The sequence below is a fragment of the Mytilus galloprovincialis genome, chromosome 7, assembly GCF_965363235.1.
Source record: "Mytilus galloprovincialis chromosome 7, xbMytGall1.hap1.1, whole genome shotgun sequence".
NCBI lineage: Eukaryota > Metazoa > Mollusca > Bivalvia > Mytilida > Mytilidae > Mytilus > Mytilus galloprovincialis.
Window position 1 is genome coordinate 84,453,126 of NC_134844.1, and position 57,162 is coordinate 84,510,287.

The 57,162-nt window shown below is 32.0% G+C and overlaps 1 long non-coding RNA gene across 3 annotated transcripts; it reads right to left on the bottom strand.

The window, feature by feature from the left end:
- Window positions 1-1,978: 1,978 nt before the first annotated feature.
- Window positions 1,979-38,947, bottom strand: LOC143083870 (uncharacterized). Of its 3 annotated transcripts, none has more exons than XR_012980915.1 (5): window positions 38,820-38,947; window positions 29,638-30,629; window positions 26,633-26,789; window positions 24,372-24,398; window positions 1,979-8,716 (listed from the first exon to the last, which is right to left on the bottom strand). It is a non-coding gene; the product is annotated as an uncharacterized LOC143083870 (long non-coding RNA). The 3 variants fall into 3 exon arrangements; XR_012980914.1 differs by lacking the exon at window positions 1,979-8,716 and adding an exon at window positions 17,033-17,397; XR_012980913.1 differs by lacking the exon at window positions 1,979-8,716 and having other exon boundaries at window positions 23,830-24,398.
- Between the last annotated feature and the right edge of the window lie 18,215 nt (window positions 38,948-57,162).

Genomic DNA, 57,162 nt, shown 5'->3' on the forward strand with positions numbered 1-57,162 from the left:
GTTAGTGGGGATTACTATACGAATATGAATGCCCAACACATGGTTAAAGGAAATCAAATTAACGGCTGTCATGAATTATTTCGATTCTAATAAAATATGACAATTACGATACTTTTGTCAACCGTGAAAGCCATACGCACATGATACTGTTTACCTGTTTCGTTTTTTCCCTCGTATTCAAAAACAGAATTTTCAATTTTATTTTGTCAATATTGTTAGAGTGCGTACATTCATCTGACTTTTATTTTGTTCGATTGTCTAGTTTCATAATGTTTATCATTTGAATAGAGTATGTCAAACTTTGTTGAAAAGTTCACCAAATATGTGTTTTGCTGCAACAAAATAATTAAGATAAAAAATTAAAAATATAATACATTTATCTTTAATGATATTTGTGTAAATTGTAATACAGGAAAATAGTAAATGAATTCTCAGTTGAGTTGTTTTACATTGTCATTTCAAGTCCTTTTGTAGCTGATTATGCGGTATGGGCCTTGCTCATACCCGAAGGCCGTACAATGACCTAATGCTGATAATGTCTGTGTTATTTTGGTCTCATTGGCAATCATACAACATCTTCTATTTTCACATTAGTCCTGACCGCTTTTTTAATTTCAATGTACAAAATGAAAGAAAAAGATCTTTACTATTCTATGAATCTACTTGTTCGTCTACATGGTTTTTCTTGTAATTGGTTGCTACTCAATCTTTAACACATTACCACAATCTTTTAATGAACACAATTTGGCATGAACAACACGACAGATTTTTGGTGCACGTCTTCAAAGGTTTGTGCTAACAGCTTATCTCTAGTCTTCTGGTTAGAGTTTTGTAGACCTTTATTTGTTTATTCCTGTTTTTTGGGTCAGTAGGTGTCTTTTCTCTCCTTTGTCTAGCTGCGGCTACCCGAATCTTTAGCAATAGTTCTCGACAGACTTTTGTCCGAATCCGCTTAACAGACAGCTTTCGAACTTGCTGGAATTATTTTGATTATATTTCCTATATCATATTTCAAATGTTGATTTAAGCTTCACTAGAAAGCTATGATACATTTTTTTTCTTTTGGACCACAAAAGCTTCTTGTAAACGCAACCAATCTGAGGCAGTTTTCCAGAAAGCCTTCAGAATAAGTTGCAATCTGAAAATACAGATCTTTCATTTTGCTATGATTTTTAGATTTCGACAAAAAAGCTAGTTTTGATCGATTAGAATTTACTCAGATTGAATTGGTAGGATTATAGAGAAAAAAATCGTTACAGTGATGTATATGCGTGTATTGTGGAAGGATAGTATTATTAAGACACCCTTTGCAAACCTTTATAAGTGTTAAGCATGTTTGCTAGCATAATCAGTTAACTGCATACAACAGTATTATTTACACAGGACAGTCATCCTTATATGCGTACCTGGAAAGGTTACTTACAAGTTAAGGTAATTAAAAGTAAACATAAAACAGACGTTTTACAGTTGGGCTAATGACAGGTAAACTTTTAATTGTCTTTTTTCATCTGCTGGTCTTAATCAATATAATTTTTCTTCGCAATAACAATCATGAATAGCTATCAACCGCAAAACTAGTACTTCAAACATATTTTTGTTGTATTTTTCAGGGATTTGGTGTGTCCTAAATATTTTCTCACTGTATGGTTATATTAAATTTTTGTTCGGCATCAATATTGCCTCTGTTTCATATAACTGATTGTCAATGACAAACATGTGAGTAGTAACAATTCGTCGTACAGCACAAAACAGTCAGATAAAAGTAAATCCCTATCACATATATACCTGCTCTGTGCTCGGTAGGCCGAAATGTGAAACTTCCCAAAAAGAAACACTAACGGCCTTATTTGATCTTCTTCCAACAAATAACCTGGTTGATACTAGCTTATTACATAATCCACATGTTTATGCTAAAACTACTCCGTAACAGGGAACACTGGTATAACAATACAATATAAGAACCAAATATAAAAAATTGTCATAAGATTTATTGAAAATATCTTAAATTCGATATCTCACATTTTGAAAATTGCTGAAGTACATTAACATACATAACACAAAGATGTATTGAATGTCGATCATATATAAAAAAAAATTAGACGAACACAAAGAAGAGACATACATAACATTTAAATATCAGAAATACATATGATAATATTGGAGATATAATATGCTTTCTAATATGATGATGACACCCACAAACAGGCGCTTAACCCCCACTAAACAAGAACATAAATGCAAAACGTGTGCCTTCCGCAATAACAAATCAAAAATAGGTACTACTCTTACACATGTTACAATGAGTGCATCTGTCGCCTTTTTACTTCGAATTGGAGCATTCCATAATTACATAATGAAATCTTATAAACATATGCCTTGGAAAAAATATAACACTATTATAGAATGATATAATAATATTTCAAATATAGCAATTTAAAAAAAAAAGTCACAATATTTATTGAAAATATTTACGATCCGATATCTCACATTTTGCATATAGCTGCAGTACATGAACATGCATACCACAGTGATGCATTCAAGGTCGATCATAGTTAAACACTTTTAAAGGAAAAAACAGAAGGGTAATATATAATATTTAAGTATCAGAAATATTTAATTTCGTAGTTATAATATATATAATGAGTGACTTGTCATATTTGGTCAACCGAACAAAAATTGTATAGCTTCCCAAGTCTCCACATGAAGGGAATTTAAAGTATAATTATAACTGTGATGAAAATTAAATAATGAGTAATTCTATATAAAATACAAGAGAGCAGCCATGATATATGTAAGCTACTCTCAGTTAAATTGATTGAAAACTATTTCTGTCGTAATATTTAAATATCAACACGAGGAATAACCAATGCTAATCATTAAAAATAATGAAAACAAGAGACGACAACCTTTGTTTGGAAAAAAAATCTCAAAATATAAATAAATTCATATCTATTCGTGTGTGCCGTGTTTGTAGTAACTAAAAATAAATAAAAGGAAAATCATTTAAAAAATACCACAATTCAAAACCTTTAAAACAAATTATACAATTAAACTCAACATCCGGACAAAACATGCAAAATACAAAACGAATAAGAGCATATAAACCTTAAATGTTTACCACACAGTTGCGTTTCCTATGATTTTAAACTAGGCAAACTAGGAAACGTTATATAGGAGACGAACAGGTCAAATGTATATGCATTAACCATCAGTGAAATTAAACAGAAATAAAAGGTACATATATTTCTAATTTCATTATTTATCTCAATTTATGTCGGTATGCACTAAATAAGTTACATTTACCAATAGGATAATACTTGTTATAAATACTGTATACCTTTTATATCATATGCTTACAGCAAACAATTATGAAACACGTTTTCTAAATAGCATTACTTCTTTTTCTATCTTTTAAAGCCAGTGAATTTCTTCAAACAATCCACAGTGATGATACATACAAATGTATAGACAAATGAGAAAAAAATATATAGAATTAAAGTTAAAAGATTGTTAACGAAAAGTATAAATTTAGAAATTTAAAAATATATCATGGCGTGAGAAAGGCATTCGATAAGGAAAATAAACGGCAAATACTCTGTCGAAAGTTTGATCGCTATAATGTTGCCTCGGTAAATGGTTGATCAAGCTTCCTGTCGTCTAATATGTCAAGTTCGGTTTATTTGATTTATTTTACTACATTATTCTAAGATTACGATGTTATCTGTTTCAGTCTCTTGCTCGACTTGGTTCAGATCTTCAATGTCTACCTTAGTCAATGCAAATTGTACCTTCCGCCATTTATGTCGAATTGCCCGTTTTTTGACAGATTTCAAATCTACCTGTTTATGTTTGATATTTTCCAAAATCCACAGGACAAGTTCTTCGTGCATATGATTTTCACATGCTTTATAAAGAGCGGTTTCCACATCCAGCATGTTACTGTCTACCTTCCGGAGTATTGCTTGAACAACATCTATTTCACCATGGCGACACGCCTCAATCAGGGCGTTCCCGATATCTAATCGTGTGTGTTCGACTTTGTCTAATAGCAATATAGCTATTTCATCCCATCCTTTAACAGCAACAGAATGCATTGCTTTGTCAATAGTGGTGAGCATATGGGGGTCAACTTTATCTAACAAAAGTTGCGAGATTTCTAGTTCTCCATTGTCACAAGCTGTATTGAGTGCAAGTGATAAATCACAAAGACTTCTCAAATCATTATCTACGATGAAAGTTACTATATCTTTCCAGCCAAATAAACATGCGTTTGTCATAATAGTGGCTATATTTATGCTTTTGGGATCAATATTGTGCAATAAAAAGTTAACTACACATTCTTTATTTGCGCCGACATATGCGTTCTCCGACAGAGAAGAAAAATCAAAACCTTTTCCTCCAACATTTGATAAAACCAGCTCAGCTATTTCCAGATGACTGTTTTCTAGTGCTTGACTTGTTGCAATATGCATGTCAGATTTATCAAAATGAAAGTTTAGAAGAAGCCAGCCAAAAATGTTAACCCATCCATTCCGACCTGCCTCCTGTAACAGCATTGGAATATTGAAAAGTCGACAATGAACGTTTTGTAGGAGCCACTCAGCTATATGTAGTTGACCGTATGTACAAGCTTCAGTCATTGCTTCTTGCAATTTGTATTGGTTACAGTGTTTCAAAATTAAAACCAAACAATCAAGCCTCCCAAAGCCACATGATTCAATCAGAACATTATCAACATCTACAAGCTGTATATCAATATTTTCTAATGACCACTTTATGATTTTAAAAGCTCCAAATCGACAAGCGACATTGATAAGTTCACCAATGTTAAGACAAGCATGGTCTACTTTTTCAAGTATCAATTGGAAAATTTCTACCCAGTCATTTTTACATGTTTCTGCTAAGAGTGTGTATATATATATTATACTTGGATCGGATTGCTTTAGAATCAGCATCAAAAGCTGTTTTTTAGTTTTATTTACATGCTCTTTTTTCTGCGCAGGGTTTTCCATACCAAGTATACAGGTGACCGCCTGGTCCATGTCGACACGGTGTTTGTCAAGACTTTTAATGAAATGCTTGTGTCTGTCATTTGTTTCAAAAACAGAAATATTTTTATCACACGTTTCAATTATCCATTGTATGTAGTCAGTCCTATAGTATTTACATGCTTCTGATAATACAGCATTCATATCTAAACTTGATTTATTCGCACGTCTGTATAACAGTTTTGCATTGCGTAAACAACTGCGATCATTCCGGCACGATAGAGTTAATGCAGATTGAATATCAAGCATGTTTATACCAGATTTATTCAATAACAACTGTAATGTATATTCGTTTCCATGTTCAGAAGCACTGAGCACTGCGGCATCAATATCATATAATTCCGTGTCAACATCTGTAAGAATCCAATTTATAACTTTAGTATTGTCACATCTACTTGCATTATTTAGGGCTGCCTTCATATCGAACATACTACAGTCTATGTTTTTCCATAACCATTTACAAACATCTAATGTGTTGCACTGTGGATGTCGACAAGCCTTTATCATTGCAGTTTTATAATCGAAATCTACATCACTGTATTTTTGAAAAAGGTAATCGACAAGTTCAAGATCACCACGAAAGCAGGCATTGTTCATGACTTTTCTAATATCGAAGGAAAATGAAGATTTATTTTCAAGTAACCACTTAATTGCTGGTGAATGACCAATATGACATACATCATTCATAATACTGTTTAAATCAACGAGTTTTGTGTTATTCTTTTGTAAAAGTAACAAAAGTATCTTTCCATGACCTCTTTCAAATATTTTAAAACCATAACTAAGCTGTTGATGCCGCAATTTATCTAAGGTAATATCAAGATGATATGAAATATTGTCCACTGTTTTCAACAATAATTCTTCGACAACACTTTGACATCCAACATCAACTGCTTTCTCCATCAGAATGTTAACATCGATATAATCTACATAGTATTTCATTATAAGTTGAATAGTTTTCTCGCAATGCGCACCATTGCCCAGTTGTTGTAATGCATCTTTTATCATTTTATCTGTAAAAAATGATTTGTCGATGTCCTGTTTAAACAATAATTCTAAAACATTAAACCAACCTCTCCTAAAGGCCACACCTACAAATTTGCTCAAATTGCTATATCCTACCCCAGATGCCAGTAATAATTGTTCGACAATTTTCTCACTGTTTCTAGTAATATAACAGGTTTGCTGAGACATCAACTTATTCAATGTCGTATCAAGATGATATGAAATATTGTCCACTGTTTTCAACAATAATTCTTCTACAACACTCTGATATCCAAAATCCATTGCTTTCTCCATCAGAATATTAATATTAATATAATCTAGATAGTATTTCATTATATGTCGAATAGTTTTCTCACAATGCATACCATTGCCCAATAGTTTCAATATATGTTCCCTTACTTTATCTTTATGAAACGATTTGTCAACGTCATGTTTAAATAATAAATCTAAAACATTTAGCCATCCACTCTCAGAGGCCACACATACAAGTTGGTTTAAATCGTGATATTTTATCCCATTTGTCTGTAACAATTGTTCAACAATTTTTTCATTTTTTTCTTCTTGTTTTCCATGCATGTATATGTATCTCTTCTGTTTATTATTATCAATCAATATGTCGATTAGTTCTTCTTCATCCAATATTTTATTATCACCATCCTGCAGCACCCGTTGAACTATCTCTGTCCCCCTATTAATGCACCAGATTGTTACTGCTTTGCTGACGTCAAACAATTTTCTGTTTACCTTATTTCGGATATGCAGGATCAAGTTAAAGTATTTCTCTAAATCGACCATTTCAAAAAACTGTTTAAACATGGTATCATAATCTATTAAAGAATTATCGATATTTTCAATCATCCAATCTATTATATGATTTTCTTTATTGAAAGTATCTATGCATACGTCCAAGAGTAAATCCGTCATATCAAACTGATTATGATCAAAATTCTGTAATAGTAACGGTATAGATCCTAAATTAGTTTTAAGAATGTCTCCATATAACAAAATCTCAAATCTGAGTAAGGAATGGTCGGTATTTTTTGCCAACCAGATAATGATTCTTTCATTTTCATCCTGAAATGCCAATTGGAGAGATTCAGATGGGTCTACGATAAAGGTAATAGTTTGGCCTTCAATGACCATTGATATTAACAATTGATCTTGAGTATGATTTGCAGTCAACTTATTGTCATCAAGTTCTCCTATGTTTTGTAGTAAATATAAAGGAAAGTAATGTGGTAACATATTATCAATTGATCTAGTGAAGTGAAGTGAAGTCAGTGAAGTCTCACTTGCAGCATTAAAACAAAAAAGCAATTGGTGTATAAAGTCTATATCGTTTTTTGCAAAAGTGCTGCATTCCCTCAGTTTTAAACAATGTTCATGACACATTAATGAAATGAAGTGTATTGAAAGATCATAATAATACTTTTTTGGTATTTTTACAAATATCTCATTTTCTGGTTCAATGTAATCTTGTAGTCTAACTAAATCCATCATATGGTCGACACTCAACAATGGTATAATTGCTTTTGTGTTTATCTTGCTATAAGAAATGAGAACGGTGTCCTCCAAAACAGGGTGTTGAAAGTAGTACGTTCCATCTTTCCTAACCAGATAACAACCTGCAACTAGTTCGTCTAAAGCAGATTTTATATGAGACTCATAAACTTCCGATTTTTTGTTGCAACATTCTTTTAAAATTTTTTTACACACCTTTACATCAATATTCTTTTCCTGTAACGAACAAATAGTTTTACAATTTGACGCCAGGTTATATTCGTTAATATCATGGAATCTTCCAATTGTTAGTATACAAACCAATGCTACGTACTTAAGTCCTTTCATATAATCATGATTACCTTCCAATCTCCATTTCTCAATATCTTTAACTAAAGTATGAGACGGCCATTTAAAGATAGTGGAATCTAACGTAGTTTTGTTTCTATTCTCGGTAAAAAGCCGACAGCATTCTGGATATCCAAGAAAGGGGTCTGTTTTTATGATTTCATTTTTTATTTCTATATTGACAAATACAGAAACTTGATCAGATACTGTTTGAATAGTCTCTTTATCATCAATTCCAGCCTCATGGAACACCGACTGATTCGTTTTGTCCCCAACCCTGTCACATATTTTAATTTTGTTTATGTCGCAATAATTTGTAAGAATTTTTTCTTTTTCTACCTTAGTCAGCTTAAATTTTTCTGAATTTAGGTCAATATCAAGCAAATCATGAAATAGTCTGTGAGTTGACAATAACCTATGGCATGCATGTCTCACAGTATTTCTCATTGTGAAAATTAACTTGACCTTATTAAGTGTCATGTAAGAGTATAAGTGATCAAGAATATGTTTATCGTTAGAAAATGGTTCAAAGGTTTTATCAAAAGCATCGTCAAAAAGTACAATACTTGTCACATTATTTTTAACAATGTCAGATACATAAGTTAGTCCGATCAATTTAAAAACATCAACGTCTTTACTGTTTTCCTTGACCTGTCTCAGTATTTCTAACCCATTTCTACTTTTACCGCTACCCTCTCTGCCAGACAATATCACAACATTTCTGCTTTGTAATAACTGGATACAGTGTCTAACTGCTTCTATCTCTACGTACGTGACGTCTTTTTCGTGGGTCTCAATCTCAGCAGAAGTTTGATCTAAATCAAGAACGTCACATTTAATAAAGTATAATTTTTCATTATGTACATAAAAGTAAGCGGTGTTGTAATGCATGATATGATATCCATATTACACTGAAGAAGCATAAGACGTATAATTGGTTATTGTATAATAATTAAACACAGGATTACAACCTTATATGTTTTTAAATCATCTATTTTGAACATTGACATTAATATGTCAATAGTCTTATTTAATTACCTTAACAAGATTTGATAAAAATGATAGACTGCAGCACGTGATAATAATTATGTTTCAGGAATTTGTCTCAATCTTGATTAAATGTATAGCTTATCGGTATTTAAAAATAACCATTTCCAACAGAGAAGAAAATGGATATAAAGAAAAACACTATTTCCTATATCAACGACAGTGTTTATTCTATAGACAGAATCAACAAACCCTTCCAAAGGTAAGAAGGTTTCCACCTTAATTATTTTATCAATCAATCAAATAAATCACACTACACCCTTTTGTATTTAATTTTTGACACATGATGTCGCAGAACTACAACGAAAAGTATCTTCATAGCAAAATCTGTAATTTCAGAAAAGGCCTACGCAACCGTCAATACGCATTAGCTTACTTATATGTAGGAATTGATATATTTATCCTAATTTCGGTTCATTAAAAATTAAGCACATTGAGGTTATATCTTCCGATGTCTTACAACTGTGATGATGGGGAAACCACATTCTTATCACACAGAAGAAACTATCATTAAAAAGGAAAATCGAAAGTCATCAGACAAATAAAAACTGACTTATCTATGGCAAAGAAGAATGAAATGTTGTGGGGCACAGGATGATACTATCGCGGAAGTAGAACCTTGAACAATTGGAGGAAATATATGGACATTACATACAAACTTGATACAGCTGAGAATGTGGATTGTGATTAATCATTTTACACAACATAAGTTTCGGATACATAATGAAAAAGGTCAAATAATTTACGAAATTTAGATATGTCATTTACCTATTATAGTCCAATTTTAGAAACTAAATAATAATAGGTAGCATACCTATAATAGGACCCCAAGAATTCAATTTGTAATAAAATCTATCGAGTTGAGTTTCGGAATCTTAGAATTTTAATGCTAACCAATATGGTAGTGGTGACCAACATTCAAAATCTAAATACAAAGTTAGAATCAGGATATAACAAAACCTTCAATTTACCTCTTGTTAAAAGCAAAATAGTTTGTTGGGGACAATTTTGATCTTAACCATGGTCAATTAAAAAACGGGAATCAAAATCCAAAATATAAATCCATGGAAGGATTGAGCATATTAAGGACCTCCAAATATTCAAGACTTTCAATCAAAACACGTTGAAATTTGTCATGAAATAAGCAATTTATAGAAAGTATTGGAAAAGTACTGTTTGTTGATTCTTTTTCCAAATGAGTAAGAGTCATAACCCCAAAATTAGTTCCGACCTTCCTGTTTTGGTATGTAACATGGTGTGGTTTTATTTCAAAGCAATCGATTGACTTAGACCCACACTATTACCTAGCTAATATTTTTATATTTGCCCCTCATTAATAAACTATTCCTCCGAAAATCTCCAAAATCAATTGCATTTTTTTCTTATGAGGTATTTAACGTTGTTGGACATTTTCATAGAGATCCATATATTTATTCTCAATTATAATTGTCTGAACACCAAATGTCTTCGAACGACGACGACGTCATAGTGACTGAAAACGACATTACCAAATTTTGCGGTCGTATGAATTCGACGATAAAACCAACTCCAGTAACAAACAACAAACCAGAAAAACCGCATTTTTACCACCACACAACAAACCAGGTACTCCGGAAAGGTGAACAGTTGTTGCAGATGTCGTAACAAATAAGTACAAGCTATTAAGTTGAATCGAATAAACCGTGACGGGATTGGGGTTACGACAAATCGTATTGACTGATACATGGTCATCTGTGACACAAATATTTCTTAACTATCAATCAAATTATAGTCCAGCAAAAGTCTAATATTTTGGGACAATTGATCACTTTAGTGTAAAAGCATGAAACTTTGTACTGTGTTTGTTAAGATGCTTATAAACATTTTTGGATATGGAGCCAAATAAAAAATATCAACAATGGCCGCCAATTTCAAAATGGCCGCCAACAGTCATGAGGCATAGTCCAAAAAAATGGTATGATTGATCATTTGAATATAAAGGCACGCAACTTTACATATTGCTATTTATGATACTAATTAATCTTTTCCGAATATGGAACAATAAAAAATAATTCCATATTGGCCGACAAATTCAAAAGGGCCGCAAAAAATCCAAAGGAAGAGTCCAAAAATATGTTATAACTGATCACTTTATAAAGTCTAGCTGACAATAGTTTCATGAATTACGATTTATGCCTGAAGGCATTTATGTGTTTATTGAAAACTTAGTTGAGGGATCTGGAATAGCACAGTCTTTTATTGATGACAAAGTATGTTGGCACAAATCTTGCAACTTTAATAAAAATCAACAAGACAAAGTTGAATAGAGTTGAAAAACTAACTTCACATGAGAGAATAGATGATAAAGCAACCTCATCTAAAACGAAAGATATAGACATAGATTTTCCGTTCAGTCCACCAATAACCCGTCTGTGTGCGTCTTCTTTAATGAAAATGAGCAAGAAGCCCTTCATGAGTCCTCAACGTTTGGACAAGATACACTTGTGAAAGAATGAGCACTTAATAAAATGACACGTTGCTACTTGCAAAGTAAAGCACTGGTGATCTAATTGGACAGGAAGCAAAGTATCACTCTAAATGTTTAGTTTCCTTATATAATCGAGCATCTCGAATTGAAATTAAAAATGATATTGTCGAATCTAAGAAGGAAAGGCAAATCCATGGTATTGCATTTTCAGAACTAGTCTCTTATATAAATGAAACAAGGTCATGCGATGAGACCATAAGTGTTTACAAGTTGTCAGATCTATGTAAACTGTATATGGAAAGAATAACATGTCTAGGTGCAGATGTTTCATTTCAAGTTTATAGTTCTCGACTAAAAGACAGAATTGTATCTAATTTCCTTGCTAACAAACAAAGCCGTGAAAACATTCTTACTTTCAAAGATGACATTGGTCCTGCATTGAAGAGAATCAGTTCAATCCACCATTTTCTATATTTGAGAATGCCTGTACCAAGTCAGGAATATGACAGTTGTTGTCCATTTGTTTGATGTGTTTTATCATTTGATTTTGCCGTTTGGTTAGGCACTTTCCGTTTGAATTTTCCTCGGAGTTAAGTATTTTTGTTATTTTACTCTAAGAAGACTTTGATAATGAGTTTGTCAACATATCAAAAGCAGGTACGTTTATTCGTAAATATGTTTTCGAAATAAATTCGGAATTTAAAGGAACTTTTCCAAAGGAATGTCAGGAACCTTCTGTACCTCAGTCATTGCTTTCTTTATTCAGTATGATTCAGTTTAGACCCAACATCCAGGATCGTTCATATTCTCAGTCACATGAGAGATCATGAACCTCCAGATTGTGCTTACTAGTATTTGGGAATCATGATCCACTTTAAGACTAGAAAACGTGATTTAGTAGATACTTTCTTCAAACTTGGACTATCTGTCTCCTACGATCGAGTTTCAGAAATGTCTACTTCCATGGCCAATGAGGTATTGTTTGCCCTGTCAATCTACTACAAAATATATTTACGTCATCTGCTGAAGACATCATTGACCAAGCAGTAGCCAGCACTTCGGTGTTGACATGAGTATCAATTATCAATAAATTTCCGTAGAAATATTGATGTGCTATCCCGTTTGAAATAAGTTTTCTACAGGTACAAACAAACTTCGAAACCAAATCTAAATATCTATGGAAAACATAGTAAAGGTTTTAAGTAATTTATGGTAGTGATATCCCTGGTTTAATAATTTACCATTTATACATAGATTACGTTCGATAAGATAATAAAAAACACGTCACAACAGACACAAGCATAGCGAACGAGCTGTGAAATATAATCACCGTAAGATGGTGACAAAGGAACATCACTATCTAAAAATGGAAAAATTAACAATAGGGAACGAAAAATCGTCCCTTTTGTCGTTAATTTTAGTGCTGAGTTTCCCGTTTAAAATCGAAATATCTAAATCTAGGAAAGGACAGTTTGAAGGAGTAGGTTCGGTAAGGTCCTAAAATGGCCTCTCTTTTTAGCTAAAATTTCAAATTAGGATTTATTGTACAATATCACAATGAATCATAGCTTATACATGTATAGTGACCAGATAGGAAATAAGCCCCGTTTGTTGAAAAGTTAAGTGCTTGTGTTTACTCTTTGACGTCATAAATTTTTTATTTTGAAGAAAATGTCAATGAAAATGGGTAAATTTCCACCGATTATTCAACAGGAAACATAGAGCGCATACGTCGACAACAAAGATCTTTTAAAATAATGTTTGTAAAGACATTTCACATGTCCTAAATGTTGTTGAAATTCGGCCGATTTTGTCCAATTTTTCAAAAATCTCTTATCTAGACCTATTTTGGATGTAAAAATCAACGTTTTAGAATAAAAGTTAGACAAAAATAGTTCTATTTAAAATTCTCAAAAGTTTTAAAGTCAACTTAAAACATTTTTCATATTGTTGCAATTAACTTTATAATCGGGGCCAAATATGGGCCTTAATGAACTTACGCCTTTGATTTCTGTAAAGTAAATTCTTTGGGGTAAATATCAGCAGTATTCAGCACCTGTTGTCAGAAAAACTAAACATTCAAAGTCAATTGTTTTGGCAACACATATTACATGTATTAAAAATGTTTCTTGGCTTATAATGAATCCCACCGAAAACTTTTGGCATTTCAAAGCATGAAGCTATAAGTATGGAGTATACAACTACAGTAAGTTTTCAGGTCAAAAGAATGCATGTAAATAAATGTAAGTATAATGAAGATTCGGAAGACTGGTGGACATGTAGACAGAATAGTAGACATTAAACCGTACTGGTGAATATGCAGTCAGACTAGTGGACACATAGGCAGCTATTGAAAATGTAGACGGACTAGTGGACAAATACAAACTTATGGAAACATATCCAGAATGTTGAGAATGTAGACAGACTATTATAAACGCTTTGTGAAAAAAGACAAACTATTTGACACACATACAGAATTATGAACATGTAAAGACAAAAAATGTTTGTCAGCGTAAACATCTAATTCTAACTATGTTGGGTTTAATGTTCAGACTTGTATTAATATGTTGAAATATATACTATAAGGGGAGGGGGAAGATTGGCATAGGGGAAAAGTGACTATATGTATAATTATTGCCAATTTAAATTTCTGCGGGGGCAGAATAACAATGATCCAAAATTTCCCCGGGGGGAAAGATTGGCACATGCTTGTTCCCCCGTGGGGACTGGTATGGGGGAAGAATAGCTGTAACAGGAGACCATACGTTCCTCTATTTTAATGTATAGTTCATCGTGGGACTTTTCTATGAAATTAAAAATACGTCATATGTTTTATTTTCCCCTTGCTTCAACTATTATGTTTAGGATTATTGATATCAAATTTGCAGATATATGTTTTGTAAATGCGTGAAATCAGTTGATATGGAGGTATTGTAAGATTTAAATAATGCAAGGGCGACTATAGATACAATTGCAAGATTTACTGGTTGATTTTCAAAGACTCCGAGAGAAAACGTTACGCAACATATGTTACCGTTAAAATCGACCTAAATTAATATATAGAATGATAGAAATATATTTTCCCAGCAGTAATACAGTATTCCTATAGTTTTGTTTCGTTTTTGCATTTGTTTTGACTCGATGTTTCTACTGGAAGTATCCTTGAAATAAAATTGCCCCATGACATTTGATCCTGATTAAAAAAAATTGCACCATAATTTAGATATTTAGAATGTACACATTCTTAGCTTTCCAGTGATATATAATTCAGCCGTAGGTAGGTGCTTTAAAAATGTAAATTTGCCTCTCATTTAACTCGCCTATAGGCTAGTCAAAAGACAATTGCTGACTCTCATGCATGGCCGAGCTCGACATTAGTGGTCACGTCACACCGCAATTGGACTTTAAGTCAGTGGCGTCGAGTCCATTGGTCTGACGAGAGCTGATTTATCCTGTATCATATTGATGGGCGCATGCGCGTATGGCGTCTTCGGAATACAGTATATAGGGAACAGCACATCCTTGGAACTACATCATTTGGTGGTTGGGGTTTGATAGTTTGGGGATGCTTTTCATTTGACTGCAAAATGGACCTCTATGTTCTGGTTGGGACGTGTACAAAATATCGCGATAACATCCGGGATATCGTTGTGCCACATTTTGACAATCATAATCTAGCAACTACTCCAGTATTCATTGACGATAATGCTAGGCCACACAGAGCACGCACTGTTGCAGATTCTTTACGTCAGGTCACAAATAACACTCTTCCTTGGCCACCCATGTCACCGAATATAAATCCAATCGAACATGTCTGGGATGATATGGCACAGGCACTTGTTTCTATCCATACGAAGGTCGACTATCCATATAAATAGAAGAAGGTGGCTAACGAAATTTTGTTTAGGTCACGACAGTTTCCGCTTGGGACGCTTTTTCTACCCTTCAACTTAATGCTAAAAATCACTACTTTATATGAACCGATTCAGTGAATATTTTCCTTTAACACTAAACTAATTTCATAATCCCCACAGTGTTCCTCTTCACGGTAATCTACTCTCAATTCACTAAACCATGCCCAAAAGTTAAACTACCATCTTTTCAATGTATCTACTTCCGGTTTACATCGCAGTAAATTTATTTTGTTTTCATTGACTCAGTTTCTTTCCCCTAATTCTTATGAATCTGAATACGTTTTTTACCTCCAAAATAAAAGATCGATGAAATTCTTTAGAGTTACCATAGACATTCGGAATTCTCTAGTATTATCGAATTCATTCAAATTAGTTCCTGACTTTCTGATTTTTTTAATAACAACGATAAATGTACTTATTTCGGTGAAATTCCATCTTTAAAAATATATTGATAATGAAAATAATAAACTGGTAATTTTACAGAATCATTTCGTTTTTAAAAAGATAGCATTCTGCCCACAACCGGAAGTAGATACATTGAAAGATGGTAGTTGAACTTTTGGACATGGTTTAGTGAATTGAGAGTAGATTACCGTGAAGAGGAACACTTTTGGGGATTATGAAATTAGTTTTGTGTTAAAGGAAAATATTCACTGAATCGATTCATATAAGGTAGGGATTTTTAGCATTAAGTTGAAGGGTAGAAAAAGCGTCCCAAGCGGAGACTGTCGTGACCTAAAAAAAAATTCGTTAGCCACCTTCTTCTATTTATATGGATAGTCGACCTTCGTATGGATAGAAACAAGTGCCTGTGTGATATGGGTCGAAAAATCAATAACATGGTTTCAGCATGTCATAATGTACAAGAATTACGAGCAGCCTCAATAGACAAGTTTCGAGTTCGATGCATTTCCGTCAAAAACTCTGGTTTTAATGAACGTCATTTGTGCGTTTAGGGGCGTCGTCACTTCCATTCCAATGTTGAGCAAGTGATTGGAAAACTATTATTCTATATTGTACGAATAATTCGGCAAATTGAATTCTCAAAATTGACAATCAGCATTGCTGTCATTAGGGAATTGTCATTAAGTACCTACAGACCAACCATTATTTCTAGTTTATCCTGCACAATGACGATCACTAAGACGCTTGATGAACGTAAATAGTGCAGGGATACAGGCGACCCCCTCTATCTGGTAAATGACGTCATAAAGGCGCGTATAATTGACGAGTTTTTTTCCGGTGACGGATGAACTCGAAAGTGGTCTATTGAAGAATTGCAAAGAATTCCTGCTAGAACATAACAACACTTAGTTCAAAGCATGATATGACGTGTGGATGAACTTTTTCGGAAGCGTGGAGGATACACTCGCTACTGACATAAATTGTACTTTAATGTAAATTGTCAACCTCGAGTTTAGAATTGATTTTTTTGTAGAGTGTAGAGCAAATTGTCAAAAACTTTAGTATAAGTTTAAACTTTATCTTGTGTTTTATTTTACAATTTTACAACCATTTGCCCAAAATGAAATAGTAAAAAAAATATTCATGAAAACCTTCCAAAATTTGCACTTTTCAATTAACATTATGTATGTTATCTTATTTAAATTCAAATTCAGTTCATTAAATAGATATTTCGATTAGTTATAAGAGCAGTGAAAAGGGATTCTGAAAAATAATCAGGTGTTGCTTAACTTATGGCGAGGTGTATATATTTGAATTATTAACACTATTAAGCATCTAAAAACATTTAGTTTTTTTATTAAGTCAATAATATTAAGAAGTAAAATCACAAAAATACTGAACTCAGGGTAAATTCAAAACGGAAAGTCAAATGATAATACACAGCAAACGAATTGACAACAACTGTCATATTCCTGACTTAGTACAGGCATTTTTAAATGTAGAAAATGATGGATTGAACCTGGTTTTATAGCGCTCAACGAAAGTCTCAATTGTATGACAGTTGCATCAATTTCCATTATATTTACAACGATGCGTAAATAAAACAGACATACTCGATAAAATAGTAAAAATATGGTTACAGCAGTCATCACTGTGTTACAATCTAAAAAAAAAAAAAACATTTACAAAACATAACACAAAAACATTTTTCAAATTAAAAAAGGACCACATTCATTGTTGCGCGTGTTTGGCGTCAGAAAATGTAAACGTCACATAGAAAGAAATTTTATCGTTCAATGTATATTCAAAAGAATTATAATTTCACCTGGGGAATGGTGATATTCACGGTTAAGAAATCAAAAGTTATGTAAGAAGTAATTTCAGCAACAGACCGAGATTTAAGATTATCCAGAGGTTCTTTAAATTTCTTAAGAATACATAAGATATGGTTAATACCACTACACGAGTAAAAGGATTTTGTCGTTTTTCGTTCAAACGTCAAAGCAATATCAAATTTATAATAGAACAATAACATAATGACATATAATGATGATGGGATAAAGGCGCATATACAAAACACACCCGTAAAAGTGCAAGATTATACAAACACATTGACGAGATGTAATGCTTAAGTACTGAGCAAAGTCAAATTGAGATTATTCTAATTGACGTAATAAAAAATTGCACTCAATATCAGCCAATCAAATTGCCAGAAATTAGTCTAAATCATGAGATTACATTTATCCCACAGTGAAGTCACTAAGTTGAAGAACAAAATATTGGGATTGTGTCCATGTGATACAAGTGATGCTCCCCGATCGCATATTAACTAAAGTTTGGAACGACCATAATGGAGGAACGAATAAAGCTAAGTGACGCTACCAAAAATTCAAACTTGATGTATATTTTGTGGTAATTAGCATTGTGTGTAATACTCCAGTCCCACTAGGTCACGATCGCACTACGATCTGTGAAAAAAATGCTAATTTTGATGATCGTGGTACGATCGTGAAGGTCGCAGTAAGGTCGTACCACGGTCGTGGTGAGGTCTTCAAGATCGTGAAGAGTGTGGCCAACTTTGAACATGTTCAAAACAATCGTGGTGCGGTCGTGGCGAAATTAGGTCGTGGTAGAAGCGTAGTGAGAGCGCACTAAGATCGTAGTAAGATCGCAAAGGTCGCTGTACAATCGTAGCGAGAGCGTAGCGAAAACGTGATTCTATTCGGAGAGATTGCGCTACGATCTCACAGCGACGTTATCACGACCTTACTACGACCACCACGTTCTCACCGCGACCCAACTACGCTTCCACTACGACTTTACCACGCTGTTCACGACCATAGTACGATTCTAGCACGCCCTTGCCGTCCTCATCACGCATGTCTGACAACCTTACTACGTTCACACTACGACCATCATTTTTATTGTCATTTTCACATAAAATATATAAAAATAACTCTGTATTTTGTTTGTATGAATGTATTTATCCATTTGCTCTAACGGCTCAACCATGCCTCTCGTTTTTATATAGATTAGACCGTTGAAATGGTTCAACATTAGTATTTTTTTGGGCCCTTTATAGCGTGCTGTTCGGTGTGAGCCAAGGCTCCGTATTGAAGGCCGTACCTTGGCCTATAATGGTTTACCTTTATAGATTTTTACGTTGATGGAGAGTTGTCTCATTTGCACTCATACCACATCTTCCTATATATATTGACACATTTGTGTCATCTCTGCTATCATGCACTAAAATATCGTCATTTGAGCTTTATGGACCAGCAATAGGTTGTAATTTAGGTTTGATTGGTCGTTCCGACATCTCTTGGTGACAAAGTATTATACTACTTATGTGTATAGTATCAGTTTAATTGAAGTCTGGAGCTGGCATGTCAGTTAACTGCTAGTAGTCTGTTGTTATTTATGTATTATTGTCATTTTGTTTATTTTCTTTTGTCACATCTTCTGACATCAGACTTGGACTTCTCTTGAACTGGATTGTAATGTGCGTATTGTTATGCGTTTACTTTTCATCATTTAATAGAGGTATAGGGGGAGGGTTGAGATCTCACAAACATGTTTAACCCCACTATTTTTGCGCCTGTCCCAAGTCAGGAGCCTCTGGCCTTTGTTAGTCTTGTACTATTTTTAATTTTAGTTTCTTGTGTACTATTTGGAGTTTAGTATTGCGTTCATACTTTGCTCCCTCTGCCTCTACATCAACCCCTACCACCCTATTTGGGTGGCATGACTGTATTGTTTCCGAGAAATCTCCGTTTTAATCAGAAATAGAAGGAATGGAACTATATTGATATGAAACACGATATTGACGGTATTGCTGAGAACGTAGTAAGATCGCGGTATGAACGTAGTAAAATCGTGGTAAGAACGTGCTATAATCGCAGTAAGATCGTGTTGCAATCGGATAACTCGTGGTATGGTCGTAGTGAGAACGTAAAGAGCGTAGAAAGATCTTTATAAGTGTAGTGAGGTCGCAGAATAAGCGCGGTGAGAACGTGGTTTAATCGTAGTGGGATCGTTGTAGAAGCGTAATAAGAAAGTAGTAGCATCGTGAAAGTAACGAAAATTAACATTTTCATGCCGCTTATACCGCGACCTCACCACGATCTAAATTTATTTTAGATCGCGGTGAGCGTGGTGCGATCGTGGTCTAGTGGGACTGGGGCTTTAGTTTCATAACGTTTGGTTGATGCAACAAGAATCAAACGTGATCTGTGATTTGGAATGATAAGCATTTTGAATAACATGTATACTATGAATGGACGGACATTTATTAACCTAATAATCTCCTCTACGGTGGGGGCATGAAAAAAAGGGGAGGGGAGAATTCTAACAAATAAAAAAAAAATCCGTCTTCGTTTTGTTCATCCTTTTGATAATTTCAATAAGAATCTATCACACACCCTTCCCCCTCCCAAACACACACCTTTTATTGATATTTCAGGACAGAGGTAACTGTTATTTCGATCGTTTGCTCATTATCAAATATCATTTAAATTCTGTGCTGACCAGTCTTTGCAGTTACCTAAATTGTTTGTGCTTAGAAGCAGTAAATACAAATATTATTTGTATTGACTTGGGAACCAACCACCTTGTACCCTATTTGAATCTAAACGTCCAGAGTCAAAATTACATTATTCAGCCGAAGTGTTACATAAATCACCTGTAAATGCCCTAGATATAACCTTTATAGAAAAAAAAGTTTTGACTCCATGAAAATTCATTCTGAGTGGAATGATAATGCTATAGATGACATGCTAAAACTTAAACTATTACTAAACCACAAATCTCACAGTCAAATTAAAAATACAGTTTCCTTAAAAAAGAAGGTCAGTATAGAACTGGTTCTTATGTGGGCCGGATTGCAAAACGGCACAAAATCAAAATTAGAAACACTGTTAGATCGCACACATTAAAGAACACCAATGATTTGATTATTAAAAAAATCAAACAAATCATAATTTTGATCGCACATTTGAACCAACTTAGAAAACCAAGCACATAATCTTTTGTTTTATATAAATGTTCCAGACCATATGAGTATTTGGACCGTACGTGTACGGTCCGACCATACGTACGGTCGGACCGTATGAGTACACGCGTATGTTCCAGTACGAGCTGACCATACATGTTATTGAATCATATGAGTTAAACATTTATCACAATCTTTATTTTTAGTTTTACAAATGTTTATTTTACAATTAGATGAATTAAATGAACAAAATAACCAATAAAATTAAACGTGTGTTTACTTATAAAAAAGAAGATGTGGTATGATTGCAAATAAGACAACTGTCCACAAGAGACCAAAATGACACAGACGTTAACAATTATAGGTTACTTTTTTTATCTGAATCCTATTTTGGTACTCTCGCTCAAGGCGACACTTACGACCACAAGTAACGTAATATTTGTTTTACATTTACATGTTGCAGTTCATGTATGTTCATTGCTTTTGCAATATTTTTTGTAAAGTTGCTAATTATTCTAAAACAATTGTCATCCCAAATTATGTTTACTTCCGATATCTTCAATTTCAGTAAGCATAATTCTCATATGTCAATTAATGTATTAGTGATCGACATGCTAATAATACTGTGAATTCCTTGCCATATGTACCTCTGGGCATAATAAGGACTAGGAAGGCAGGTAGGTTGAATACTCTGCCCAAAATCAAATATCTCAATACACGCTTACGTTCAGCAGCCATCCTTTTGTGCCTTAATGTTGACCGACCATACTCCTAATTAAAATTTTGGTACACTCTTTTATTCAGCTGTATATCAAGGAACTATAAGAATTATTTTTATTTTAAATAAAAATTATATTGTATTTAGGACCCTTTTTACCTTTATGTAGACCAATTTGAAGGTAAGCCTCAGTTGCAAAAAAATACACAATTGAATTCAGCTTATTCACGGAAGCCATCACGAGTTGGTTGATCGTTATGGAATGTCTGTTTCACATATTATATCGGATACGATCCTTATGTCGTATTAACAATCCCGCTCCCTTTTTGTGAATATGGACTACCGAATTAGACATTTTACCGGGTTTGTAACAACATGAGCAACAAGACAAGTGCAACATGTGGAGCAGAATCTGCTTACCTTTTCGGAACACCTTAGATCGTTCCGAGTTTTTTGTTGGGTTCGTATTGCTTAGTCTTGATAAAAATAATATATCATACTTCACTGCTGGTGGACGTTTCGTCCCCGAGGGTATCACTAGCCCAGTAGTCAACACTTCGGTGTTGACATGAATATCAATAATGTGGTCATTTAAATAAATTTCCTGTTTACCAAACTTTGAAATTTTCGAAAAACTAAGGATTTTCTTATTCCAGGCATAGATTACCTTAGCCGTATTTGGCACAACTTTTTGGAATTTTGGATCCTCAATGCTCTTCAACTTTGTACTTGTTTGGCTATATAAATATTTTGATATGAGCGTCACTGATGAGTCTTATGTAGACGAAACGCGCGTCTGGCGTACTAAATTATAATCCTGGTACCTTTGATAACTATTTACACCACTGGGTCGATGCCACTGCTGGTGGACGTTTCGTCCCCGAGGGTATCACCAGCCCAGTAGTCAACACTTCGGTGTTGACATGAATATCAATAATGTGGTCATTTAAATAAATTTCCTGTTTACCAAACTTTGAAATTTTCGAAAAACTAAGGATTTTCTTATTCCAGGCATAGATTACCTTAGCCGTATTTGGCACAACTTTTTGGAATTTTGGATCCTCAATGTTCTTCAACTTTGTACTTGTTTGGCTGTATAAATATTTTGATATGAGCGTCCCTGATGAGTCTTATGTAGACGAAACGCGCGTCTGGCGTACTAAATTATAATCCTGGTACCTTTGATAACTAATTACAACAAAAAGAAAATTCAATCTGTCAAAAACCTTTTTGATAATCTTAGGTAAATAGATATTTCTTGTGCTATATTTACAGTATATATACAATAATACAAGGTAAAATCCATATCGCATGATATATCACCACGAGAAACCAATATTAATCCCGAGGTGTGTTTCCAAGGGCTGATATTGGTCGATTTGTGATACAGCATGCGAGAAGGATTTTTCCATGTAGTGATCTTTTTATCATATATTTATTTAAAAATCAGATTCATGATATGCAAGATGACAATTCTTTGATTCTGAGATGGGGGCCTGCCAGATTTAAGAAATGAATAATCAGGCCCCTATTTAGATGAAAATAGATAAAAGTGTTATTAGACAAGTAAATTATATGTTCTGCTTCTAAATATACTTTTGTAATCATTTACAAAGAGATCACAGAATACACAGAAAGAGGTATAATTAGTTGTTGTTTTATTAAGATATGCAGTGAACGTTTTCAACTAAATAAATATAATTTCGTTCTTAAAATCTATTATTACTTGAATCGCTAATTTTACCATTTGGGATGATGATATTCCTCTTTTTGGTGGACCCACCTTCAATTGTAATGATATATATATATATACTTCGAAGAACAAAAACTAGTGGAGAGAGAATGGATATAATGATCATTCCCAAAATTTTGTAGTCTGAATCGGTGTCATAAATGACCCATTCTGTTTAGGGACTACTATTCAGAAATGCCAGCTAAATAAGGTTACATCTTGAATCATACCGTGAAATACAGCAACTGAACGTCATATGTCAAACTCTGTCGTCATTCGATATATGACGTCTTGCCAGGTAAGCGATACGGGTTAAGCTTTGCGATACAGGATATGCGATACATGTATAGCTATGCGATGCGGGTTTAGCTATGCAATACCGGATATGCGATACAGGTTTATCTTTGAGATACGGGGTATACGATACGGGTTTAGCTATACGTTACGGGATATGCGATACAAGGTAGGTGATACAGATTTGAATAAAATGCCCTTACTAGATATGCAAAATTGCTTTACATTAGTATTTAGTACAAGATATATAAAAAATCCAATTATAAAAGTTACAAATAAACTTTATAAAATCAATTTCAGAAATATTGAATCATAGATTGTATTGAACTATAATAAAAAGCTTCCTCTTACAGGCTCATATAAGCTCTCGACATTAAGCATTGTGTTTACTTATCTTTTAAATTTAAGAAAGCACATATTAATTTCAGTATGCATTACCGTATTTCCATGTTAAAAGACCAAAAAAAAGAAGGTACGTTGTTCAAAATAAATAGAAACCTTCCGGAGCACCTGCGATCACCCCTAGTTTTTGGTGGGGTTCGTGTTTTTTATTCTTAAGTTTTCTATGTTATGTCATGTGTACTATTGTTTGTCTGTTTGTCTTTTTCATTTTAAGCCATGGCGTTGTCAGTTTAATTTTAGATTTATGAGTTTGACTGTCCCTTTGGTATCTTTCGTCCCTCTTTTATATCACCAAAAATTAAAAATCAAATTTTAATTAAAAAATCTTTTTTCAAATTTTTTTAATGTAAATAAAACCAATTTAAACAAAGCTGTTTACCTATATTGCTGATGCCTTAAATAAAAATTTAACGTCAGATATATCTACCAATTGGATGAAAAAATAAAATTGTTTTAGTGAACCAAATCTCATTTCAGTGCACAATATAGTGATAAACATACCGATAAGCCTCTGTCTGTTCGGTCCCTCTAGAAAAATAAAAAATAAATGAATGTTATTCAAACAATTACAAAAAAAGAGATTAAAACGAAACGGGAAAGATTTAAAGTAAATGTTATCAAACTTAAATAAGATAAAGACTGATTAAACAGACACCAACAGTTAAGCTAACCTGCATGGCGTTTTACAAAATTTTGACAGAGATAGTTTTGAGACAAAATCAGGTATATAAATTTTAGCATATTTTAAAGAATAAATGAATTGTTTTGCAGTTTAAATTTAGAAACAGTTTTTAAGATATAATAAAACTTTGGCAAACCGTCATTTAATTTTTTAAAGGGACAAACATTTTTTTAACCTAGAGGTAGCACCGTGAAAAAAAAATAATCGATAATTTTTCTTTTCTTTTCTTTTAATGATAATCAGGTCTTTCTTAGACCTTTTGTTTTTCTTCTGATTAGTTTTTTTTTTTTTTTTTGCCGTCTGAGATGCTTTTTTGTCTTACAACATATCGAATGGATTTTTGGCCAATAAAGTTGTAGTAATGCAGGTTTCAAAACTCACCCTGTTTGACCGAACACTTATTCTTATAGGAGTTATCTTCCCGCGTCCCCTTTTTCTTGTTATATCTTCGCTATATCTCTTAAACCATAAAAGATTTTAGCAAACTGTTTTCACCAAATTGTTTGTCTACTCTTAAGAATGATTTGATTAATTTTGACTTGAGTGATCAGAAGACATCTTATGGGAGTTATTTCCCTTTGAAAATTTAAGATAGGCGATTTGTTGGATAAATTCATACGTTATAAGTCGTAGAGGCCTACAGTTTTTTGATATGAAGTTCTTGGTTCATTTGAAGGAAATTGAGGTCAAGGTCAAAGGTCAATGTCATGTAATAAATTTTGAATTTTGCTTGTTATCGTTATTCCATAGAAACTGACAGTAAATGATATGATGTGTTTGCCAAATAACTGTTTACAAAAAGGCACAACGTCAACCTATTTAAGTCGAAGATGCTCTTCAACTTTGTACTTGTTTAGCTTTATAAATATTTTGATATGAGCGTCACTGATGAGATTTATGTAGACGAAACGCGCGTCTGGCGTACTAAATTATAATCCTGGTACCTTTGATAACTATTTGGTTAACCCTTATAGGAGTTTTCTCCCCTTTTGTATTTGAAATCAGTATTTCTCCACAACCATACAAGTGATTGACCTGGGGTCTTTTGATTTGAGATCACTGACCTATGACCTCAAAATTGAGGTCAAGGTCAAAGGTCTTTTTGACGTCCTAGATCTTGATCTTTGCTAAAAATTCTTTCTGGTTCATTATAAAACAATTAAGTCTTCTGCATAAACCAATTAATCTTATTTTTTTTTATATCAGTTTAATTTACCACATAACATCAACACAGAGTGACATTTTCTAACATCGTTTTTTGAATTTCATTCTTATTATCGAGATGGAAAGACTTTCAATCGTTCTTTGAAGAATTGGTTTTTAATTGATATTATATCTTTGTCATCGACAATTTAGTTGAACAGCATTCATATTGCGAAACCATATACATTTAGTTTTTTTTATTATTTCGATTTCGACAACGATTCTATATTTTGTAGAAATATTGATAAATGAAAGGTGATGGCTATCCTTCGATTAATATGATGCATAGTCGTAAGTAAGGGTAGAGTGTAGCAAAACATATACATGTATGTTTGTCCAATTGATACATAACTTTAAATGTTTGTAATTGACTCAAGGATTTAAAGGCTTTGAAACCACATCTTGTTCGCACTACTGTTCAAGCATACATTTGCCAAATAATGTTAAAGGCCATCTGGTTCGATTAGAATATACTGAGAGCAAAATCGAAACCGTATGTTGGTGAAAACCTAACAACATAATACACAAGAGAAAAACAATGAAACAGATACCAATCGATATTAAGTAAAATTACCGTTACCGTTAAGTGTCTTACAGTAAAATCATAGAACTACGTTACTTTTGATATATAACCAAGCCAGTTATATATCGTTCGTATACTGACTTTTATTAATTTACGTTATCTAATATATACTAAAGTCGACTAAAACTTTCATTCAAGGTTCTCTAAATGGCATATAGTATATTGATTCATGACTGTGTGATGGGTTCAAACATACTATATCCAACTTTCATGTCAATGTATCATGATGAATAACCGCTGTTTTCACAGCCACCTTATGATAGATCGTTGTTACATAATTAAGAATATGTATACCTTTGACTAGTTTATGAATATCGTGTATGTCCTTTTTAATCTTAGCATTTGATGCTTCTAGATCATCTATGCGTTTTTCCATTTTTCTCATCTTCAATGATTTGTCCACAAGTCCCGGAATTGATTTCCTAGTAGTTCTGTGTTGTAAATCTATATTCTGAAATTGAAATATATTTAACATAAAGATGCATATATAAAAAAATAAATGGGAAATGTGCCCATGTGACACAGTTGTTGCCTCCGTTTACATCTAACGATGCAAAGGCACATTACTCAAGAACTGTAAGATTGACATTACCCAAATATGTACTTGATCTGAGTTTTGTGGTAATAAGCATTGTGCATGAGATTTATAACATTTGGTTGGGGCAAACTAAACATGTTTACATGAGTGAACGAAAACAAAAAATTAGACAATATTTCCATAGTAAACAGACATAATTCTTGGACAGTAACAGTGACGTCATTAAAATTTAATTTTGATTTGAGCTATTTGGTAATAGAACTTTGTATGAGTGTCTTAACATTTAGCAGATATTGGCTAAAAAAATCTTCACGATTGCCTAATTTATACACTTCCACCATATATGTTACTTATACTATCAATTATCAACTCATTGTGCTTTTAAATCTTTAGCAAAATAATAGTGGTTTATCGTGAGCATAAGTCCAACAACTTGTAGCCCAACTTCCAAATAATGATGAATTATTTCGAGGATTATGCCACAGTTCAGTTAAACGCGAGAAAAAAGACGTCTGTTACAATCATATATCCCATCAAACATGTCAAGTTAGCTTCGTATCTTGAATTACATCTTGAAAATGAGGGTCGGTTGAAAAAAAAACTTAACGACAAAAGAAATGATTTCAGTTTCTCTATTGTGCGCTTACCATTTCAATGTAGAAACATTCAAGCAGCGCCTGTATACGGAGTATATATTTCACAATTGATATGATATTCCATGGCTTGTACTTCCTATCATTATTTAAAAGAAAATAGGGGATATGTTCCAAAAATCGTAACTACAATCCCGTCCCCCTTTTTTTATGAATGTTACTCACCGAATTAGGCTCATTACCGGGTTCATACTACCATAAGAAACACGACGAATGCATATGTGGAGCTCAATCTGCTCATTGTTCAAGAGCACATTGAAATTACCCCCAGTTTTTGATGGGTTGGTGTTGCTTAGTCTTTAGTGTTTTGTATTGTGTTCTGCCTGTCTTTTTTTTTAGTCATGGCGTTGTCATTTGCTTTTTACTTATGAGTTTGATTGCTTTCAGCTCTTTTTTGCATATAGTATAAGGAAAAAATGTACGTTAATATACTGTTAAAAATTGACATGAATATCAATAATGTGGTCATTTTATAAAATTCCTGTTTACAAAACGTTGAATGATTCGAAAATCTAAGGCTTTTCTTATCCCAGGCATAGATTACCTTAGCCGTATTTGGCACAACTCTTTGGAATTTTGGATCTTCAATGCTCTTCAACTTTGTACTTGTTTGGTTTTAGGAATATTTTGATTTGAGCGTCACTGATGAGTCTTATGTAGACGAAACGCGCGTCTGGAGTACCAAATTATAATCCTGGTACCTTTGATAACTATAAACTGGGCAATCGGATATAAATAATACATTTGAAGTTGCTGCATACGTCAACAAACTGTTACCAGTCGAGGAGAGAAAATCGAACGATGATATCTGTTTGAGGTCCTTGAGGGATTGTTGTTTTATTAAAAATTAAACAAAATGATGTATATCTAAAGAAAAGAACAAATATCAAAAAGGACACGTAAAAATACAAACCATGTATATTAACGGCAAAGTGTTAAGCAATATTTTTTTTTCAAATATTTAGGTATGAAAGAGCAATTTGACATATATTCTCTCATTTTTTTTTTATTAGTGACGACGTTTAGAAGTTCATTTGAATTTCACTACATCAGCGTGTATGTTTTCTCTTTTTTCCTTAAGATTTTATTATGTTTTGCATCTTTTTAGCTTTTGGTTTCGGATATTTAAATATCGTTCACCATTGAAATGGTCATAATTTAAAGAAAAAAACATCAGAAATTTACAAATGTTTCGAAAAACAAATGGCTGTCCGTCCCAAGGAATAGATGTCTCTGCTGGTGTACTGTTAGTCCCCGAAAGTATCAACAGCCCCGTAGCCAGTACTTCGTTACTGGCGTGAAAATACGGATTTTATTTTGGTGCTATTAAAATTTACTGTTACAAAATGTTAGAAATTATTATAATTTAAGGAACGTATCTCCCAAAGCTCTGATTCCTTTCACGGATTTGGCTTTACTTTTTGGACCTTTTAGATTATAAATCTTTATATAAGCTTTGGATATCAAATATTTTGGCCACGAGCATCACTGAAGAGAAATGTATTGTCGAAATGCGCATCTAGTGCAGGAAAAGTGGTATCGTTATTGTTATTAGCTATATTTGTCAAAACATTGAGGAATTTTGGATTGTCATTGCTCTTTAACTTTGTACTTTATTTGGCCATGTAAGTTTTCGGATTCAAATGTCACTGGTAAACCTTACGAAGACACTTTCACATCCCTATATAGGAGATTGCATATCTTGTTTTAAATTTCGAGGAAAGCTACAACACACACAAAGATAAGTCCTGTCAAATTGTTTTTTCGGTCAATTCACCATGAGAAAATTCACCTTGAAAAAATAAGAACTGAGCATATCACTCCCTTCATTTATAGTAAAATAAGTCTAAGACATGTGAAATTAATTTCAGGTGTCACTGGAAGTACGTTATTTGTTTCTTGTATCATTTAATAGAGGAATCATATTCAATTACTAAAGTGCGAACAAGGTTTGTCAAATTTTTCCTGAACCTTACACAACCTCCCAGAAGACAACGACAATTATTCTTAGAAATCAAACAATTATTACAAAGTTATAAAGTCACGAATCTTTCATTCAATTAAATCCAATAGCATGAGCATTAATAATTTGTACCTAATAATATTACCTCATATAAAGCTTCATTTCTGTTGATGTTCTCAAGGAGTACATTTTGATAGTGTGAACATAGTCTAGCATCGATAGGCCTTGAATGAAGATTGGTTAAAACATCTTTCACTATTTTGTCTTTTTTACAATAACTAGCAATATGTAGTATCCACTCCTCGGTCTTTTTAGAAAAATCTTTGAAGTTGGAATCTGACAATGTGGCGTTTGTTACATGACCATAGTTTATATTTCTAAATTCGACTAATTTTTCGACACTGTTTCTCACTGAGCAGCACCACTTTAGAATCAGTCCTTGAATCTGGGGATGGATATCTGTAACATCTATTCCGGGTCTTGCTGCAACAGAACACACACTAGTTGTTCCGGTTGATGTTCTCTTTCTGTCTTTGATACAAGGCAACAAGACGGAGTTGAACATACCCCTCCATTCATTTTCAGTGATAACTTGATAATCACGTGGGAAAATGAATCCTGCTGGACACTGGCAACACTTTTGGTTGTTTTTCCAGAGATGATAAATGATGTGCTTGTTCAAATTGAGGAATTGTTCTAATGTTTGCCCTTGAGCGGTTAAACATGTGAACCAAAATACATCTAAACAACAATTCACTAATAAACATCTTGCAAGTGATATATCTAAAACGTCTGTAGTAATACCAACTTTTGATTTACTGCAGCAGAAATCGTTACAATTTGTTGTTTTATGACATGGTAACTTGTTGTGTTTTTCCAACAACAACTCAAACTGAGAAGGATATATGATTCGTTTTCTTCTAGGTGGTGAAGTGTGACACTGACAACATTTTGAATCATAGCATAAATGGTAGATTTCATGTTGATTTTGGTTTAGGAATTCTTCGAATGAAAGATGTTTGTTTCTTAGATTTAATTCAATCAGATCTTGTAATGCCTCTTTTGAATGATCTACTATCAGGATTGCGTATCGTAAGAAATTGTCCTGCTCTTTAGCTACAGTCGACAAAGCCATATCTAAATGAAACAAATTATGACTAATGAATTATATCTCAGGTTATCATACAAGTTTTCATAGGCCCTTGAATTGGAATAAAAATATCTTTCTCATCTTATCTAACAAATTCACTTTAACATGTAGACATACAACTTTGAAACCAGTTATTTCTTATGTTCACAACATGTTTACCATGAGATGTGGGCGTCTGTTTCAGTGATTTAAAGAGGAACATGGTACGGTTTAAACCAGGTGATATGCGTACAATTAATATGTCACTGCATAGTACATTCTTTCCTGTATTTTGTATTAATGTTCTGATATTAATTCATTGGTATGTATTAAGTATGAAATTAAGATTTAAAAGCGGACAGCATGCATTTAAACATGAAATATAAGGTAATTTGAATGAATCGATTTGCGTTATCTTCATAATAACAGTAGTATAAAGTATTAATATAGTGTATTCTATATCCATTTAAAACAATTATTTACCATAAAATGTGATTTACTTTAATTAAACTGAAAACAATTAAATGCAACATAATACTTGCTGTCTTAGAAACACTTTCTTATAGATATATTCTGCCTACTGAAATGTCAGAAATCCATAATTGTGTTATTTTTCGATATATGAATGTAAAGGAACGAAACTCACATAGCCCAACAGACCTAAAACGGCCATAACTCTGTTCTGTTTTTATTCAAATTTCAGGGATCTCTTTGGGGTTTATATTGCATATAGATATGAATATGATCAGCGAAATATGGATCGTTGCTTACCTATATTGTGTCTTAGGTGCCGATTCGAATTTAAGTGATGCAATTGACAACTTTCGAGTTCGATGCATTTCTGTCAAAACCTTTGGTTGAGTGAACATCATTCGTGCGTTACTTCCGTTCCAATATTGAGTGAATGGGTGGAAAACTATAACGCTATATTGCACGAATTATCCGGCAAATTGAATTCTCAAAGTTGACAATGAGCACTACTGTCATTAGGGAATTGTGATTAAGTTCCTACAGAGTAAATATGATTTCTATTTCATCCTACACAATGACGATTAATGAGATGCTTGATGAACGTTGATAGTGCAGGGATACAAGCAATCTGGTAAATGACGTCGTAAAGGCGCGCATATAATTAACCAGGTTTTTTTTTTCGATGAAAAGAACTCGAAAGTGGTCTTTTGGAGGGAAAAGTTCAATAATGAACCGTAAGAGAAAAGACATATACATAACTGCCTCTCAGAAATCGCAAAACACTTTAAACAAGATCGTTCACAAATAAAAATACTACTGTTGTTACGCACACTAATTTATTTCGTACTGACACAGAGGTAAACAGATGTCCGAATTGAAATCTCAAATATTATATGCATGTATATTATTTCAAATATTGATAACATTCAAAATGTATCCAGACTCAATCGTTACAATGGTCTTCAAACAAGTTATTTCTACCTTTGGCTGTGTCCACAAGTGTACCAACATATAAAATAAACTTACAATTACGATTCATTTTCTCGTTACATTAATAAGGGGCAAGGTGAAAGTGGTGATACCCCTCCAAAAATTCAGTAGCAGTTTTTTTGGTCACAGAAAGGTGTACATTTATAAAAGAAATGCTCTGATTTGTATACTTTACAATGACCAGTTGTATTGAAATACAGTTAGGAAAACAACAGTACATTAGTTGGTTTTTCTCGCCTTTATATTGAATTATTTTTCACTTGCATATATATACCAAACCGAACAGGTTGAAGTTCTGGCAAATTGATCAAATGTCATTAAAACGAAGAATATGAAAATTGCTTACCTTTCCTGTAAGCATTGTCTATTGTGAATATTAAATTTCAATCCGGATTTCAAGGTGATCTTTTCTCTAACATATACCAAGCGACACATATGAAGATTTAATTTTTTTCTGTCTGCTCTCTGTGAACTATTGATTTCTAAACATATATCCTTGTAATCGTTTATTTCTGAAACTGGGGTTTTCCTATAAATATTCAACGATTATAATAGACTGGGTTTTTAAAAATCTTTATTATGTATCTACAAGGACAATCAAAATTGTCTTTAAATGTCTAATCAAATGATAAAAAGTACAGGTATCGAAAGGCAAATAGTATGGCTATTGTTAATAACCGACCGTGCGAGGGCTTAGCAGCCAGTCAAAGGCGTTAAGAATAACCCAGATAGATTGTTAATTGTCATTTTAGGTACTATTACTAAATGTTTACATTACCTTTAAGTCTTAAAAAAGTATGAGGGTAATTATCGCAACGAAATGCTTCTCCGATTATTCAGATATGTATATATGTGTTCCATAGGAAGACAAATTCGAACGCTTCGCTATACATAGAAATGATTAAGAATTAATCTAAAGGAAAGGTTTCAACAATTTCTGTCCATTTGATTACAATGTGTGTCAAAATAGTCAGAAATATCAGAATGTAAGCTTTTCAGGAGTCTTCAGTAATCGGATGTCTCAATAATTTACATAGAGTTTAACATTTTATTCAATTCAAAACAAGATTTTGACCATACTTTATAAAATAATAGAGATACGAATGATAGTGATACAGAAAATCCAACAGATTGCTAGTATGTTTTCCATGTGAACTTCAAGTAAATAAGTTAGTTGTTTGCGATGACTTCTCTTCTTATACTATGCTTTGTTTTGAAACAAAAATGCCACTTGATTACTTTCAAAAATACATCCACAGTTATTGGAAGTTGTTAAGGAATTAACAAAAATATCGAACTCCAAGATAAATTCAAAAAGAGGAAAGTCAATAAAGCCATATAAATAAAGTTTGATACAAACTACTTGTGATACATCAATATTTTCTATAAAGTTGCAAAACTATCAGTATTTATCAGTTTGACGGCTTTTTTGAGGCCCTGTCCCCAAATTTTTTAATGTTTTAGTTCACAAGATTACAGTCCATATGAAGAGGTGTCACCGAAATTTAGACACATTATTTTTACTACAAGTTTACCATTCTTTGCTCTCACTCCTAAAAGAGGGGCGAAAAATACCAGAGGAACAGTCAAACTCATAAATCGAAAATAAACTGACAACGCCATAGCTAAAAAAGAAAAAAGACAAACAGACAAATTATAGTACAAAAGACACAACATAGAAAATGAAAGACTAAGCTGCTTTGCACCAAATACCAATTTGCTAAGCTCCTCTTTAACCTGGTAAGCAGTATAAACATTAGTAAGCTTTTAAACTAAAAGTTCCAAACAGTAAAGTTGAAATTATTCCTTCGAAAATGTTTCGGACACCATTACGAGTTGATTGACCGTTATGAAATATCTGTTTTACAGATGACGTCGGATATGTTCAACTTATGAGAGAGAACATATCCAGGTTGCAAACTAAAACCGAGGGAATCATACCAACTTAGTAAGGAAAACAAAGGAATAACAGAGACACTGAACTGCAACAAAAACAAATGCCATACCTACGTAGAAACGGACTATTTGATAACATCTGCCATATTCCTGACTTAGAACATGACATTTTAAGAAAAAGCAAAAAACATGTTTATAATTGAGTAAAAATCCTACTGCACAAAATGTCTTTATAACATGAGAATCTTTACTAATTAATATGTATTTTGGTACTTTTTGTATGTTTAGTTTGAGGGATGACCACTTCATTTTCCGGATGAGGACAAGCGAACTTATTAGCAATCAAAATATTCTTTTGCAAACAATTGAAAAGCGTACACAGGTATTATAAGCATGAGATTATATCTTGCAACCTTATACATGATTAACAAAACAGCTAACTTAATCATACGCCTGAAAATAGATCCTTGTAATGTCTATTTAATATAAAGGTTCGTCAATATACCTTTGATAAAATGGTATTTAAACTTTTCAAAAGTAGGTTCTAAGTTCACTTCGTTGTATATGTGTTATATGTGTTATATGAGTCGATGTTAATAAGTTAGGACATACAGTTGAAATCTTCAGCTGACATTGGAATAATTAAAAGTAAAATTATAAGAAAACAAAACAAAAAAAAACCCAGTTGCAGTACATTCTTTAAAATAAGATAAGTTTAATGTTTCTGCCAAGGGCTATCATAGATTATAGGCTCATAAGTGCGCTTCTTTGTGCGACACTTCGTGATGAAGTTTCAACTCCTGGGTGTCAAAAACACCTACCAGCGACTCTTTTAATAAATCAAAATATCAAATAGTTTTGTAACTACATGTAAATGGACGCGTTGACAAGGGGTAACAATCAAATCCATTCAATAGCAGCTAGTAAGAATGTTGGAAAACTAAATAAAATAAAAAGTAAAATTTTTTTATAAAAAAATACCAAACTTCATTTAAAATTTACGACAACTGTTCACCTACAATACTGCTATTCCATGCGGGACAAATGTCACTACTTCATATGTGAAGGCATACTTTCATTATGAGAGAATAAAATCGATAGACTGCACCAATCCCTTATCGAATAAACTAATAAAACAAACAGCAAAATAAATATAGTGTAAATAAGCTTAAATCAATATGAAAAACCAACCATGGTGATATTTCTTAACTAAATGTCTCAGCTGAAATTGAAGAATGTCATGAAAACTAACTTATTTTCGTGATTGTCTTCTGTTGCGTCGAACCCTTGGTTGCTGAGTTTGCTGTATTTTTGGGATATCTTCTTTATTGGTTTTTTCATATTTAAAGTAGGCAATAGTAGTATACCACTGTTCAGTAGTCATAAATTGATTTACCTGAGTCAAATCTAGATCACAAACCAAAACAAATAAATACACTAACTTTGAGTGGAAAACAACACACAAATACTGAACTGCTTTTCAAAAGCCAACATGCATTGAAATAGACTAATTGATAACAACTGTAATTTTCCCGATGGGTTAAAAAGTCAAAAAAAAATCGAATCATGATATTTCGTGATCTTTCACAACAGTTATCTGAAGATTTTGGTTGCTAAAAGCAGTAGTTTTTTTTCCTAGAAAAATACTTAAATTCAAATTAAGTTTACAATTTAATGCTTCAAATTCTATAATTCGTTGAATTTATTTTTTTATTTTCTAAAGCTGCAAAAATCGTGGATCTGCAATAAAAGAGGAACGAAAGATACCAGAGGGACAGTCAAACTCATCAATCGAAAAAAAATGACAACGCCATGGCTAAAAATGAAAAGGACAAACAGACAAACAATAGTACACATGACACAACATAGAAAACAAAAGAAAAAACAACACGAACCCCACCAAAAACTAGGGGTAATCTCAGGTGCTCCGGAAGGGTAAGCAGATTCTTCTTCACATGTGGCACCCGTAGTGTTGCTTCTGAGATAACAAATCCGGTAAATAGTCTTATTTGGTAGGTCATATTTATGAAAGGGAAGGGGATTGTAGGTACGACGTAAGGAACGGTCAACCAACTATGAAAAAGGTCAAACCGAAAAAAGTATTTATAAATATGATAATAAATGTTAAAAAAAAAAACATAACTTAAAAGCAAGAATACAATTGGTAGAAATAAATTGAAAACAACACGTTTAATAATTTCTTGCGTCCGAAGCGCTATTCTGGATTTACATTTATCAGGAACGCTCAAAACCAAACATATTGAAATGCGAAGATGTATGAGTACCGAAACCGCCGAAGAGCTATATGTCAAAAATACCTAAGAAAATAGCCAAATTCATTTAAAGCCAACTTTGCCTGATGGAGTTGAAACCTTAGTTTCTAAATAATTTATAAATTGATAAACAGACGACAATATTTGTTAAGTTTGTTAAATCATGTCAGTACCGAAATACTGACTACTGAGCTGGTGATACCCTCGGGGACTGACAGTCCACCAGCAGAGGTATCGACCCAGTGATCTAAAAATTGAAAACAACACGTTTGATAATTTCTTGCGTCCGAAGCGCTTTTCTGGATTTACCTTCATCAGGAATGCTCATAGCCAAACATTTGAAATCCAAAGATGTATAAGTACCGAAACCGTTGAAGAGCTATATGTCAAAAATACATAAAAATAAATAGTCAAATTAATCAAAAGCCAACTTTGCCTAAGGGAGTTGGAACCTTAGTTTCTAAATAATTTCTAAATTGACTATTCTATTTGTATTTGTTTATGTGGTACAACCTTTATATGATTAAGATTATAACACAATGTTGACTGCTGTACCCCTATGTTTGACTTTTTTCTTTTTATGTCTGTTTGTTTTGTTCACACATCGTTGTCAATACAATCTAACACAAAACTCCGGAATTAGTGAAATTTTACAAAATATAGCATTTTTCAATTTGTAGACAACACACACATTAATATGAAATGTCATAAAAATACTGCTGTTGTTAAGCCAACAAATTCCTTTTGATTAGACATGTTAGTCCTTGCCCACATATAAACAATTATAGAAAGTTAATTTGCATCCTATTAAATACTGATAAAATTCAAAACGTATGCCGACTCAATTTTTACAACGCTCTTTATTCAGTACTATCAACTCGGAGCTGTGTACCACAGGTATACAAACCTCGTACAAGCATATAAGGGCCTTTTTAAATAAATGTGGATTTTCTTGTACAATCAATATTTCTAAAAAAGTGTAAACATTTTTATCCAATTTTTAGATACACAATTTAGTTTTTGGTGTGTGTAACAAGTTCCAGCAAATTCAATATGAAATTTAGCTACAGAAATTGCTTCCAGTGGGTTTCAAAGGGTCCAAAAAACCCCAAAATTGCTTGTACGAAATTGAAAAACTAGTCTTTTTTAAATGCTGGTTTTAATACCCAGCTGAAATTAATATTTTTCTTTTGTTATTATAAATATATAGGTATCACTGCAGGTATGTATACACAAATACAGGGAATTATTAGATTTTATTAGCATTTTTTTTTTACTTTTCATTTCGTACTTAAAAAAATGTCAACTACATAACACAAATGAAATAATGTTGCCAATAAACAACTGATTATATCCCTTGTAACTAAGAAAGTGCTCTCTACTTACTCTTCATCCTCTGATGACGTGCTTAAAGTTACAGGATGACATCATTGATTCATTTCATTATAGATTAGTTTTGGTGAGTACAAATTACTCCGTAATTTTATTCTATGTCAATTTTGTAACGGCAAAAACATTGATAAATTTTGGCATAAATATTTTTTTTTACATAAATTATTCAAAGTCTGTAATACTGACTCTAATTCAATAAAAACCATTTATCTGGAAGTATTAGGGTCAAGAAAAACATCCAAAAACCACAAATAGGTCAACTACATAACGGTCAACTACATAACGCAGTGAATCGTTATGTAGTTGACAATGCTGAATTAAATTCACTTTAAAATATGTTTCTAAAAGGTGTTATCTTAACCATGTTAACTGTTTTGGAAAAAGTATGATGATTTTTATGGAAATATATATCAAGCAAAATGTAAATATTATTAAAAAAAAATTAGGGACCGAAACTAAATCCGTTTAATATGTAGTTGACACATGTCCCATACTTGTTTCTATGTTATTTTTTTAAATATTTTTGTAGTAGCATTTAAGATTGCATATTTTTATTTCAGGTTGTATTGTTGTTAAACTATTCAATTTCATATATTAAAGTTGAAAATTGAATATTTTTTTGTATTGTTATTTCACAACTGAAATATCCACATTTTTTGAAAATGACCCATAAATAAACTAACTACGACAATGAATGTTGTCGTTACATCCATAAAGGGCCACGTTGAAAGTACTGATACTCCTCAACTTTGATAGTAGCCTTCCTTTTGAACATGGAAAGGTGTAGTTGTTTATAAGAAATAAACTGATTTGTATTCTTTACAAGGACCTTTAAATACAGTTTGAAAAAAACCAGTACATTCGTTCATGTCGTTTATCTTGCATATTGACTTCTTTTCACAGGCATATATATATACCAAACTGAACATGTCCGGAGCAACTAGCTGAGATCATCCCTAGTTTTTGGTGGGGTTCGTGTTGTTTATTCTTTAGTTTTCTATGTTGTGTCAGGTGTACTTTTGTTTGTCTGAATGTCCTTTTCATTTTTAGCCATGGTGTTGTTAGTTTATTTCGATTTATGAGTTTGACTGTCCCTCTGGTATCTTTCGTCCCTCTTTTGAAGTACTGGTAAATTGATTAATCATCACAAAAAAAAACTAGGTAAATAGGGCTTACCTTTCTTTTTGGCCTTGTCTTTTGTTGATATTACATTTCAATCTGGATTCCAGAAGGATCTTTATATGCCACCCAACTCGTATTATTTTCTTTTCTGTCTTGTTCCTGTGAACGGTTTATTTCTTAATATATATCCTTGTAATTGTTTATTTTTATAACTGGGTTTTCCTTATTATGGTCTGACTTTAGTTATAAATAGATTTAGTTTTTAAAAAATCTACAATTATTTATTACCAATTGTATTTCAACTGATCGGGCGGAGCTTATGTTTTAATTTGCATAAGGACAGTCTATTTCAAGATGTGTATGATAAGGATGATTGTCATTATAATTATTATTGAATTCTAATTACCTATTAGTGTCACCAAACACATATACAAAAGAACTGAGTGTATTATTTGGGACGAATAACCAGACACTTCATTGATGAGTTTATCCCAAAACCCATATCTATAGATGGACTGGTCTTAAAAACCGAGCTTCATAAACCCCGCCCAGTCAAGTGAAATAAATTAAGTAATAATTGTCTGACAATGATATAAAATACAGATCAAAAAAGGCAATTAATTAACCATTGCAAAAAGCCATTTAGATAACAAAACAGGTATTAAGTTATCTTTAATTCTTAAGAAATTATAGGGTATAATTGACAATTGACTTGGTACGAATTGTCTAAATCGGGAACGAACTGGTTTGGAACGAATCGGACTTGGAACGAATTGACTAGCATTCTTTAAGAATCATACAGAGTATATTTTTCTCTATAAATCTAATATTTTAGATATTCTATCTCATCATATGGTGTTGGTAATATGTTCTTAAATCTACATTTGTATTCATAGTATTTAAATAAAAAAACAAAATATTATTAACTGTTTTACTGCTAGTAAAATCCCCAGCCACGCATAAAATGACTTCTTTTGTCCTGAATACTAGAACATGTTACAGTTTCTAATCAAGTCTATAATGGATAGCCCGAAATTTTTGTATAACATTACATTATTTCTTAACAATGTGTGTTCCAAGTTGTGAAGTTGAAATTATCCCTTCGTAAATTTTATGTACGCCATCACGAGTTGGTTGACCGTTATGGAATATATGTTACACAAGACGGCAAATTTGTTCTAAAAATAAATTCTTGAACTGATGGATTGTTTTCCCAATAAAGTATTTTGTAATTTAGTAGTTAACGTTCATTTAAATGTAGCATGAGTTTTATTTGACGAGCAACTTTTATATTCAGAATCTACATTACTATTGGAATGGGTTTTTCTTCTGAATACGAAATGGGATAAATGTGATTTAATTCTGTTAAAACAATTATCAGAAAATATCAAGACTTTCATAATAAAAAGCCAACAATTCTAAGGTGAAATCTATCATCATTACGCAAATAAATTAAGTGTATGTTGTGCCTTTTTTAAGAGCAGATTAATTCATTCCTGGGACGGCAAGAATGTTAAGCGAGCATTCATTTTTTAACTGTTGGTTCAAGATTGGATATGCTAGAAAAAAAAACTATCTAAGGGAGCTACCATTTGATTTTTTTTTTGGGGGGGGGGGGGGGCTAGGATGATATTTGAAAAAAAATAGGCAGGACAGGATTTTTGAGTTAAAAAAAAAGGCAGGATATGACACTTGCAAAAAAAAAAAGTCAGGACGACAATTTAGGTAAAAAAAAGTCAGGATAAACTAAAAAAAAAAAGACAGGACCGATTAGAGTGAAAAATAAAAAGGCAGGACAGAGATTACAGCTAAAAAAAAATGCAGGACAACATTTTTCATCCTAGCCCCCCCATAAAAATCAAATGGTAGCTCCCTAAATGTAGTCAGAGATAACAAATCACAATAAAAAGCATAACTTATAAGACGATGTTTGGGTAAAAGGTATTGTAATATCAATCTAGGAACCAGTTTATACTTTTTTAAGAGATTGTTGTGTATGTGATGCAACCATTCCAAAGCAATAACTTCTATCCAAAGTTATATGTTCACTTTACACTTAAGAAATTGACAATGAAGGTCGGTTGAAAACAAAACTTTTAAGACAACAGAGAAAATTGCAGTTTCCCATTTGAAAACTTTATGTAGCAACATTCCAGCAGCACCTTCATATGGATTATATATCTCCCAATTGATCCGATATTTCATATCATCAGTTCCTTGATACAGGGTTGCTGCTCACAAGGAAGCTATTAATCCAAGAGTTCAAAATGGTGAAGTTGAAATCATCCCTTTGTAAAGTTTACAAACGCATTCACGAGTTGCTTGACTGTTAAGTAATATCCATTTCACAGATGATATCGGATATAACTACAATCACGTTTCCTTTTCACGAATGTGACCTACCGAATCAACTATTTACCGGGATTTGCAATAACATGAGCAAAACGACGGATGCTACAGGTGGTGCAGGATCTGCTTATCCTTCAGAACACCTGAGATCGCCCCAAGTTGTTGATGTGGTTCATGTTGCTTAGTCGTTAGTTTTCTTTGTTGTGTCATATGTACTATTATTTATCTATTTGTCTTTTTATTTTCAGCTTTGGCATTGTCAGTTTATTTTCAATCTATAATCTTTAGTCCCTATTTTTATACTCATTGCAAAAACTCACTTTTTTATAGTGTAGCCTTTCCATAAATCAAATTAATCAATCTTAAATTTTCCTAGGTCATTCATCAATTACATCAAAATATTCCTACGATTACATGTTAAAAAAGTTTATAACATGTCATGTGTGCTGCATGAAGTTTATTTCTATTATAGTAATCAATGCAACAAAAGAAATGTCAGACATTGCATAGAAGGGCAATTAACGCCCTTTAGTGTTTGTAATTTTTTTGTAAAAATAGAAACTAAGAAGAGTATGATATTTTGAACTTTTTCTCCACTAATATCTGTATTTTTTATGGTTTCAAAACTGACATCTCAGAACTATTTTACCTTGACTTAGACTAATAAATATATACAAAATGACAATTTCAATAGACAAATAATATTTTATAAATTTATTATAAATACTGACATTTGTGAAGCATATGATAAGGTTAGTGATTCAATAACAATTTTGTACCTGACAAGTACATATGCACCAAAAAACTAGAGGCCCTAGAAAGGGTTAATATTTCATTGTTTAGATAATATTGTTCTTATAATTAAAAGTAGGATATCCATTTGTTTACAACAAATATCCTTGATAACAAAATAGGAATAATAATAAAAGCTTTACCAGAAAGACATTTTAATGAATTTTGAATAAAGTTTAACGATGGCGTAACTTTTTCAGTTTGGGTAGATTCTACCTCCTTTACAAATAAATGTGTGTTCACCAAATTAAAGACAGTGATAGTGAAAGCAGTCTAGGTCCAAATGGTTATAAAATTTTACATTGTTTTTAATATTAACAGATTATCATTGATTTGGAAGATGTGACTAATTTTGTTCCAAATTAGAAAGTCAATTTATGTTCTACATCCATAACTCTTGCAGTCTGTCTCATTTTTCAGTGACAGTAATTGTGACCTAGTGAACTAATAATCCTTTCCGGTGCCTCTTTTACATTAAACAAGCACAAACAAAAAATATGGACTGTGTATCCATCACCTCTGAAACCATTTGCAGTACTTTCAAACCCACCGAACTGTGTAGTTTAATTAATATGGTGAAAAATAATAATAAAAAGAAAATACCCCAACTTCTCTCTCAAATTTGTCTTTACCGAGTTGGAACAAAGCTTTTACAACAAATCATAATTAGAATTAAATATTTTTTTTACACATATGTCTGTTTATCTATCAATACATAAGGTCAAGAGAAAAGGCCATTGGCATTATTTAACTTGCAGTTTAACACATGGATGAGTCATTCGTCATTCATTAAGAATTTATTTTATATTGTAAGAAAACAGGTTACATGATATTATCTTAAATTCTGTATGTATTATTAAGTCACAAAACTCATAGACATCTAAGTTTTAAAATAGTGTTCTTGTATTTAACTATAATGATAAGAAGAAAAAAATCCCACAACATTTCCCCTTCAAAATATAAATGATATTCTAAAAACTGTAAAATAAAAAAAAACTTCCATTTTTTTTTTTTATTAAATTGGTATAATTTTTTTATTAAATTGGTATAGAGATGATTTTGTTAGACCTCTATTTTTTATCACCCATTTTTTCCTTAATAATCCAAAAAAATAACACAATACAGACTCATTCTATATTGGAGCTATACCTCAACAATTCAAATAGACTTTACCGTTAAATATAACGTCATTCTAAGATAACCACTACTTTGTTCAACAGAAATTTTTTGATGTGAAGGATTTATATAAACTATTTTATTACATAAACTATTGCAATAAATACCAGTTATACAGAAAAAGGTAAAATATCAAGTTTTGATCATTTTTAAAATTACAACATTATGATCATCCAAGCAATCAAAGGGAGGCAACTGCCAAATTTTTATAAAACATTGAACATAATACTGAAAACTACACATGATTTATCATATGTGTAAACATCCAAATACATGCACAGACGAACCTTTTGCTTCTCTTCATTCAAACTCATGCAAGTCAAAATGAAAGGAAACAAATATTGCATATCCCATACTTAACTATAAGTTTTATGCAGCACTCAATAATTGCATTCTTAAAGGTTTCATATGTTTTATTACAAAAGCTTGACAATTTATATGTACAAAGGTAGTTAAGCTATAAAGTATAAAAAAATCTGTAAAAATGTTTTCCTTGTGCTCTGGTAATATCAATTTAGTCATGATACTTTTATACATACAAACTTTAGTTTAAACTTTTATACATACAAACTTTAGTTTAAACTTTTATACATACAAACTTTAGTTTAAACTTTTATACATACAAACTTTAGTTTAAACTTTTATACATACAAACTTTAAAAATGTTATCCTTGTGCTCTGGTAATATCAATTTAGTCATGATACCTTTATACATACAAACTTTAGTTTAAACTTTTATACATACAAACTTTAGTTTGAACTTTTATACATACAAACTTTAGTTTAAACTTTTATACATACAAACTTTAAAAATGTTATCCTTGTGCTCTGGTAATATCAATTTAGTCATGATACTTTTATACATACAAACTTTAGTTTAAACTTTTATACATACAAACTTTAGTTTAAACTTTTATACATACAAACTTTAGTTTAAACTTTTATACATACAAACTTTAAAAATGTTATCCTTGTGCTCTGGTAATATCAATTTAGTCATGATACTTTTATACATACAAACTTTAGTTTAAACTTTTATACATACAAACTTTAGTTTAAACTTTTATACATACAAACTTTAGTTTAAACTTTTATACATACAAACTTTAGTTTAAACTTTTATACATACAAACTTTAAAAATGTTATCCTTGTGCTCTGGTAATATCAATTTAGTCATGATACTTTTATACATACAAACTTTAGTTTAAACTTTTATACATACAAACTTTAGTTTAAACTTTTATACATACAAACTTTAGTTTAAACTTTTATACATACAAACTTTAAAAATGTTATCCTTGTGCTCTGGTAATATCAATTTAGTCATGATACTTTTATACATACAAACTTTAGTTTAAACTTTTATACATACAAACTTTAGTTTAAACTTTTATACATACAAACTTTAAAAATGTTATCCTTGTGCTCTGGTAATATCAATTTAGTCATGATACTTTTATACATACAAACTTTAGTTTAAACTTTTATACATACAAACTTCAGTTTAAACTTTTATACATACAAACTTTAAAAATGTTATCCTTGTGCTCTGGTAATATCAATTTAGTCATGATACTTTAATACATACAAACTTTAGTTTAAACTTTTATACATACAAACTTTAGTTTAAACTTTTATACATACAAACTTTAGTTTAAACTTTTATACATACAAACTTTAGTTTAAACTTTTATACATACAAACTTTAGTTTAAACTTTTATACATACAAACTTTAAAAATGTTATCCTTGTGCTCTGGTAATATCAATTTAGTCATGATACTTTTATACATACAAACTTTAGTTTAAACTTTTATACATACAAACTTTAGTTTAAACTTTTATACATACAAACTTTAGTTTAAACTTTTATACATACAAACTTTAGTTTAAACTTTTATACATACAAACTTTAAAAATGTTATCCTTGTGCTCTGGTAATATCAATTTAGTCATGATACTTTTATACATACAAACTTTAGTTTAAACTTTTATACATACAAACTTTAGTTTAAACTTTTATACATACAAACTTTAGTTTAAACTTTTATACATACAAACTTTAGTTTAAACTTTTATACATACAAACTTTAGTTTAAACTTTTATACATACAAACTTTAGTTTAAAACATTTTGTTATCTAGTTAAAGATTTTGGTTTTTCGAAAAAATAAGTAGCGTTCAAGTTCCCATAGAAAATGTTTTTATAAGGATGCTCTCCTGAAAAAACAACATCATTAATTAGAATGCTGTTATTATAGTTTATTTAATTTTGTGCATTTAAAACTTCCTGATATAGATTAAGTCTTTTAATTCATGAAAAAATCATTAACACAATGTTGATTATTTAATAAAAAAATATGCAATAACTAATAATTTTTAGTCTCTCAACATTATAAAGGCTGGAGAAAATAGAGGATAACTTCTCAACAGTGAAACATTTGTTAACCAATTTAACAAGATCTTTAACAAATAGATTGTTTGAAAAAAGTAGAATTTTTAGGTATAAATATGTTTGTCAATTAAAATTTAGTTTCGAATAGTGTATAATCAATCTATACATGCTAGAACAAATGTCTATTAAATGATTTTTTGCAAATTTATGAAAGATGGTTTTTACTTCCCTCAAACTGATATTTTAAAATATAATTTCAGAGTTAAATAAATTTTTATTTTTGTTGTTGTAATATTTTCAATAGATATTCTATTAATTTCATTAATGTGATGGCAGTATACCAACACTTTAAACACATTTCTGTCACAAACCTTCGTTTTATGAGGATGCACAATTATTTTTTATGACCTTGATTATGACCTATGAAAACCGCTTCAAGTTCGCACAATATTATATTAAACATTAGTTTTTGTTCAGTCATTGTAATAACTGCTTAATTTTGTCTTTTTCTGCACATTCTAAATAGAACATCACGTCAGGCGAACTACCTTTTTTACTAGCTCCCTGTAAAATAACTATCTCAATTAAAAGTTATCTGAACACAATATTAAATTATATGTATTTATATATTTATATATTGACAATACATAATATCATAAAAATAATAACCATAATCTTAACACCAAATGTTCTAACACTTCATAAGGCTTTAGTTGATCCTAAATATCTTAATGCTCAAGCTCCTCTTCAATTTTTTTTACCCCATTCATGATTTTATTCTGATACTTAAAATTATTCAGATACAACCTTAAATTCCCACGTCCGTTTACGGAAACTAACAAGAAGAAAGGGTGAAGTGTTTTCCCGATGTCCAAACTTCTTCTTTATTATAACTATTTTTTTCACTATGAACTACATTTAAAGTACCAAATGTGAAGCATCAATTGATTTTAATTTGAGGTCCATGCATTGGGGATTCTGTGTTGCATTGTAAGTTTCTGGTCTGTCACCCAATCGGCCAATCTCAAATTTGTTTGTGGTATAATATCCTCCCAGTAAATATCTACTTTTATTTACAGTTAAAGAGTAACGTCATAAAGACATTAATTAATAAACAGCTGACTATGCAGTATGGACTTTGCTCTTTGTTAAAAGATGTACAGTGACCTATAGTTACTAATTTCTGTGTCATTTGGTCTCTTGTGGAGAGTTGTCTCATTGGCAATCATACCCCTTCTTCTATTTTATATTGTTTAGAAAATGGTGGCTCTTAAGACTCATCTAGGCTGCTAGGATTGTTCTTGTGTCACATACATGTGTAATTTAAAGACCTTGACAAACTGAAACTTCAGTGTAAAGTTCAAACTTATCTTGCAGTGAGGGTCAGACTTTGCTCTACTTTTGCTTAAGTGTTATGAATTTGAGATTAAGAACAGCATTAATCCTGTTTTAACTTATATTTTTGCATTTGCCTGTAGAAACCTTTTTCTCCAAGTGAATACACCAAATCCTTTATTTCCTTTGAAACGAACATTGTATAACAATTATCTAAAACTATTTTGTCATCTAACTTACCTTTTGTTAAAGAATTTTAACACTATTTGTATGACCTTCCCATATTGCTGCGAATATAGGAGTTATTCCATGTTTATCTTTAATCTGAAAATAGTAATCAAATCATGAACAATATATGGTACTGTTAACTCAGAATTTATTGGGTGCTTTTATTATTGCGATTTCGCAGGAATGGACAAAAATGAGGAGTTTAATTATTGGGATTTCCAAAACAATTGCAAACAGATCTATGTTGCAGATCTTCCGGAGCACCTGAGATCACCCCTAGTTTTTGGTGGGGTTCGTGTTGTTTATTCTTTAGTTTTCTATGTTGTGTCATGTGTACTATTGGTTTTCTGTTTGTCTTTTTCATTTTTAGCCATGGCGTTGTCAGTTTGTTTTAGATTTATGAGTTTGACTGTCCCTTTGGTATCTTTCGTCCCTCTTTTTTTTGCAGCTTTCATCAGCATGAAAGTTCTCATTGTTGCACTGCACACCCAGTAGCATTATTTGCATTGATCATAGCCTGGCATTAATTTTCAATTTACAGTAATTAAATTTTCATCTTTTTTATGAAACATAACAAAAGAAACCATTTGCACAAAGTTTGAAATATTGTGCATGTGGAACTAATTTTTTTTTTAATACATACCGATTTTGGTTCATTGAAGAAAACTTGTTACTTCATGTATATTTAATTTTCTGATTGTTTCCAAAGTTTGCATACAAGCCTATACAACAGCTGAACTGTATTGAATTTGAAAATTAAAGCTTGTGACTTTAGGGAACTATATATAATACACAAATTGTGGTCTCGAATGTCCAAATTAGAATGGCGCCGTGGCCAGCCCCTATGTGCCCTTAGCTGCGCCTTGGGTGCCCTTATGTATCAATGGTATAATAATAGCATCAATGTGTTGATTGTTGTTTATAATCAATGGTTGTATATTCATTATATTATAGATTTTGGTTGTTAGTATTTTTTGTGTTGTACTATCTGATGTTCCTTGTCCTTTTTCGAAGATTTTATTTTGTATTATTCATCATGGTTTCTGTTCCCATCAAAACTTTTGAGTTTATATCCGACGGATAACCATATACGTAACAATCAGCAAACTGTGTTTGACTTGAAAGAGCACAAACAAGTTGCATTTTCTTTTTACATACGTCCAATCAATCCTTAAAGGAACATCAATCAGGGATCTCCATGACCTGTTTTAGAATGGCAGCCCGCCATCGCTCAAATATCATGCGCCACCGTAAAAAAAATCCCCGCCATTGTACAAATTTATTTTCGTTTTTTTCCCAGCCGCCGCAATTTTTGTTAGCAATCATAATCAATTAACCCAAATGTTATTGTTTTTTAATCCAAAGGGTCTCCAGGTTGCAGTTTTGATGGATAGCCGACTAAAGATCGTTAGTCACATTCTAAATACGACATTATATGTTTGGTTAACCACCTTATTTACCCGGTAAAAGAGTCATTTAAATTAAAATTTATTAAAGAGAAGAATGTTCTATCAACAACACATATTGTAGAATGATAAGCGAATCTTAATTCCAAATACTAGTAATATAAAACTTCATCAAGTTTCATCCTGACTCAAAATAATTTAGGACAAAATATTCTTATGACATAATTTTGTAATGCATTATTTAAATATTCTCTGGAAAAACTTTTGTTTTTGTCAACATACAGATTTGATGAAAAAGAGTAACAAGAAGTGGTAAAGAGTTTCCATTTCAAAACCTCTCTTTTGATTCTTCTTTTTTCACTGTGAACACGAAAGCGTGTCACATTCGAAGCAGCGGTTGATTGTGCTTTGTGATACATATATTTGGGATTCGATGGATTTGGCCATGTATTTAGCCCTTTTGATAATACAGCTATTCAATTTGTTTGGTTCTTTTACATCCTTTGCTTTCAACTATTCACCTTTAATGTTCCTGATAAAGGTAAAAAAAAAAAACTTCGGATTCATGAAATTTATAATGTGTTGTTTACAGTTTTTGAAAACTTATTACATGTTTGTATTGCTTCATATATGATGTACATGTACTAGTTTAAGTAGGAGTATGAAAATAGGGAAATGTTATATAATTGCCAATAAAAAAATCAACCCTTAGAAAGAAAAAAACAATGATATGTCAGTTTATTTTGCTTCTTTTAATAAAACATATGAAATGCTACTTAAAGTACACTGAATGAAATTAGTTTTGTTTATGTTATTTTTTTCTACATATGCCCTTTATTTCTAATGCTATCTTCATGAGAAAAATAGATTCTTTATAACATTATTAAGCAATTTGAAGGATTTGTTATTTTTATAATTATAAATTACATAGCATATCAGTCAGTAAAACGTGTGCACAGAGTAAAATTACGAAAATCCTGGACAGGAATATTAAATGACGAAGTCTTTTTTAAATTCCTTTATGAATATTTTAGGACTGTGATAACAAATGAAAACATTTCCTCTTGTTCATAATGTTTTCATCGTTTACGATTCTAAGTAATTGCAGCTATCTGTAACGACTCAATTCCTGCAATTATTATCATTCTTAGTTGAATTTATAACTGAAACGTGTTACATTCGTATACCGTTTTCATAACATTTAAAAAATCGTCCCTTTAAGTATGTTATCTTAACGGCCATATAACAAACATTCATATTTATAACCAGTATTTTACATTTTTTTTTATTTGGTTTTTAAGTAGTTAAAGTTTAAATGACCTTGTTCTGAGTTAAAATGATACGTTACCTTCCTCATTGATCGTGTGAATGTTGTAAAAATTATTGAACCATAACACTGATAATTGCACTGATAATTAAGAGATAATTCATGACAGCCTTAGATTTTTTTCATTGTATCATAGGTTGGGTATGGTATTTGATCATGTTATCCCAAGCGTAAGCGAGGGGGGTGGGGTTGGGTCGGGGGGTTAAGATACGGATACATATGCCCAACTAATAGTGAAAAACAATCAAATCTACGGCTGTCATGAAATATTTCGATTCTAATATAATATGACAAGTACGGTACTTTTGTCAACCATGAAAGCCATATACACATGATACTGTTTACCTGTCCGTTTTATCCCCCGAATTCAAAAACATAATTTCATTATTTTTTTCTTGCATATTATAAGAGTGTGTACATTCATCTGATTTTTATTTTGTTCGATTGTCTAGTTTCATAATGTCTTTTATTTGAACAGAGTATGTCACACTTTGTTTAAAAGTTTCCGAATATGTGTTTTGCTGCTACAAAATAATTGAGTAAAATATTAAAAATAAAATATATTTATCTTTAATGATATTTGCTATTTATTTTATAAATTATAGTCGGTAAAATATTAGATGAATTCTGGTTTGAATTGTTTTACATTGTCATTTCGTGGCCTTTTAATGCATACTATGCGGTATGGGCTTTGCTTATTATTGAAGGTCATACGGTGACCTATAATTGTTAATTTCTGTTTCATTTTGGAATCTTGTGGAGAGTTGTCTCATTGGCAATCATACCACATTTTCTTTTTTTATATTATAAATTCTTTTCATGTTTAATAATACGTTCGAATACAATATTAGGTCAACTTGTTTTTTATATGAGACTGTGGCACTTAGAAAGTTTTCAGTAGTAGATACAGAGGGGGGGGTTCCTGGGGATGGAACTCCCTTTTTACAACTAATGCATTTGAATTGGGACATATCAATGGAACTCCCCTTTTATTCTGGGTTGAGAACCTCTTTTTGAAAATGGCTGGATACGACCCTGGTTTTACAGACCCATTCCCAAGTTTTGTTCCAAATACAAAAAAGTTAATTTTTTTAAGACATTGACCTAAAAGGATTTTGATACTGCAACCTAAATCAATGCATTGGTAGCTGTTTAAATTGTAACAAATTTTGCAAACTAATCTTTATCCTTGACAGTGATGAAATTGACATTGCACAAAATATAGGTGTTACTATATTTAGTGAATAAACACAACTTGTTGCAGTATAAATTATTGTTGTTACTCATTTCAAGCAGCTGACTATGTTGTTTCTTTCACATGCAACATACCATTTGTACATATATACCAAACATAACAAAATCAAAAACTAAGTCTCAACTTATTTATTATTTTGCAATATTTTTATCCAAATTAGTAGGTCGTTTAAAGGGGGCGTAACATGGAGCAGCCGATTTTGTAAATAAATGCATTTGCGCGTAAGGTAGATATACTGTGAAAATACTGGTTGACGATGCAATCTAGTGGAAAAACGCATCATTTAACTTTTCAATTGGAACATTGCGTTAGATAATTTAATCTCATTTATCAATCTTTATTGATATCAATAAACAGAAGGAAATTTACATAATCTCACAACTAGATAAAGCATAAAAGGGAGGGAAAAGATTCCAAAGACACATTCAAAGTCTGTAGTAAAACAAAACTGACAACACCATGACCGAAAGACAAACAACTGTACACAAAAGAAAAACCAAAGGGTTGCGTAAAAGAGAGGTTAAGCATAATAAAAGGATATTCAAACGCAAAAATGTCAGAAATGGGAATACAGCTGTCATCATTGAGTTACACTTAATGATTATAAAAACAAACAATGATTTGAACAAAGAAAATAAAATTGCGTTTATACAAAGCTCAATACCACCTTGCTATTTTAGCTATGGTTGGTGTCAACAATATAGTTTGGCAATTGGAACATCCACAAGACATATTTTGGTAAACTGTCAAGTTTAATTCAGTGTACCATTATGTAATTTTGCCAAACAAATTACCTATATTGTTGATAAAAATAAAACTTTTGTGTCCATTGTGTAAGCACTTTTTAAAAGAATATGATCGCAACTTTATACACATTTGAATTTTCCCCGGAGTTCTTTTTTGGTGGTTGTTGTTGTTATTTTTCTTTTTTGCTTGACACAAAGCACAAACGTGTAGGCACCTTATGAGTGCATGTGATGACAAATTTATGCTTGACTTTGATATATATTAAAAAAAGAAGATTACATATGATTGCCAATGAGACAACTCTCCACAAGAAAATTTATTTCCAGCAGTTAACTTCAACTAATGAAACAATTTTATATTCATGCAAAGCTTGACACAATATGTGTTTCAAAATTTTGTTGAGCTGTTGCAATCATTTTTGATGCAATCTTCAATAAGGTGTTTAACAGATAGAAAGGTTGATACTTTAAAAAAAAGAGTTGCACCCAAACAAATTTAACCTAGTTATTTCCGTTGTTGTTGGTATGTACAAGTTATCACTGAACTAGTATATATTTGTTTAGAGGCCAGCTGAAGGACGCCACTGGGTGTAGGAATTTCTCGTTACATTGAAGACATGTTGGTGACCTTCTGCTGTTGTTTTTTCTATTGTCGGGTTGTTGTCTCTTTGACACATTCCCCATTTCCAATCTGAATTTTAAGTACCGGTTCAAGTCTTCCTGTGATTTTGTCCAGCTTATGAGTTAAGCCTTTTTTCAACTGATTTTTATAGTTCGTACTATGTGATACTGTTATACCACTGTCCCATGTTAGGAGGAGGATTGAATTTTCCCCGGAGTTCTTTTTTTGTGGTTGTTGTTGTTATTTTTCTTTTTTGCTTGACACAAAGCACAAACGTGTAGGCACCTTATGAGTGCATGTGATGACAAATTTATGCTTGACTTTGATATATATTAAAAAAAAAAAGAAGATTACATATGATTGCCAATGAGACAACTCTCCACAAGAAAATTAATTTCCAGCAGTTAACTTCAACTAATGAAACAATTTTATATTCATGCAAAGCTTGACACAATATGTGTTTCAAAAATTTGTTGAGCTGTTGCAATCAATTTTGATGCAATCTTCAATAAGGTGTTTAACAGATAGAAAGGTTGATACTTTAAAAAAAAGAGTTGCACCCAAACAAATATAACCTAGTTATTTCCGTTGTTGTTGGTATGTACAAGTTATCACTGAACTAGTATATATTTGTTTAGAAGCCAGCTGAAGGACGCCACTGGGTGTAGGAATTTCTCGTTACATTGAAGACATGTTGGTGACCTTCTGCTGTTGTTTTTTCTATTGTCGGGTTGTTGTCTCTTTGACACATTCCCCATTTCCAATCTGAATTTTAAGTACCAGTTCAAGTCTTCCTGTGATTTTGTCCAGCTTATGAGTTAAGCCTTTTTTCAACTGATTTTTATAGTTCGTACTATGTGATACTGTTATACCACTGTTCCATGTTAGGAGGAGGTTTGAATTTTTCCCGGAGTTCTTTTTTTGTGGTTGTTGTTGTTATTTTTCTTTTTTGCTTGACACAAAGCACAAACGTGTAGGCACCTTATGAGTGCATGTGATGACAAATTTATGCTTGACTTTGATATATATTAAAAAAAAGAAGATTACATATGATTGCCAATGAGACAACTCTCCACAAGAAAATTAATTTCCAGCAGTTAACTTCAACTAATGAAACAATTTTATATTCATGCAAAGCTTGACACAATATGTGTTTCAAAAATTTGTTGAGCTGTTGCAATCATTTTTGATGCAATCTTCAATAAGGTGTTTAACAGATAGAAAGGTTGATACTTTAAAAAAAAGAGTTGCACCCAAACAAATTTAACCTAGTTATTTCCGTTGTTGTTGGTATGTACAAGTTATCACTGAACTAGTATATATTTGTTTAGAAGCCAGCTGAAGGACGCCACTGGGTGTAGGAATTTCTCGTTACATTGAAGACATGTTGGTGACCTTCTGCTGTTGTTTTTTCTATTGTCGGGTTGTTGTCTCTTTGACACATTCCCCATTTCCAATCTGAATTTTAAGTACCAGTTCAAGTCTTCCTGTGATTTTGTCCAGCTTATGAGTTAAGCCTTTTTTCAACTGATTTTTATAGTTCGTACTATGTGATACTGTTATACCACTGTCCCATGTTAGGAGGAGGATTGAGACCCAGGTTACATGTATGTTTAACCCCGCCACACTCTGTATTTATGTGCCTGTATCAAGTCAGAAGCCTGTTTTTCAGTGGTTGTTGTTTTTCAATGTGTTACATGCTTGTTTTTCTTTCAATTTTTGTACATAAATTAGCCCGTTAGTTTTCTCGTTCGAATTGTTTTACATTGTCATTTCGGGGCCTTATATAGTTAACTATGCGGTATGGGCTTTGCTCATTGTCACAGTGACATATAGCTGTTAATTTCTGTGTTAGGTTGGTCTGTTGTTGAGAGTTATCTCATAGGCAATCATACCACATCTACTTTTTTCATATTAATCCTGGCCGCTTTTTAATTTCAATGTACAAAATAAAAGAATTTTATTATTCTACTTGTTCGTCTACTTGGTTCCTTTTATAAGATGGTTGCTACTTCAATCTTTTACACAACCTGTTGATGAAAACAACTTGTCATGAACAACTCTACAGATTTTTGGAGCACGTCTTCAAGGGTTTAATTTTTGTGCTGACAGCTTTTCTCCAGTCTTCTGGTTAGAGTTTTGTAGACCTTTAATTGTTTATTCTTCGTTTTTGTTGCCACTTGGTGTCTTTTTCACTCTTTTGTCTAGCTGTGGATACACGAATCGTTAGCAATAGTTCTCGACAGACCTTTGTCCGAAACCGCTTATCAGACACCTTTCAAACTTGCCAGAACTATTTTTTATTATATTTTCTAGATCATACTTCAAATTTGGATTTTACTATTACGAAAGCTATGAGACCGTTTATTTCTATTGTACCACAAAAACTTCTTGTAAACGTAACCCATCTGTTGCAGTTTTCCAGCAGGCTTTCAAAATAAGCAATCTACTGAAAAAAAATTCTTGAGTGAGTTGTTAGGATTATGAAAAGGATTTTGTTACCGTGATGCATATGTTTGTATTATGGAAGGATAGAACTTATAAGATACCCTATGCACACATTCTCAAAGACGATTTTTTGTAGAATTGTTGGTAATTTGAGAATACGGTATCATTTTTTTTCATTTGATTTACACAGGATGTATCGAACTTTAACAAACTTATACACACTTCTATGTCATTTTGTCTGATTTGCAGTTCATATTTATAGATCATTGTAACACAACGAGAATGCACATTTCGTAGATAGTTTGACAGAAAACCTTTATAAGTGATAAGCCTGTTTGCTATCATATGCAGTTAACTGCATACAACAGTATTTTTTTTTTGTTCTGAAAATTATTATATGACTTCGACCATATGCCCACTATTTTTTTCAATACAATTATGATTCAATTACCCCAGTTGATTCAGTGGTAGCGGCTCACCTCGGGTGCAGAAAGTTGTGCTTTTTATATATTTGCCATAGGACAGTCATCCATATATGCGCACCTAAAAAGGTAACTAACCGAAATGATTTGCAGGAAAGCCTTCATATTTAGTTTGATTTGTAGTATTGTGGTATTGACTGTCACTCTAGTATCTTTCGTCCCTTTTTTACAATATAATGTTATTGATTTGATTTTTAGGAGGTATAGCAAACTATTGTAAAACAGTGAAATCAAACTGGATGCAAGACCTCTGATATATGAGTGAAATGACTGGTTGTCATTTAAAAATGTATTTACATGTTGATTACAAATTTTACTTTTAAGAGGACATTTTTTTCCAATCCACATTCCTATATATACCTACTGTGCAATTCTTGTCGACTTGTTCCTTTATTAGTCATATAGGATCTCCGCCGGGTAAAAAATGATGCTAGCATTATGTTTTTTCGTCACGTATTGCTATAGAGATAATGCCTTTTGTTTTAATCTTTCTAAGCTTTTTTCAACTGATTTTACAGTTCGTTCTAATGTTGTACTGTTACACCACTTTCCCAGGTAAGAAATTTGGTTGAATGCCACTTATTTGTTTAACCTATCTACTTTCTGTATGTGTGTGCCTGGCCCAAGTCAGTTGCATGTAATCCAGTGCTTGTTGTTTGTTGCTGTGTTACATATTCGTTTTTCTTTCATATTTTTGTACATCAAACTAATTAGGCAGTAAGTTCCCTCTTTTGAATTATTTTAAATTTGTCATTGAACCTATTACAGTTGACTATGCGGTAGGGCCATTGTTTCTTGTTGACGACCGTACGGTGACCTAATTTCTGTGTTAGTTGGTCTCTTGTAAAAACTTGTTGTATTGGCCATCACACAACATCTTCTGTTTTCATACAATAAACCAATTTAACTTCTATTTTAAGATACCGCAATAAAGTCTGATTTATGTTTTGTCTTCCATTTAGAAATTGACAATATGGGTAGACTGGGTATATGAAAATGAATCTTTATGTTGACACAAAACTCCAGTTAAAACGGAGAGCAGCTAAAAGAAAGCTATTGAACAAAAGTGTCTATTTGGTTAGGTTGAGGGTCATCCATTCGAATGTTTACGAACACCATTACTGATTCGTTGATCGGTATTGAATATATGCACCACAGATGACCACATACATGTAATGTTATAATTGCTCTAAACACTCTCCAGTCCTCTAATTCTTGATATTGACGTCACCGAATGAGACTTGTCACCCGATTTGCGCTTGCATGAGTAACACTGAGGGGCCACATTTAGAAAAGGTTATGATTACCCTTCTGGAGAAACTTCGTTAACCGCTGGTTTCTCGTCAGGTTCCTGATGCTTAGGCTTTAGTTTTTATATGATGTGATTTGTGGTCTGATTTTTCTTTTTCATCTTCTTTTTTTTGTAGTTTGCAATGGCGTAGTTAGTTTTTCTTCGACATATATTTCTCTTTTACGGGTTTTTACTAGTTTATGTATTTTTGTATACACTTTTAATGCATTTTGTTTGTGATTTTTGCTTGTTTTGCATGCTTTCAAGCTAGATTGCTATCTATTTTTTAATCTGTTGTTTTACAATGTTTTTTTTTATGGACCTTTTATATTATGGTAGGCATTTTTGTTTTATATTTTATGTTAGTACTTGAATCTAACACAGTGTATGTTTTATGTATTTGTCTTTGATTTGTTTTTATTACCATGCTGAATGTACAGCGCCCAAGAGTACTGTTTATTTTTTATATAGGGCGCTCTATAGATTTTCATTATTATTATTATATGTTTTAAATATTTCATCGGTGTGTTCCACTTTGTTTCGTTC